The 71,440-nt window shown below is 32.7% G+C and overlaps 1 protein-coding gene across 2 annotated transcripts; it reads left to right on the top strand.

Annotated features, from left to right (window-relative positions):
* The first annotated feature begins 11,440 nt into the window (after positions 1 to 11,440).
* LOC114336691 (uncharacterized) lies at positions 11,441 to 69,442 on the top strand. 2 transcript variants are annotated; one of them, XM_050658007.1, is made up of 9 exons: positions 11,441 to 11,622; positions 38,322 to 38,532; positions 46,077 to 46,207; positions 56,665 to 56,887; positions 57,649 to 57,834; positions 60,373 to 60,519; positions 61,014 to 61,151; positions 65,281 to 65,471; positions 69,077 to 69,442. In XM_050658007.1, the coding sequence occupies exons 1-9, from the start codon at positions 11,566 to 11,568 to the stop codon at positions 69,380 to 69,382; spliced, it is 1,590 nt and encodes a 529-aa protein (XP_050513964.1). In that variant the 5' UTR covers positions 11,441 to 11,565; the 3' UTR covers positions 69,383 to 69,442. The 2 variants fall into 2 exon arrangements, with proteins under 2 accessions (XP_050513964.1, XP_050513962.1); XM_050658005.1 differs by lacking the exon at positions 11,441 to 11,622 and adding an exon at positions 21,116 to 21,435.
* Positions 69,443 to 71,440: the final 1,998 nt, after the last annotated feature.

Raw genomic sequence — 71,440 nt, 5'->3', positions numbered from 1 at the left:
CCTATGTCCAGCAGTAGACGCAAAGGGCTGGATGATGATGTCAAGTCAAGTCAAGTCAAATTTATTCATCACATGCGACATTGTACAAAGTACATGTATGAGACAAGTCATAATTACAGACATACAAAAGTATATAAATTAATAAATATGACAAAACATACTTAAAAGTTATTTTTAGAATATGGCTCTAGCACACAAATGTATTGATGTACACACCTCCGAAAGTTTGGCTGATGTAAATTCATTCGTATATCTATTGGCAATTTGTTAAAGAAACTTATGGCTGCATAATGTGTGCTACCTTCCAACAAAACAGAACGATGTTGTGGAAGCATAAAGTGATTGTCTCTGAATCTTGTTGAATAAACATGGTTAAATTGAAATTTATTGAATTAATATATTTTGCAATGTAAATACATTATACACGAAAATATATACAGACCAGGAATAGTAAGAATATCGTTTTGTCTAAAGATGCCTCTACAAGAATCTCCAAATTTCATTTTATAAATTATCCTAATAGCTCTTTTCTGAAGTACGAATATCTGCTCTAATTCAGAGGTACAACCCCAGACTTCAATGCCATATTTGTCTATTGAATAAAAATGGGCAAAGTATACTGTTTTTAATATTGATGTATTAAAGAGACGTGAAAGAATTCTCAATGCATAACATGCGCTACTTAATCTGGATTTCAAATTAGAAATGTGGTTTGACCATTTAAATTACTGTCTAACAGGACCCCCAGCAACTTCGTGCAGTCTGTTTTATCTATTGCTGCTTGTATAGTGGCTTGATGGTTTAATAAATTATTTGACGTGAAAATCATATACTTTGATTTCTCTTCATTTAAAACTAGTTTGCTGGATAAGAAATAACTGTTGATGGTGGATAGTATCTGTGTAGTTTTATTTTGCAAATTTTGATCGGATGTTGCTGTGACTAGAATGTTGGTATCATCGGCATAACTGATGATGTTAACTCCACTCAGTGAATTAGTTACCAAAACTATATCATTAATAAATTATAATCATTAATATATCATAAACACTAGCTACTGGCAAGTCAATCGCCACGTATTTCGTAGCTCCGAACAAATCGTTTGATTTTGTATAATATACTAATTATTAATTCATTAGACATAAACTATCCTATTAAGTGCAATAAACTCTACAAAAAGTGCTAATTAGTTAGTGTAAAATTTGCAATCTAAAGTGCCTTTTGGAACAGTTTTTGTGAGTACATTTTATCATATTCGTAAACCTTATCAGCATATTCACAGTAAAAACTTTACAATGCCTACGTCACCTAATTGTGGGAATTGTTTAAAACCGATACCTGCCAACGATCGAAAACTTCAGTGCGATGGATGTAAACGACAAATTCACATGGGCTGCACAGAGGTTTCACTTGACGATCGGGTAACCAGACAGAAAGTTCGTGGTATTTGTATTCTGTGCAACTCTTGTAACACAAATGTTGCTAACATTTCTCAAATTAAGGATCTTTTATCTGATCTCAAATTAGATATTAACAGTAAAATGGATGCATTTGATAATAAACTGGCCGAATTAAATGAAAAATTAAAGCAGATTCACTCTCTTAAATCAGTAGAATTTGCGGATAATATAGCTAACGAAGCTGTTGATCGTATTACAAGAGCCAAAAATGTGTTAATCAGAGGCGTCCCCGAAGTGGGTTCTACATCTCAGGCTAAAAAAGATCATGACAATAATGTTATTACATCGGTATTGAGTTCTGTTGGGTGTCAAGAAACTCCGCTGAGTTTTTACAGGGTTGGCAAACCTAATCAACGTTTCCCTCGTATGTTAAAAGTGGTTATGTCTTCCGACTATTTTGCTAAACAAATTCTACGCAACAAATCCAAGCTTCTAGAAGATAAAGACACTGAATCCTTCTCCATAATTGACGACAAAACTCCAATTCAACAACAACGTCTGAAAGACCTTCGAAGCGAACTGGAAACTAGAAAAAACAATGGTGAACGGGACTTGACAATTAAGTACATACAAGGCATTCCTAAAATTACTACATTTCGCCATTGACCCAAACTCCTCTATATTCAACGATTGGCTACTTCTTTATACAAACATTGCTTCACTTAATGCTTACTGAATTTGTATGTAATATTCAATTAATAACACCTCATATTATCTGTATAGCTGAAAGTTGGTTGAATAATAATATTCCTGACTCTTTAATTGCCATACCTAGTCACACTATTTATCGTAAAGACCGACAAAATCGCGTAGGAGGTGGGGTCTGTATTTATCTTTCGGAGTTAATTACTAATAACTTTTCTATTTGTGCTAAAGATATTCAGACTGCCGGATTAGATATTCTTCACCTGACTATCACCAGAAATTCATTTACCATGAATCTAATTTGCTTGTATCGTCCCCCTGATACCCAACCAGGAACTGATAATCTTTTTATTGAATTACTTGAGGAAATATCACTTCTTGACAATCTTGTTATCGTAGGTGACTTTAACTTTCCCGATATCTCATGGCCAGCTATTTCGTTATCTGACGGTGTTAGCTCTCATAATTTATTTAAAAATTTTATTATAAATTCCAACCTGTCGCAACTTATCACCAAACCTACTAGATTTAGACTTAATAATCAACCATCAACGGTCGACCTGGTAATTACAAACGAAGAACAATTAATTTCAACGATAGACATATCTTCTCCAATTGGAAAATCCGATCATGCAGTGATAACTTTCCACATTCAGTTTAACTTATCGAAAAGTCTTAACAAAATGTATACAAAGACTATAACAGTTACAGATTTCTTTAAAGTTAATTCCGCTTTACATCAACTTAATTGGAATAACCTTTTTCATAACTTAATCGATCCCTCGTCAATGTGGGACACTTTTCTTGACACTACAACTAGAACTATTTCAGTTCATACAACTGAACGTCAGCTGTTTAGAAATCAATTAAAACCTTGGATCAACCTTGCCGCTACACGCTTAATTCGACATAAACGGAAGCTTTGGCAATCTTATAAACGCACAGGTTCCCTTGATGATTTTCTTCTTCACCGTAGATTTTCCAATAGAGTAAAACAATCTTTGCTAAACCTAAGGAAAGATTTTGAAGAATCTATCATTGCAAGTGATAATAGTAAGAAAATTTTCCGGTACATTCGCACATCTTTATCATCTAAAGTCTCCATACCATTGCTTCAAAAAGCCGACGGGTCTTTATGTTCTTCGAATAAAGAATCCTCTGATGCTTTATCGCTGTTTTTCACTCAGGTTTTTACAGATGAACCTAATGATGCCGTTCCTCAAATAATGTGTCCACGTTTGCATGCAACTCTTAATGACATATCTTTCACACCGGAGGTAATTAAACAACATTTACGGAAACTACGCAACAATTCATCGCCTGGTTTGGACGGACTAACCTCCTTTTTCCTAAAACAATGCCCAGATTCTGTAGCAATCCCTCTATCCCTTATGATGAATACTTCCTTTAATCAGGGTTATCTCCCTTCATCGTGGAAATTGGCTTCGGTTACTCCTATTTTTAAGAAAGGCAATAAACTTGATTGCAATAATTATCGCCCAATCAGCCTAGTACCTATTGTCAGCAAGATCATGGAAGCCATTATTTCTGAAGCTATGTCTGAGTTTCTCCTTCACGAAAATGTGATTCCTCACCAACAACATGGTTTTATTAAAGGTCGTTCAGCAGTCACGAATTTACTCCATTGTGTTAACGATTGGTCGTCATCTTTAAACGATCGGCATCCTGTTGACGTAGTCTACTTAGACTTCTCCAAAGCTTTCGACCGTGTTCCCAAGCGTCGACTACTAGCTAAATTGGATCACTTTGGTATCCGCGGAAAGTTAAACCTTTGGATTCAGAATTTCCTATCTGATAGGTATTTCCGAGTTCGTGTTGGGGAAGCATATTCATCAGATAAACCTGTCAAGAGCGGAGTTCCACAAGGATCGGTACTTGGACCACTTCTCTTCTGTGTCTATACAAGCGATCTTCCACTCATTATATCTAGTAAGGTTTCCATTTACGCTGATGATACCAAGTTGTACGTTAATCCTATTGTTAACCAACATGTTCTTCAACATGATCTCGATACAATATTGAAGTGGTCCTTGGAATGGTTACTTCCTCTTAACATTGAGAAATGCGTTGTACTACACATTGGCAAGAACAACCCGTCACTACCGTACTTTATAAATGGACATCCCTTAAGCTCGGTAACCTCCCACAACGACCTCGGAGTGATAATTAACAGTGACTTAAATTGGTCGGAGCATATTGTGTCGGTGTGTAAACGTGCAAACTCGAAACTATTTCTGATACGTAAGTGTTTTACACGTATTTCTTTAAATTCCATGTGCAGACTTTATTCAATATACGTCAGACCTACTCTTGAGTTTGCAGGACCGGTTTGGAATCCAGATCTCGCTCGTGACAAGGTATTAATCGAAAATGTGCAGCGTAAAGCTACAAGACTCGCATTCGGCCGCGTAAGACCTTGTTATGAAGATAGACTCACCATGGCTCATCTAACTACTTTCGAGCGTCGACGTCTTCGAGGTGATCTAATTTTGTGCTTCCGAATTCTGAAATACAACTTTGGAAACCTAAATACCATGTTTACCATAAACCGAGATGATAGATTAAGAGGCCACCAATACAAATTAAAGAAGGAGCAGGCAATAGCACGGTCCAGAGTAAACTTCTTGCCTAACAGGATATTTAATATTTGGAATAATTTAGATCGAGACACCATATCAGCAACTACAGTGAATACGTTTAAAAACAGACTGGATACGACAATATTTCATACATAAAAATTGCACGATGTTAAATTTTCTATGGAGATTTTACTAATATCTCTTATTTTATGTAACTGTCAGTAGTTATTTTACATTGTTATTTTTCTTTGTTTTTGGGCATAATAGGAGCTCGCTCCTCTGCCCTTACTTGTTATGTAATAATAATAATAATAATAATAATAATAACCTGTGGGAGTTTTTTGTCAGTTCTTCTATCAGGCGCGGCCCCCTGCGAATGGGGGATGCTTTCTGGGTATTCGTAGCGCCAATACCCAGAGAGTAGCAGGAATACTTGCCGTGGAACAAAAACTGACACCTGGCAGTAGGTATAAAATGCACACCCATGAGAATGGAGAATAATAATTTGTGTTTAGGATCGCTGCCTGGGGATCGCCAGGGCACGTCTGGAGCCGGCGCTGGACGTGACAGCATGCGGGACGTCGGTGGCAGGGTGTTGAGGAGGCGGGCCCCTGTCATACAATCAGCTACAGCCCAACCACAACCACAAGCGAGCCAAATAACAACAAGAGCTCCACCTGCCGAAGGTGCTGCGCTGGATCATCAGCCGGCGCTCACTCAAGCGGGACGACCGAGGCAGCGCATGAAATGGACTGTGTCCATCAACGAAAGCATTTTGCGCTTCTATTATAAGGTGACAAACCTCGGTCAAGAAACGATCGGCTACAGACAACAGCTGTATGCCGAATTTTGCAGGGAGTACCCAGATATTCAAGTATCGGAGCAAAGAGTATCAGATCAATACCGGGTAATCATAAGAAATAATCTTATCCCAGAGACTAGACGCGATGCCATCAAAAGCGAAGTCGAACGGGAGATTAATAATCAAGAGCTAGTTTTAGATCAAGTCCCTAATGAGGAGCAGATTCCTGAGATTCCCATACCAGAAACTCAACCTGACAATACACAGCAGGAAAACAACGAGTTGCGCCATAGTCTAGAAAACGAAATGGCTCGTGCCGTACAAGAGTTTAATGGAACAAATCCACTTAGCAGACCACCGCTACCACGAATAAACTCTTGTAAGAAACTAGGTGCGCTGTTACAAATTGTGAACACTGAAGTCCTACCCAATTATGTCGTAGAAGCCCACACATTGGAATATCTGCATATGCTAATCTACTGTGCAGCAACAGCAATTGCCAATGTAATGGGCGTTAAGATCAGAACACGACGGGGTACTAATAACGGAAAGACTGGTAACAGAATTGCACCATGGGAAAAAAGACTTCTCGGAAAAATTGAATTACTGCGTAGGGATATTGGTCAAGTCACAGAATATATAAGAGGTGTAACAAGTAGAAAAGTCATTAAGAGAGCTGAAGAAATAATGCGGAGCACTTCAAGACACTCGAGATACGATCCAGAAAATAACACAGCCCAACAGTGTCTGGATACATTAAAACAAAAACTCTCCGTCTATTCAGGACGATTAAGAAGGTATAAAGTTAGTAACAACCGAAAATGTGACAATGCACTTTTTGAGAACTCTGAGAAGGCGTTTTACCGAAAACTCAATTCCACCGTAGAAAGTGTCGACAAGTCTTACCCAAACCAAGAAGAAATTCATGAGTTTTGGGGAAATCAACTTTCCACGCCAGCTGCTTTTAACAACAATGCTGGCTGGATAGAAGATACGACGCACAACTGTCACCACTACGTCACTGCTAACTACGAACCATTCACGACTGAAGAAGTCTCAAATGTCATCAAAGAGCTTCATAACTGGAAATCTCCTGGACCAGACGGAGTTCAGAACTTCTGGCTTAAAAAGTTTTGGAGTATTCATGAGTGCTTATCAACATTAATTAATCATGTTATTTCTAATCCGCAGGAATTACCATCATTTCTAACTCAGGGAACTACTTATTTAATACCCAAGGATCAAAATAACACCCAAGATCCATCCAAGTACCGCCCAATTACTTGTCTTCCAACTTTGTATAAATTGGTCACATCCTGTGTAACCCGGCGTATCTACCAACACTGTGCTCTAAACGATATCATAGAGCCTCAACAGAAAGGATGCGCTAAGGGTTCCATGGGTTGCAAAGAACAGCTTATCATCGATTCAGTCATTTCTAACCAGGCATTCACTAAAAAAAGGAACCTTTTTACTGCTTTTATTGACTATAAAAAGGCCTTTGATTCAGTACCGCATGAATGGCTAATAGATATTTTGAAAATATACAAAGTCGATGATAACATAGTGACCTTTTTAAGGCATATAATGAGAGATTGGAAGACTAAAATTCACCTCCAAATACCTGGTGAAAAAAATATTGAAACCGAAAATATTGCAATCAACCGGGGCCTGTTTCAAGGAGACTCGTTGAGTCCACTGTGGTTCTGTTTAGCTTTGAACCCCCTTTCCCAGCTATTAAACTCCACTGACTCAGGTTTTAGCATTAAAAGCAATAATACTGTGGTAGCGAAGCTCAATCATCTGTTGTATATGGATGATTTGAAATTAATGGCTTCCACTCGAGAACACCTAGAAGAGATGCTAAAAACTGTAGAAACATTCTCTAATGATATTAGTATGCAGTTCGGTCTAGACAAGTGCCGTGTTTTGAATATAGTCAGAGGAAAGGTACAGCCCGGTGGATTCGATATGCAAAATGGCCAGAACATCGAGGCCATGGGCGACAACGATATGTATAAATATCTTGGAGTAAAACAGGCGCGGAAAATTGACCATAAGCAAATGAAAACTGAGATAACTACTGAGTTTATAAGAAGGGTAAAACAGCTGCTTCGTTCACAGCTTAACAGTAAAAATTTGTTTAAGGCACTAAACACCTACGCTTGTTCCGCGCTTAGCTATTCATTTGGTATTGTTAAGTGGACAAATACGGATATAGAAAATCTTCAGCGAAAAGTACGAACACACCTCACAAAGGCACAAAAACACCACCCTAAAAGTGCAGTAGAACGAACAACATTACCCCGGTATTTAGGAGGAAGAGGACTTATGGATATAGGTGAGCAATTAGATAAACAAATTGCTAATTTAAGAACTTATTTTCAGATGCAGGCTGAGACATCTACTCTACACCGCGCAATTTGCGCAGTAGATGACACAACACCGATCAAACTGAGGGAACCAGAAATGCGCATAAACCACCTTACTAAGGACGAAAAACTGCGCACCTGGATGGGTAAACCTCTGCACGGGCGACATCCCAATGAGGTCAGCCAAGACTATGTCGACAATACAGCGTCGAACTATTGGTTGACATCAGGAAAGATGTTCCCTGAAACGGAGGGTTCATTACTGGCCATTCAGGATCAGGTTATACCAACCAGAAATTACCTGAAATATATCGTCAAAGACCCTCAGGTTCAAAACGACAGATGCCGATATGGATGTCAAGCCCAAGAAACCATCCAACATATTACAGGGGGCTGCCAGGAATTTGCTGCAACTGAATACAAGGAACGGCATGACGCAGTGGGAAAAATCCTTCATCAAGAGATAGCTAACAAGCTGGGACTTCTCCAAACGGACCATCTCCCATATTATCAATACGTTCCTGAGAGTATGCTTGAGGATGGCAACTACAAGCTATACTGGGACCGCAGTGTGCTCACAGACCAAACAGTGGCACATAATAGACCAGATCTCGTACTAGTTAATAAATTAACAAGACAAACAACACTAATTGATGTGGCGATACCTAACAACAATAATCTACGTAGTAAATTTACTGAAAAGATCGCCAAGTATAGAGATCTGGAAATTCAAATACGGAGACAATGGAGAATGCAAAGTACCCAGACGATACCTATTGTTATGTCTACTACTGGAGTCATTCCGAAGACCCTCCTCGAAAGCATAAAAAAGCTGGGTCTCAATGAACATATTTATAAGACCATGCAGAAAGCTGTACTACTTGCGACGGCCAGAAGTGTAAGAAAATTTTTGGGAGATACACCTGCATTCCAAGTCATCTAGGGCTCGATAACACGGAAAGAGTCCCACCAGAGCTCAATCCTTTTGATACCGTAGGTATCTGGGATGAGTCAATTTTCCCCTCAGCGGGAGTGTGAGCCGTATGGCTAAATCTGGATAATAATAATAATATATACTATAAAAAGTAGAGGACCCAATACACTACCCTGAGGGACACCATAATGGATATCCAATGTGTTTTATTCGTTTACAAGTCCATTAGATGTTATCTTTACTTTTCGTCTTCTATTTTCTAGGTAGGAAGTAAACCATTTTAGAACTACACCACGAATACCAATCCTCTCAAGTTTTGTTAGCAACAAATTATGATCCAAAGTATCAAAAGCCTTGGACAAATCGAGAAACAAACCACATGCCTTCTCTCGTCTGTCCAAAGCATCCAACACTAAGCTGACGAAATTTGCAAGAGCTGTAGTCGTAGACTTAGAAGATGTAAAACCATGTTGAAAATGCAAGACACTATGCTTTTTTAGGAACGCGTTTATTCTAGTATAAACCAGAGTTTCAATTATCTTTGAAAACACAGATAAGAGACTTATGGGACGGTAGTTGTTAAGGTCATCTTTATCACCACTTTTGAATAAAGGGATTACAATAGATAGTTTAAACATACTAGGAAATATTCCTTGTTGAAAAGAGGCATTACAAATATCCGTCAGTGGATCTGCGAGAGCGTGAATGCATTGTTTTAATAACTTAGGGGAAATCTGATCAAAACCACAACTGTGTTTGGATTTAAAATTTCCGAATTATACTAGTTATTTCCTGTGGGTTAGTTAGAGTGTCACTTTGGCAGTTTTAATTTCACGAGCCGAAGGCGAGTGAAATTATGTCAAAGTGTCACGAGGGCAAAAATTCTATATTAATTTTAGAGTTCGAGTGCAATTTGTTGCGATTATTTCATGAATAAAACTGTTCGAAACCAAAATTTTATTGTAATTTATATATGTAAGTACCAATTAGTGAAATTAAACACACAGTTGTTATAAATATGTATCTGACGGTTGAAAGTCATCACTTTTATAATTTTTAAAACATTTGTCATTAATGTCACTGAATGTATTTTTTCGTAGCAACGAAGGGCATCTGACGTAATATGCTTAACGACGGGAGATTATCAAAAATTATCACCTTAATTTGCATGTCTGTAGCTTTCTATTGGTCAGAATCTCCTATGAATGAAATAATCAAAAATTATATCAGTAGTAATTGCACAAGAGAGTGAGAATAAATTAAAAATAATGCGACAGTTTTTCGAAAATTTGTTGTCTGGCAATAATTTTTTAATGAATTTTCCGAACTTCAGAAAACGAAGTAAACAGTAGGTACCCTGGGTACCAGGTACTCCGTAGATCACTTCCGATGTCATATTCGTCGTCAGCGACCCAAAAACCCCCCCGAGTAATGATTTTTGGCTAATTTTTTTAATGAATTTGCCGAAAACTCCATAAGAAGTAGGTACCCTGGGCACCAGGTATTCCGGAGATAGCTTCCCCTTCCAAAAATCCCCGAGTAATTATTTTTGACTAATTTTTTAATAAATTTTTTGCCAAAAACTCCACAAGAGAGCTAAACAGTATGTACCCTGGGTACCAAGTACTCCGAAAATCACTTCCGATGTCATATTCGTCGTTAGCGGCCCCAAAAAACCCCGAGTAATGATCTTTGACTAACTTTTTAATGAATTTTAATTACGAGGTAAACAGTAGGTACCCTTGGCAACAGGTACTCCGGAGATCACTTTTGGCGTCATATTCGTTTTCAGCGACCCCAAAAAACCCCGAGTAACAAAAAGTAATTTCCGCCGATAATTGATGAGTTCTGAATTTTTTTTATTGTCTGTTTGAGATGCACTTTAAGAATGCATTTTTAGTATGCAGTTTTTCAATATTATATCATGGCTCCGGTTCACAAAGTTTCCTGGCGCATTCACGAATCGAATGCAAAAATAATTATTAAGATCCGTCTTGTCCTTTTTTCGGAGGTAAAGCTAATTTTAGTGCTGTATTGCTTCTCGTCTATACAGGGTGATTGATTAGTAGGGTAAAGCTCAATAGCTCCGCTATTGTAATAGATAGCAATAAAAGTTAATAACAAAAATTTTAGCCACTTTTGAGCTTCATATTACAAAATTAGTTAGAATGTTACAGGGTGTTCGATAACACAGTGGCAGACCAAACTTATGTTTTTTTTTAAATGGAATACCCTATATTTTATTTTAAATTCGAAATCCTGTTAACTTCTCCATCACAGAAATATAAAGGTTTGTTATGTTATACAGGGTATTTACAAAGTTATAACCCAATTTTATATGAAAATCGTAACAAGTTCAACTCCCTGTATAAATAAAAATAAGCAAAACAACAATGGTTTATTAATGCCATATTTTTTTAACATATTGTCAAAATTTTCAAGAATGGTCGATATTGCTAATTTTCTTTATATCAAATACAGGGTGAGTCAAAACGCAAGTACATTATTTTCTCAGTAATTTTAAATCGAACACCCTGTATTTTATATCACTATTGAAAAGTACCATTACCGTACTTTAATTTTTAGATAACATTCTCTATGTCTAAATTTATTAGTTTTCGAGATATTTTCATTTTTCAATGGACCAGTAGCGTGGCCAGCCAAATCACCAGAATTTAATAAACTGGACTGATTTTTTTGGGGTTACGTTAATAATGAAGTTTATAAAATACCTCCAACAACAAGGGATGCGATGAAAAATAGAATACAAAGTGTATTTCGATGTGTTAATTTACAAATGCTCCGTAGAGTAAGTAGTTCATTCAATGATCGTTTTTAAGCTTACATGAATGTGTTAGGAGATAGTTTTGAACACCTTATGTAATTAAATATTAAAAATATTTTATTAAAAGTAGCGTCTAATTTTTTCAAACATGTTTTTTTGCAAAATGTATAACTGATAAATTATGTTTCGTTCTTTATTTGTTACATTGTTACATTTACATACAAAAGTAGTGTTTAATTGTCTTTACAAAATATTGTATTTTGTGTTTGTGTGTTTTTTTGTAAAATTTATTAATAATTTTCTTTGTTTATTTGTTGCATTTACATAAAAAGATAGTTTTTAATGGTTTCAAAAATGTTGCATATAGTGGTTGTGTTTTTGTTTGTAAAATGTATTACTAATAAATTATTCTTATTCTTTATTTGCTACAGTGTTACATTGATTACCGGATTGATAATAGGTAATCTTCAATTGTCAATTCAGTCATGGCTTACTTAAAATTTAGATAAATTTTAACACCTAAAATAATTTGCTCTGAAAAATGAAAATATCTCGAAAACTAATAAATTTGAAAATTGGAAAGAAATCCTTTGTAAAAGGTATAAAAATTTTTTACATTTTAAATTTTGTACCTTTTTTTATACCTTTTACAAAGGATTTCTTTCCAATTTTGTGATTGATGGTATACAGCCAACTACAGGAAAACATTTTTCTTTTCCTTGTGGATTTTTTAATAAATTTGGGCATAGGGAATGTTATATAAAAATTAAAGTACGTTAATGTTACTTTTCAATAATGATATAAAATACAGGGTGTTCCATTTAACATTACTGAGAAAATAATGTACTTGCGTTTTGACTCACCCTGTATTTGATATAAAGAAAATTAGCAATATCAATAATTCTTAAAAATTTTGACAATAAATTAAAAAATATAGCATTAATAAACCATTGCTGTTGTGCTTATTTTTTATTTATACAGGGAGTTGAACTTGTTACGATTTTCATACAAAGTTGGTTATAACTTTGTAAATACCCTGTATAACATTACAAACCTTTATATTTTTGTGATGGAGAAGTTAACAGGATTTCAAACGTAAAATAAAATATAGGGTGTTCCATTTAAAAAAACAAAAGTTAGGTCTGCCACTGTGTTATCGAACACCCTGTAACATTGTAACTAATTTTGTAATGTGAAGCTCAAAGGTGGCTAATATTTTTGTTATTAACTTTTATTGCTATTTATTACTATAGCGGAGCTATTGAGCTTTACCCTACTAATCAATCACCCTGTAAGTAAGAAGTCGCTACTAATAGAATGTAATTAGGTAGTACTTACAGCTCCAATATATTTGAGGTTTGGCTCCATACTTTCATATAACATCTGCGGAATAGTAACATCTTTAACAATAATATCACTAGATTGACTTTTCAAAATATTTTGGTGTTCACCGGTAACAATACTTCTTAAAAAAACTACTTTATTTTTTAAGTTTGAATACTTAGTTTGAAATAGCGTTCGTCTTATCACCGACATTTTTACCGTATACAAAAAACCACTCGCGAGATAGGTATCTGGATATTTACTTAGTTAAATCAAGTTTGAGTTTAAATAAATTATGAACACTGTTATCAATAGTGATAGTAAAAATTAAAGGCAGGAACGAATCTGTTTGAGTTATCCGCAAGGTCGAAAAACTATTTGTTTTTTAATAATAAATGATAGTTTTGCTTGTTAAAGATTCAGAGGGTTGCACACCAGCTAGACAGGCTGTTTCTACCATTTCAGGCGTCTTCAGTAGCTTTTATTAGCGTGCACATTTCTGAATCGAAAAATAGCTCCACTATTATTTTAAAGGGAATCTGAAAAATAATTCAAACTTCCCATTAGACGCGATACAGCGACATCTCATAACAAATTGAAGAGTCTCAGATGCAGAATCCACCAATTTAATAAAAACTACAATGGTACATAGTAATTTAAACCTGAGACTTTTCGCGTTGACAGTTCTTACTGGTACATCCTTAATCTGCGACTTTTTCAATTAATAAGACAGCAGACGACGAATATAGAAAATGAAAGGGAAACGATCACATTCCGCCTTCATGCGTCTAGGAAAAGGACAGCAGAGGAACTTTCAGTACTCAAACCGAGTAAAGGAAATAAAATAATAAATGATAGTTTTGCTTGTTTTCGATTCAGCGGGTTGCACACCAGGTAGACAGGCTGTTTCTACCATTTCAGGCGTCTTCAGTAGCTTTTATTAGAGGTGTGCAGTCATGAGGTCGTATCCCGGCGCACTTTTTATTAGGTTGTATCTCATTCTTTATTATTTGTTTTACCTCCATTGATTGGAGATTGATAGTTCCATTTAGTATTTAGCATAAAGAAAGGAAATTGCATACAAAGTGCTCAAAATAGAACACAATGGACAAAAATGAGGGAGGCCTATGTCCAGCAGTAGACGCAAAGGGCTGGATGATGATGTCAAGTCAAGTCAAGTCAAGTCAAATTTATTCATCACATGCGACATTGTACAAAGTACATGTATGAGACAAGTCAAAGTTACAGACATACAAAAGTATATAAATTAATAAATATGACAAAACATACTTAAAAGTTATTTTTAGAATATGGCTCTAGCCCACAAATGTATTGATGTACACACCTCCGAAAGTTTGGCTGATGTGAATTCATTCGTATATCTATTGGCAATTTGTTAAAGAAACTTATGGCTGCATAATGTGTGCTACCTTCCAACAAAACAGAACGATGTTGTGGAAGCATAAGGTGATTGTCTCTGAATCTTGTTGAATAAACATGGTTACATTGAAATTTATTGAATTTATATATTTTGCAATGTAAATACATTATACACGAAAATATATACAGACCAGGAATAGTAAGAATATTGTTTTGTCTAAAGATGCCTCTACAAGAATCTCTAAATTTCATTTTATAAATTATCCTAATAGCTCTTTTCTGAAGTACGAATATCTGCTCTAATTCAGAGGTACAACCCCAGACTTCAATGCCATATTTGTCTATTGAGTAAAAATGGGCAAAGTATACTGTTTTTAATATTGATGTATTAAAGAGACGTGAAAGAATTCTCAATGCATAACATGCGCTACTTAATCTGGATTTCAAATTAGAAATGTGGTTTGACCATTTAAAATTACTGTCTAACAGGACCCCAGCAACCTCGTGCAGTCTGTTTTATCTATTGCTGCTTGTATAGTGGCTTGATGGTTTAATAAATTATTAGACGTGAAAATCATATACTTTGATTTCTCTTCATTTAAAACTAGTTTGTATAAGAAATAACTGTTGATGGTGGATAGTATCTGTGTAGTTTTATTTTGCAAATTTTGATCGGATGTTGCTGTGACTAGAATGTTGGTATCATCTGCATAACTGATGATGTTAACTCCACTCAGTGAATTAGTTACCAAAGCTATATCATTAATATATACTATAAAAAGTAGAGGACCCAATACACTACCCTGAGGGACACCATAATGGATATCCAATGTGTTTGATTCGTTTACAAGTCCATTAGATGTTATCTTTACTTTTTGTCTTCTATTTTCTAGGTAGGAAGTAAACCATTTTAGAACTACACCACGAATACCAATCCTCTCAAGTTTTGTTAGCAACAAATTATGATCCAAAGTATCAAAAGCCTTGGACAAATCGAGAAACAAACCACATGCCTTCTCTCGTCTGTCCAAAGCATCCAACACTAAGCTGACGAAATTTCCAAGAGCTGTAGTCGTAGACTTAGAAGATGTAAAACCATGTTGAAAATTATGCAAGGCACTATGCTTTTTTAGGAATGCGTTTATTCTAGTATAAACCAGAGTTTCAATTATCTTTGAAAACACAGATAAGAGACTTATGGGACGGTAGTTGTTAAGGTCATCTTTATCACCACTTTTGAATAAAGGGATTACAATAGATAGTTTAAACATACTAGGAAATATTCCTTGTTGAAAAGAGGCATTACAAATATCCGTCAGTGCATCTGCGAGAGCGTGAATGCATTGTTTTAATAACTTAGGGGAAATCTGATCAAAACCACAACTATGTTTGGATTTAAAATTTCCGACTTATACTAGTTATTTCCTGTGGGTTAGTTGGATATAAAAACATAGAACAACTATTACGGTTTTTTGATGCTGATGTAAACCCACCTATTTTAGTAGGATCCATAGCGGCAAGTAACTTTGGAGCCATTTCAACAAAATGGTGGTTAAATTTGTCTGCTAAATTATTATTATTATCACTAGGTACTTTTGAGTTGTTTTGTTTCCCGACTATTAAGTTTACTAAATGCCAAATACATTTCATTTTATTTGATGATTCGTTTAACTGTCTCATGAAGTGACTACTTTTTGCTGCTTTTAATTTAATTGAATATTCTGTCTTTGCTAAATGAAGGACTGGCCTAAGATTACTATTTTGCTGACAGATCGTTTCTAAAAGTTTTAGCTGATCCCTTAAATTGTACAGTTCCTGCGCAAACCAATTCGAACGTGTACATTTTTTAGGTTTACATTTAAGTAGTGGAAAATGGGACCGAAAGTAATTTTGGATAGTATTTAAAAAAGCTAATGATTTATCCTCAGCAGAAATTGTATTAAATACCTCTGACCAATTTGTTGACTCAAGGGTTTGAACAAAACTATTTATGTTCCTTTCACTATATGAACGGATGAATATATAGGCATCATTGTCTGTGTTAATGCTACATTGGAACAATTGCGCACGATGATCAGAGATAAAACCTTCCACAACCATTGTTTTTTGTTGGTGATTTATGTTTGTAGCAATATAATCAATTTGAGTTTTACTAGTTGCAGTTACTCTTGTATAATCATTCACAGTTACGGTTAAGCAATAAGAATCTAAAACATTTACCAAGTTCTGCTTACTTAGTGAATTTGATTTGAAATCTATATTTAAGTCACCTGTTAATATTATAGCCTTACCTTCGAAGACTAGTACATCAAGTATTAGATCCAGTTTTGACATAAAAACATCAATAGAGCCACGTCCAGGCAGACAAATACACAATACAACACAATTAAAAAGGCAATAGTCTATTTCCACAGCACTCACTTCAAAATTATATTTCTCAGATTGAGAACATATATTAGAACGTTCCTTCCAAACCACACCCTCTTTAACATAGATTGAAGATCCTCCATGTTCCCCTTGGGAATGATGATGAAGAAAGGAATAAAATATGTAGTTATTTTTGTTCTAGAGGCTTTACTCTGGTAAATGGACTAATTACTGTCGAAAGATGCTTTGTGAATGTCTCGGATTTCTCTGTGTCTTTTCTTGTCCATTTAGCTTTGTCATTTTTAAAGGAGGTATGGCGTCTTGTGGCCCTTTTACTTTTGTCGTCGCCTTGCATAAAGAACAGTAGTTAGAAGAGGAATTACAGTGGAACCTCGATAACTCGGATTAATCGGGACCGCGGCCAATCCTCGTTATCGAAAATCCGGATTAGCCGGAGAATACGGTAAAAAGTAATAAAATACGGTATACTTACAAATAAATTCCATTATAATTGAAATAACATGAAATATATATGCACAGTACCCATCTAAATTACGTATAGTTGTATACAGTATAAAGTATTGTTCATTTCTTGGTAAAAATCTCATGCCTAGACAAAAAAAACACGCAAACACAAACCTATCTAAAGCACAATTACAGAACGGAAGCGAAAAATACGACTGTACTACACACAATACGGTCACAATCGGAACAATGTTATGTTATTTAAGAACAGTGGAGACTAAGACCATTGTTTAAAAAATAATCTTTAAATAGTCTTTTAGTCTTTTTTGGACAATGCTAAGACAGTTTGAAATAAATAAAGGAATACAGGTGCCTGTTGTTTCCGATAATCCGAGACAATGAACGTCGTTCTGCCGCCGTGTAACATGAGTCATTTTTACTATCGTATAGTTCAAATTACACAAATACACATTATCTCTCAAATATTATATTATATACATTTTTGTTTGTCTGATGAAAATCGGTCCGGATTAGCCGGACTTCCGGGTCATCGGGGGCCGACTTAACAGGGTTCCACTGTACTCATATGAGTGAGATAGAAGGTGACTTCCGTGCTCTATGCGCCGGGTTAATGTTTGATTCCATTGACAATGGAAATGTTTGATTCCATTCCCAAAGGCTTAGGTATATAACTTTTCTTGGTGTCTCCTATAATGACAGATATAATAGACTTTATTACAAAAAGTTAATCACCTTTATAAAATTTGGGAGAATTTAAAAATCTTCTCTGAAGAATTTGCCAATCCAGACAATTCTTTTTGAATTATGCTCTTCATTATGTTATATTCTAAAAATGCCCGAAACATATATATCAACTAAAAGTAATTTACAAATGAATATAGTATTCAGGTGTTTTTGTACAGCAGTGTATTTCAACATCAAAGTCCAAATGTGCGGCAATTATGTAAAATGTTAACAGTCCAAGGCTATGTTTGTTATTACCTTATTATATAATTTGAAATAAATATTAGGTTTTATATAGATAAGCAGTTGGAAAAAGTATTCTAAAAACATACTAAATGTGGTAATTTATTCTGTTGTTACAAAGTTTGTTTTTTAACTAAAAATTTATTTTATTAACCAGAAAATGTGAATAATAATTATACAGGGTGAGTCATGAGGAACTGTACATACGCCTACCTCGTATAGAGGCTCCTATGGGGAATAACAAATGACCATTAAAAAGTGGCTGCTCCCCTTGTTTAATAATATACAGCGCGAGTTTCGCATTTTGACCGAAATTTATATTCGTCATAATTTTTGAACGGTCAGATCGATGTGTCTTGGTCAATCGTTACACTATTACCACCTAATCAATTGATTTATTCAAACTAGAAAAAAAATCAGGTCCGGCTTTAAAAAATTAGTTCGTTTGGGTCTTAGAAAAATTTCACCCTGTATACGGTTTTTGAAAACTCTAATATGAATTTTACAAATAAGACAAATAGGCAATTAAAACGGCGTATTTATTTTTTCCCCACATGATTACTTAATTTTTTATAAAAAAATCAAATTTGACTATGAATAATAATTAAAAGTTTGGTAAAGTGCACCCTAGATTTAAAATAATTCACTTTTATTAAAAAAATTAATTTTTTTTGGACAAATATTTAATTTATGTTACCACCCAATCAACTGATTTATTCAAACTAGAAAAAAATCAGGCCCGGATTTAAAAAATTATTTCGTTTTGGTCTTAGAAAAAATTTCACCCTGTATACGCTTTTTGAAAACTCTAATATGAATTTTACAAATTAGACAAATACGCAATTAAATTGGTATATTTATTTTCTCCCCACAGGATTACTTAATTTTTTATTAAAAAATTAAATTTGTCAAAATCGGAATTTTAACTTAAAAATGAAAAAAAAAGATCACGATTTAACTCGCTACAACGTTCCATTTTAATTTTTTTTCCTGAAATTTTTACAGCACATATCTCTTACTATTGTGAAGACTATGACAATTGTTGTAGACTTTCAGTCTTCTTCTCGTAAAAGTTATGAATTTTTAAAAATAAAAGGTGCAGCTTCGTGAATTGCAAAGTTAGATCGCAAAAATTAAGTGAAAAAATTTAAAATTTATCTATTTGATCACGTCTATGTTAAACTATAGAGTCCAAAGAGAAGTGTTATGGGGAGTTTTAGATCTAGACGTGTTATAGAAAAATAAAATGGTTAAACTTTTAATTTTAAGAAAAACGTTGTTTAATTGTTTTTATTTTTATGGTAAAATTGCGATTTTGACAAATTTGATTTTTTAATAAAAAATTAAGTAATCGTGTGGGGAAAAAATAAATATGCCATTTTAATAGCCTATTTGTCTAATTTGTAAAATTCATATTAGAATTTTCAAAAAGCGTATACAGGGTGAAATTTTTTCTAAGACCCAAACGAACTAATTTTTTAAAGCCGGACCAGGTTTTTTCTAATTTGAATAAATCAGTTGATTGGGTGGTAACATAAATTAAATATTTGTTTAAAAAATTAATTTTTGTAATAAAAGTTATTTTTTTTAAATCTATGGTTCACTTTGTTTAATTCAATTGTTTAAATTTTATTCAAATTGTTTATCCCAGAGAGCTTTTTGTTTGAAATAACATAAGTCAGAAAAAAATGACGTTAGAACCATTATACAGATGTCAAATGAAAGAGCATGAGCTATATTTTCAATTTGGTTAAAAAAAAACGAATAAAAAATGCATTTATTAGTAATAAATAATTATGCAAAAGTAGCGTAAATCTTTCCTTATAAACTTTTTATATTGTTATATAAGAAATTATATATATTAATGATATAAATAACATTACTTGGTAGTTGTGCACTTAAAACAGGGTAAAAAAGTTCATTTTTTGGAAAAAGTTATTCAAAAAGTTTATAAGGAAAGATTTACGATACTTTTGCATAATTATTTATTATTAAGAAATTCATTTACTTTTGTTTTTACTTTTATTCACTTTTTTAAACTAAGTTGAAAATATAACTCATGCTCTTCCATTTGATACCTGTGGAATTTTTCTAACGTCTTTTTTTTCTGACTTATGTTATTGCAAAAAAGTGCTCTCTGAGATAAAAAATTCGAATAAAATTTAAACAATTGCATGAATCGCTTTGAAATTTTTATCACATATTAAGCACCAAAGAACCCTCAATTGACAAAAATTTTAAACCTGTACACTAATTTCTACAATAGTTATTGCGAAAATATTTTTTTTTTGCAATTCCGACCTTTTTTCGCAATTATATTAACAATAAATGAGTATGTCAAACTTTGTAATATGTCATTTTAAAGCTTTTCCATAATCTCAAAGATATTTGTACTAAAAAAATCATAAGTTTCACTGTTTTCCATTGATTTGAGAAAAAAGGGAAAAATGCCATTTTTTGACAGTTAATTGTTTATAAATAAAAATGGCCGCCAGATCCTACGCAGGAAATAGTTAAAATTTGTTCCTATAGGTAATACTTGTCGAAAAAATGCTTCAGTACCCTGGCTGCTGAAGTGTCACGAACAGGGTATATTTTTTTCTTATTACCCTGGCCTAATAGTCTTTTATGCTGCCCAAAATGCCTAGCAAATTTGACCTATCCCGGCTAATTGTCTACAAGTTTTGCCCATGGAAGATTCAAATTTTTTCATACGTAATATTTTTGAATATTTTTTTAGTTCTGTTAATTTTTAGTTATTGAATTATGACACATTATCTAATTCCATAAGGTACATAAGGTGCAACGAAGTTCACCGGGTCAGCTGGTACATAAATAAAAATCTATCCGGAATTTATTCGTTATTTATTCTGAAAATATTTGTTAAGGATGTTTAATAAAATCCTTGAATTATATCACGTGGATTTTTGTTTTAATATTTTTTATGCCGGCTCTGTCTCTACTATAAGAATTATTCTAATGGGTCTAGTCATTTCATTAATACCATTAATCGGCAACACAAGTTGCACCGCAGTCTTCTCGTGTGATTGATAACATGAAAAACAAGTAGATTAATCTTACTGAGTGTTTGAGTGCCCAAGCAAAATGTCGGTCAAGGTTTTCAAGAATATTTTGAATAATAAAAAAAATATTTTGAGCGCGACCAAATATGTTAGTGTTTATACTAGGAAGCTGGGTACATCTGACGGACAGTCTAAAATTTTGACCTGTGGAACTACAGTGGACATTCCAAATGTTTCTATCCCAGAATTTGTTTATCCCAGTTTGGACAAGTTTCATAAATATACTGCAATGGTAAATATTTTCATGTTAATTATTTGTTATTGCACGATCCTTTTTATATCTCACGATCTCTTTTGTTGTCTATATTTCTCACATGCTATAAATATTAAAACTTAAAACTTTTAACATTATTGTGATACAATTGTGAATAATGTTTTTAATGCATTTTTAAATTTAAAAACAGATAAATCTTGTTATCATAAACACAACATTTTTCTTTCTTGCATCTTATACTGTTGTTGCATTTTTATCAGCAAACGTTTTATGTGAATAAGTTAATAATCACCAATATAGGTATAGTCCTGTCGCCAGGGGGGTACAACGGCCTCCTTAATTCAGATGGACTTACTCAAGTTTTTTTTATGTATTTTGACCCGTAGAACACGAATTTTTTGGGTAACAGTTGATCCGGATGTCGATAAGATTGTTATAAACAAAGAACTTGAGGAATTTTATAACAGCGATTTTTCGCAAAACAAAACATTTTTTTGTATTTTTTGGGTCATTCTAAGCAAAAAATGTTTTTACAAGTTTTTTCGTAGGATGCATAATTTTCGAGATAAACGCGGTTGAACTTTCAAAAAATCGAAAAATTGCAATTTTTGAACCCGAATAACTTTTGATTAAAAAATAAAATACCAATTCTGCTCACTGCATTTGAAAGTTCAAGTCAAATTCTATCGGTTTTGATTATTTGTATTACTAAAAATTAAGTTTTTATTTGTTAAACAAAGCCATAAACACATAGTGTTTCCCGTGCCCAATGCATGCGTTTTAATGTACAGTTACGGTCATTGAATAGTTTACAGGCTTACGTATCTAGGAGCCGATTTTTTAAATTTTTACCTCGTTTAAACGCACCTTTTACGTCAAAGTGACGTTGCCAGTGGTGTACCTAGCTAGAATAGGTTGATTAAAATTAAAAAATCTAAATATTTTACAAAATTTAACAAAATGGAAAGTATAGAAAGAAGTTTTTTGAATAAAATGAATTATGGTCTTAATAACGAAAATAAAGAAGTCTGGTTTTAAAATATGCATTTTATTTTAAATCTATTTTATATTAAATAATGATAAATAATAAAAAAATAATTAATATTTGGTGGAAGCCCCATTCTTGTCAATACAACTTTGCAGTCTTCTGTTCATAGATAGTACCAATCCCCTCATGTTATAGTTAACAAGCTCTTCCCATGCCTGCTCAATTGCTTCCCATAATTCAATTCTGTTCCGTGGTCCAAGGTTTCTTTCATTTAGTTTCTTTGTTAACTCTGCCCACACATTTTCGACGGGGTTAAAGTCTGCACTACGGGACGGCCACGGAAGAACATTAACATCAGTTTCTTCTAGCCATTCTCGAACAATTCTACTCGTATGCACCGGGCAATTGTCATGTTGGAAGATGAAGTCGTTGTTGGGGAATCTCTGGATCACCGATGGCAACATTGTATGCTCAATAAAATGTTTGTAATGTAATCCTGTTAACTTCTCTTCTACATGATAACAAACGCCCGGGCCTTCAGCACTTATCCATCCCCATATATTGACCGAGAATCCTCCACTATTTCTTAAATGATGCGTATATTGTTCATCATACCTTTGATTTCTCGGCCTATAAACTCTTACCCGACCATTGCTATATGACTGAAATACTTTTTCATCGGAGAATGCAACCCTAGACCAAAAATTCTCATCACGGTTTATAAATTCATTACAAAATTCAACTCGTCTCCTCTTGTGATCCTCAGTCAAAAAAGGTTTCCTTGCAGCTGTACAATTTAGCAGTCCACTTGCTTTAATTCTTCTACGTGCAGTGCGAATACTGCCTGGAAACGCTGTCTCTTCTCTTGCTTTTTGAGCTGTGACAAAAGGAGATTCTCTCAAATAATCTACTAACATCTCGTCATGTTGATCTGTGGAGATCTTCTGCCCTCTTGAACCGCCCAATATGCCATATGCACATATGGCTCACGTTCAAGTCAGCAGCAACTTGCCTTAGTGACCAACCTTCTTCAAGTTTGGCAATTGCTCTTGCTTTTTGCGCATCATTCAAATGTATTCTAACCATTTTGGAGGAGTTTGATATACTTTTATTTTATTTTTGAACACTCACGAAAGTTTTGACAAGCATTGACTTTTTGAAAATTTTGACTTTGACATTTGTCAAATCCGTACGACACTGCAATTTTACAGTATTACAATATAAAAAGTAAGGCTTTAACTATTCAGTGACCGTAACTGTACATAATCTACGTAGAAATTCTGTATGCGCGCCTACTCGTTCGATTTCAAATGAGAAATGCATTGAAAACATCATTCAATCACTATGTGTTTATAGCTTTGTTTAACAATAAAAAAATTAATTTTTAACAATGAAAGTAATCTAAACCGATATAATTTGACTTGAACTTTTAAATGCGGTAAGCAAAATTGCTATTTTATTTTTCAATCAAAAGTTATTCGGGTTCAAAAATTGCAATTTTTCGTTTTTTTGAAAGTTCAACCGCATTTAAATCGAAAATTTGCCTCCTACGAAAAAACTTGTAAATACATTTTTTGCTTAGAATGACCCAAAAAATACAAAAAAAAAATGTTTTGTTTTGCGAAAAATCGCTGTTATATGATTCCTCAAGTTCTTTGTTTATAACAATCTTATCGACATCCGGATCGACTGTTACCCAAAAAATTCGTGTTCTACGGGTCAAAATACATAAAAAACTTGGGTAAGTCCATCTGAATTAAGCCGTTGTACCCCCACTGGCGACAGGACTAGTAATAATAAATGTAATTATACTAAATTTACAATCAAGATGCAGTAGAAATAAACAAACCAAGACACGTTAAATGTTAAATGCTACTATGGTCTGTTTTTAAACCAAGATGAGTAATTCAAATTTACCGCGCCATAATGCTTGTTTGTAATTGGTTCAACCTCAGGCAAGTTTACTCCACTGTATGAAATTTTGACACTAATGGCATTTATCAAATTTTGACACTTCTGTCATTTATAGGTTAATTAAGTTATATCGGCGATTTTTTGTGTTTTCTGCGTTATTCCTTTAATTTGTAGATTTATAGTCTACTTTTATATATAAAAAAAACAGTTGTTTTTAGAACTCTTTAGCGACGTATTAGTATAATATAATATGTATGGATTACCGTTGAAGGCCGATATGATCAACCAAAAAAGAACATGTATTTGGTGATATTTTAAGTGACTTCCTTGGGTGTGAATCTGTCTTTTTAGTTTACTCCTCCTGGTTTAAAAACAAACCATAGGAGCACTCCCGAATCATAATTTACAATGTATGTACTTTGTAAATCCCAAATCATGATTTCCAAAGTTTATATAGCCTTACGGTTTTTGCTGTTCATTTTAAAGAACAGCTTGGATTGATATTAAAATTGTCACACGCATAGCTAACATGTCAAAATAAAGTTATATTTTGCCGATGTGTGCATTTGCCCTGGGGGTGAGTACCTACCAACCCTTCTCGGGGGTGAAAAAACATACGTTCAAAATAAGTCTGGAATTAGATAAAATGACTAATTCTAAGCAACTTTTGTTGTATAGACTTATTTCACTAAGTCAATACTATTCGAGATAATTGCGAATCAATGCGTTCATTTTTCTACAAAAAAACCACGTTTCTAGACAGTTTTTCGAAAATAACCCAAATGTAAATATTTTATCGAAAAAATAATTCTTAGCAAAATATAGCACATAATAAAGTGAAAAAAAAAAAAACGGTGTATATATTAAGTCTGTACACCGAGTGGTAGCAGAGTTGATGTTAATGAAAAGTAGGTTCTTATTCGTCAAATTTCAAATCGAATATGTCAACGTGTAATAACAAAAAAAATGAACTTTTCGGGAAAAATTGATCACAACCTTTTTAAAGTGTTAAAAAAACCTTTATATGATCTGTAAGTTTTATTGGTTCAAAGTGATTATCTTTAATAAAATTTGATTTTAAAGTAAAATTTTTTAATCTGAAAAAAAAATTCCTTTTTTTTCGAAAATAACATAAAAATTATTAGTGATACGATACCGAAAATCTCAAAGAGTAAAAAATCATGTTTTTACTCTATTACTAGTACGAGGAGGATTGGCTTTTTTGAACATTTTGGATTTTTTGTTTTCCTGTAAGACATTAGATAATGGCTGTTCACAATTCGTTCAAGCCCTTTTAACTACAGCCTTTTCAAAAATAAGCGCTTTAAACCGATGAAACTTACATATCATATAAACAATACATAATTAAAGTAAATTGCGAAGTAGTAACACTTAATTTCATTTAGGATGCTAATTAGGGGGTGATTTTCACGATTTTTTACCGAAAAATAAAAGGGACCAACATTATTTTGAGCGTAACTTACTTACTTTGGATATTAAAAACTTTTTTAAAAAACAAAAATAAATCTTTTTAAACACGTTAAAAAAGTTGTAATGAGTTTGCCCCAAAAAGTGGTTCATTTTTTGGTTATTTCACGTTGAAATATTTGATTTGGAATTTGACGAATAAGAACTTGCATTGCATTAGCTACAACTCTGCTTCTACTAGGTCTACAGACTTCATATATACACCCTTTTTTTCACTTTTTATAAGCTATATTTTTGATAAGAATATTTTGTTCGGTAAAATATTAACTTTTTGAGTTATTTGCGAAAAACCGTCTAAAAACGTGGCTTTTTGTTTATTCTCGCAAATAACTTGAAAAGTATTGACTTAGTGAAAAAACTATTGAACAAAAGTTGCTTAGAATTAGTCAGTTTATCTAATTCCGGACTTATTTTAAACGCATGTTTCTTCACCCCCGCGAAGGGACGAAACTCACCCCCAGCGTAAAAGCGCACATCGGCACAATATCACTTTTTTTTCTTTGACATATTAGCTATGTATGCCAAATTTCATGTCAATCCAAGCAGTTGTTAAAAATTTAGAAATTTTGCAATATTTTACCGTGAGTAAATGGTCTAAATATAGATTTTAATTTATTAGGCTTTATTTATAATTACAGGAATTAAATCACCATTTTTTCGTCCATATTCAGGTTTTTCACATGTGTCTAAAAATTTACTTAATTTATTACTTATCCGTAGCTTTACACAACATATTCTGTTTGTATAAAGTTCTTAGCGGTATTCTTGCCTCCTCCACCCTTCGCATATGTCCATAACAAAGAAATTTGTCCACTTTGCCCATTAGTGTTAATCTGCGACTGCTTCTTCAAAACATCATTCCCCTTTGCATTTATTCTATATTCCGTTCGTTTATTTGTCATCCACGTCTATGAGCCGTACTTACAGTGAGCAGTAGGGTGCATCGAAAAAGGCGAAAATTTTTTTTTTGCGATGAAAAAGTAATACCTTACAAAAGTTGCCCAATCAACTGTTAAGTATTTTGGTAAATTTTTTTCGAAATTGGAAAATATCTTCTGCCCCCCCCCCAAGACAATTAAAAATTTTGACGACGAAAAAATTTTTATTTCGAAACGAAAATGTAATAGCTCACAAAAGTTGCCTAACACATTATTTAGTATTTTAGTTAAATTGCGCTGAAATAAAACAAGAATGTGTGTGTACTTTGTACGCACGTAAGAAGTTATACTTCTACTACATATTATGTGATTTTTAAGACTATACCAAAAATTTAAAAAAATAAAAGAATAAAACGCACACAAACACATTGAAAAATGCCACAAAGAAAAAATGATTTCTGGACGATAATAATTGTTGGCAAAAATTTTAAATACGCATTTGCTGAAAAAAAAATTATATAACAAATATACTTACAATCATAATATGCATAAAAAAATAAAAAAAATAAAACTTGCATCGGGAATTGAACCCTTGAATTTCGTGCCGCTTTGACTCGTAATCGAAGCGTAGACTCACTCGTCCAATCGCACATTATTTATCATGTGGAAAAATACGGTAACTGAACGTTTTACTGTTTGACACTTGTTTTGAAAATTATGTAGTTTAAATTTTGTGGAAGAAAATATAAAAATATAACAAAACAGTAAGAAAACAATATATTAGATGAAGATTGGTAGAACTTTTGTTGGTAATCAAATTAAGTATGTAAATCAAAGCATTACATACCTACTAGATAAATAAATCTACGCCAAAAAATCATAATTTAAAAATAAAAATCGAACCTAATTTGGAATTTCTCTCTAAAATCCGCATGCTTGAGAAAATAAATGTATGTATTTCAACCTAATCCAAATGTATAATTACAATATGATTATAATAAAAACTAGGTACTTACCAAATTAGAATGAGTTTTCCTTGTCCAAAATAGTCCAAAAGTCCAAAAATATAGGTATATGAAAACTATTTAAAAAGGCAGTATAACTATTAACTAACTTTTGTTTGTTGTTTCTTTTCACACAAATTTTAAAACGCAACAACCATAAATAATCTAACTACAGCTGTGCCACAGCCACCATATTGAATAATTTTTGACATGTCATTTGAACATCCAATCAGAACAAAGTTATAATGCGCATGCGCCCGGTCGCTAGGTTTTCCCATATAAAAATTTACCCTCTATCGCCGGTAAAGAAGTATAACTTCAAAAATATTTTCTGCCCCCCACGGCAACTAAGAATTAGAAAAAATACATTAATATGCGAATATTTCTTTTGTAAGGGAAATGTAATACCTTATAGAACTTGAATAAATAAATTCGGTTTAAATTGGAAAATATTTTCTGGTTTCACAGGGCAATTAAAAATTTTACTTAAAAAAAGTATACTAAAACATTCTTTTTACAACAAAATAGCCTAACTTGTCCGTCTCCCTGGCGTCACCCAAGTTTTTTAATACTAAAATAAATATAAAGCAAAGTACAAAATTAGTTATAAAAATATTACAAAGAAATATGGTAAAAGCATTCTATTCGAAGATATTTTCCGATTTAGCATTAAAGTGAGGCATAGTTTTTCTGGAATCAATTCGAGATTTTATAAATCCATCTCTCGAATACGCTCCACAAACTGCTAGAGAAGCTTGTGTCACAAGCTTGACACATCGTTCTACACATTGTTTGTAGCAGTGATATTTCTCAATCTCAATGTTAAAAGGGTCTAAGTTAGGATTCTTAATAAAATTTCGCAGATTGTCACTCGAAAATCTAGAGAATATAGGTTTTGTAAGGTGATATTCTTGTTAGTTAATTAACTCAAAGTAGTCGTTTGAATCAACATTTTTATAGGAGAAAATTTGAAGACCCTCACGTTTTTTGATTTGGTCACTGGCAAACTTCTTTTGATGTCCAAGGGGTAGATCATTTGAATGTCGCCGACATACAAACCACTGAAGCGTGTGTTAATATGTTCTTCTAACAGCCGTATTACATCACCCTTAACGCCAGTATTTACGACTGTTTCGTCACATGCAATAGCTGGACTTGATACTTTCTGATATACCAGACAGCGGATACTCATATCCGAAATATTTGCATCCTGGCTCATGCACAAGTGTTATGTGTTCTTCCACCATCGATTGACCATAAAACTTGGTACTGTTTTTTACTTGAGCTAAAGTTTTGTCTTTGCGTCGGTAACTTTTTTCTTTTACCGTTGCTCTCTCTGATTATATTTATTTTTGTTTTCCCTATCAATCGAGCTTATCACCATACATAACTGCTCGGGGAGCAAAAATCATACTCGCCTTTGCCGATGACGCAGACGCAGTAGCATAATCAACATTAGAAATTAAGGATATTTTTTCGAGCTTTGAAGAAGCTGCATTAAACATCGGTCTAAAAATAAATGAAGACAAAATAAAATACATGGTCGTCTCAAAACAAGAACGACGGCGAATAAGGCAAAACATTACTATAAACGATTATAACTTCGAAGTGGTTAAACAATTTAAATATCTAGGAGCAACAATCACAAATGACAACAAATTAGAGCGAGAAGTTGAAACGCGAATAATAGCAGGAAACAGATCTTTCTTTACAATGAAACATCTAATGAAGTCAAAACTTCTCTCACGAGGTGCAAAAATCCAGAATATAAGACCATAATACGACCAGCAGTGGCGTATGGAAGCGAAACATGGACGCTAACAAAAGGAGAAGAAAATAAATTGCTGGTGTGGGAACGTAAAATCCTTCGAATGATATATGACCCTTGCAGAGGCAGCGTGACAAACGAATGGAGGCGCAGATACAATAACGAGCTAGAGTCTCTATTCGGAAAAGAAAATCTAGTCAGATATACAGGGTGTCCAGAACCTCTACCGACAAACGAAGACAGGAGATTTTTTAGATAATTTTAAGATAATTTAACCCAATTCACCTATTCCAAAAAATGCTTCCTAAGGGAGCTAGAGCTCTTTGAAGATGGCGTAATCTAATTAGTTTTTCTTAAATAACTCAGAACGCTTCTATTTAGAAAAACGAAAATTGGTATGCTTTTTACTTTCCATAATTGAATCGATTCCATCCATTGTGAATTTCTAGTACCGGTCATAGGCGTACGTTTTGGGTAGGGCAACGGTTATTTTATCGCATAACTTTTTTGTCTTTAACTTTTAAGCATTCTTGACACTGGATTATTAAATTGTGAGGTATTCTAGTACTAAAAGGTACTCTTGCTTTAAGTCGGTAGGACACACCGTTTTCTAGAAAAATCGATTTGAATGTTTTTCGTTTTTGGAATTTGAAAAAAATTGAAAAAAAATTTCAAAAAAAAAACTATGTATTTTACTAACTTAAAGCAAGAGTAACTTTTAGTACTCGAATACCTCATAATTTAATAATCTAGTGGCAAAAATGCTTAAAAACTAAGGACAAAAAAGATACGCTATAAAATAACTGTTGACCTACCCAAAACGGACGCCTATGACCGGTACTAGAAATTCGCAATTAATGAAATCAATTCATCTCTGGAATATAAATAAATGTACCAGTTTTCGTCTTTTGAAATAGGTTTTTTTGAAAATTTTTTTTGAAATTCAAAGAACGAAAAATTTTCAAATCGATTTATCTAGAAAACGGTGTGTCTTACCGGCTTAAAACAAGAGTACCTTTTAGCACTAGAATACCTCACAATTTAATAATACAGTATCAAGAATTCTTGAAAATTAAAGATAAAAAAGTTATGCGATAAAATAACCGTTGCCCTGCCCAAAACGGACGCCTATGATCGGTACTAAAAATTCGCAATGGATGGAATAGATTTATCTTTGGAAGATAAATCGCGTACCAATTTTTGTTTTCTAAATCTAAGCGTTCTGGAGGTATTTAAGAAAAACTCATAACAAGACGCCATCTTCAAAGAGCTCTAGCTCCCTTAGGAAGCATTTTCGGACTAAGTGAATAGGGTTAAATTGTCTTAGAATTATCTGAAGAATCTTCTGTCTTCGTTTGACGGTAGAGTTTCTGGACACCCTGTATAAAGGCTAATAGATTCAGATGGGCAGGGCATGTGATACGCAGTAACGACAATCGCCTTATAAACAATGTGTTTTGGGAAAGGCCAGATGGAAGAAGGTCTGTAGGGCGGCCTAGAAAAAGGTGGAAAGATGCAGTAAAAAAGATCTAGAGAAAATGGGAGTGCGACAATGAAAATTAGTGGCACAGGACCGACAAACATGGAAGGCAATAGTAAACGCGGCAAAGACTCACGAAGAGTTGTAGCGTCATTGATGATGATTATAGGTACATAATTCATTATCGACATGACATACACAACAAACAAGAGTTCTCCGTATATCATAAACCTACCCATACTGACACAACTATACACAATTCATCATCCCATCCTACACAACACAAATTAGCAGCCTACCATAGCATGATACATAGACTGACAGAAATTCCCATGACAAAAAATAACTTCGAGATAGATATAAACATCATTAAACAAATAGCAGTAAACAACGGCTATAACGAACAAACAGTTAACAAAATTTTAAACCAAAAACTCCATAAGAAATCCCTGAAATTAGTGTATCCACCACCACAGAAAGAACCCAGTACCTTCTGCTCTCTCACATATACTGGGAAGATAACAACAAAAATAGCCAGATACATAAAAAAGAAAGGAATAACACCAGCTTTCAGAACTAACAACAACTTAAGCAAATATATTAAGAACAATAAAAGCCGAAAGAGAAAGCAACTACAGAGTGGTGTGTACAAACTAACTTGTGGTGACTGTGCGAAAACGTACATCGGTCAAACTGGCAGAACTTTTGACAAACGGATAGCAGAACACAAAAGGGCATTCAACAATAGAAAAACAGACACTTCTACATACGCACTTCACCTTCTAGATCATAATCATTCTTTCAATGAAACATTTCAAATTCTGCATATTCAAAATAAAGGCCTTAAGCTATCTTTTTTAGAATCTATGGAAATTAATAAACTAAAAAATACAGATATAATTCTGAATGACCAACTCGAGACAAACAGCTCCCCACTCCTCAACCTCTTCAGTTGAAGACTTAAAAAGGCAAACACATTGTAAACTATATCAACAGTCTATAACAGCGACCTTCCTAGCCCTATAAATCCTACAGAAAGTATCTTGCTATTCGCCGATGACACAGCCCTAATCACCACTGGCCCACCTCTCTGTAAGAGGGGGGAAAGCTCGGTATTCGATAAAGCTCAAGCACAACTAGACAGAACTGTCGAATGGTGCAACAGATGGAGAGTGACCCTAAATCCTGCTAAAACCCAACTAATATTATGTAGAAACCCCAAAAGCCACGCTGTTTCCTTGGAACAGAACAACCACATTAGACTCAACGGTGAAAGGCTCGTTTTCGCCCCGTCTGTTACCTATTTGGGTGTCGAATTATCCAAGACACTCAACTGGGATAGAGACGTTAAAAACACTCTAAACAGAGTAAGAAACAGAGCCAATCTACTGAAGTGTCGAATGGGTAGAGGGGGTACAAGCAGGGCCACTCTCCTTCACACATACAAAATGTTTGTAAGACCGCTGATCGAATACAGGGCTGTCCTCTACTCTACACTAAAGCCGAAGCAAATGCACTCGGTCTTAGCCACGGAGAGGAAAATCCTGAGAAGGATAATGGGCGTGGATTTCGACTACCCATCGGCTGAAATCCACCAGCTAGCGAATATCCCCTCGATTCAGGATAGAATCAGTAATCTTAGCAAAAGATACGTCCTAAGAACGATTAATAGCAATAACATCAGAGCTAAGGAGGTCCTTAAGACCAGAATAGACCGCAGAGGACAAATACTCACCAGGAACCCAGCAACAAAAGTTCCCTTCCCGCCTGCCAAACTTCTAAACTTGGCAGGCAACGAACTTCCTGATGAGTATTGGAACGTCCTTGAATCAATACCCCTATTTTATCGTAGACAATAAGAAGTCTACACTCCCAATGCTGAATCCAAGAGCCGTTCCTAAAATAATGATTAAATGAACTTGTGTCTAGTAGCAGCACAGCACAAAAAAAAACAAAAAAAAAAATATATATATATATATATATATATATATATATATATATATATATATATATATAAACTTAAAAAAAAAATGTAAAGATGTAAATGGCATATCGTACCACTCGAAGTAAACCCCCAGTCCACTCGTCTGGACAACTAACCAACCTGTCAACCATAAAATTCGCACCCAAGACCCTTAATACTTCTCAAAACTCCCCCCGCAAAAAAAGGGGGGAATCTGCCCTTGAAGAGGCTGCAAAAGCTTAAACGAGGTTATTCAACATGTGACTAAACTATATCACTTGAGAAAGGCACTCTGCCGAAACAGCTGTAGTCACTTAGTTATAATAAATTTTGTGGAAGTATAGAAAACAAACGTTTTCAGTGTTTTATTGTATCGACTAAATGAACTTGAATTAATATAAATTACTATTTTTATACAAATTAAATTATATGTACTGAAGTATTTTGTTTATATTTAAAACTTTGAAAAAACAAGTACCTAACTTAGATACTTTACATTGTATCTTATCACAGAAACTGTATTTAGATTAGAAGCCTTTAGATTTCTAATGTTGATAAATGGTCAACGTCCTAAATACAGGACGTTGACCATAAAATACTTCTACTGATTATCTAGGTCTACCGATTTTCTCCAAATTTTAGTATGTTGTTGTACTACAATAAAAATGCCTCTCTGAATTTTTTTTAGATCTTTTTGAGCCGAGGGGTCTCTTCTGTGAGCCTTTAAAGGCCCAAAAATAGGCATTTTTAAAGCTTTTTGAAGAATTTTCTGTCGGTCCCTTTTTATCAAACATGATTTGTAAACGTCATATTTTGGCTCCCTTTGTTTGCTACTCATATAAATTTTTTCAACTTGTCAAATGTCAAGGTGCCATTTCGGTAAAAATTAAAGTAGGCTCACTTTTTACCAAAAATAGCCATATTCAAACTGCTATAAAACAGGATTTAAGTCAAGCAGCTATACTTAGGTAGTAACGAATCGAAAGGTCTAGGAAATATCTACAGTTCTGTTTTATAAAGTTTTTTCTTGCCTCACAACTTTTCAAGCTACGGACGTTTGAAAACTGCCCTTTAAAAAAAAACGCGGTTTTTAGCATTTTTAAAGAGGTGGAACTTAGAATTGCACAAAAAATTTTTTGGTGGTAGTTTTTTACATATACTAATAGGAGCTTCCAAAAGAATTTTTTTAGATCTGAACCTCTAAATATCGATTTAGCAAAAATGCAAAAATACGCATTTTCGAAGTTTGAAAACTCATATGTAAGTTATTATTTTTCTTTATGTTGAAAAGTGCCTAAATTGAAGATTAAAATATTCAGTTTTAATATACTGGTGGAAAATGGGGTCTTATTTTGGGCAGTGTCTATCTCGGCCCAAGAAACAGGTAGGTCTTTTAAAAATGTCCCAAGTCGGCGCAAAGATTAAAACTGCCCGATATAAAATATACCCAGCTCGGCCCATGAGATATTAATTGTTACAATCAAATAATTTTACATCTCAATGGAAAAAAACACATTTATAGAATAACTTTATTAAATAGATATATAATTATACATAGTCCAATAAAAATAAAAGCTAATATCAAAAATTATAATAATTTGATAATATTTTAACAAATTGAGTTGCGATAACATATGGTTGTTGTATTCATTAACTTTTGTGTTTATAAAATCATGGCGCTTTTTTGAATGTTTATTTATAAATTTATGGGGTGTATTTATACTGTTACACTTAACATGAACTTCAGCTTGTATATTTAAAATTGAATTTAAAAATATAAATAATGAAGGATGAGTTTGATACATTGAATTATTGAAATGGGAATGGAAAGATTCACATGCATTTGTAGTTTTATTTAAAGCCGCGGAAGCATCTGCCCATATTTTTGGCGGAAATTTTGAATCAGATATTAAGTAGTCTTGTAAAAGGTAGTCAGAAAATTCTTCCAATTTAGGATGTTCAGGTTTAATTTCATAAAGTTCAAAAAAATAAAAATCATAAATTTTTTCGGGATTTAAAAATAAAAGACCAAAACAGTAACGCAGCCATTTTCCTATATCTGAACTTTTATCTTTATATTCATTAACCAAAACTAAGCTTTGGATTGTTCTAAACCAAGCTTGTGTTAAATGAAATCGACAACCGGTAATTTTACAATTTGGCCAAATTTTTACTACAGCATTATGCATAGCAATTTCAAAATCAATGGCTACTTCTTGTGGCGAAAATGTTAAACTTCTACTCACGCAATATTGATAAATGTTCATAATGCATTGTCTATAAGAAGTTTCGCTTTTGTCTTTCAGTAAACAAAATACTAACGGAATATAATGGCCATTAAAATAGCCGTGAACTGTAAACATTTGTTTAAAAAACTTTGTACAGTACGAAAATGTACATACCATCCATATAAATAATTTTCGATTCACATAAAAATTTTAAATTACTATCACATGAAAATATCACTAAATTTTCGATCGAGTCATTCACTAATAAAAAGTTCTCCCCTCTATTTGTTTTTGGTTCTAATTTTCTTAAAACTTCATGAACTTCAAAAATTGATTTTGGTAAAGCTGGTTGTGACTTCCGACGAGCATAATACAGATTTTTTTTTGCACAATGTAAATCATTTGTTGTCAAAATTGTTAAATTATTGTCAGTATTTATTTCTTTTCTAATTAATTTGAAAGAATGCTTTGCAGTTATCCTTTACACATCTCCACTTTGTTTCACCTGAATCTAATTTTCGTTTTTGTTCTTTAAATTTATAACATTCACACACTAATAACAATTTTAATACAAAAACAGTGACATTAGTGTATCTTCAACTAGAAATAATTGTTTTTGACTACATGAGCAGTGGCGTAGCAGATACCCAAACAGTATATTTTCCCTAATCTATAATTCCAAGATAAAGGGCCTAGCCGGGTAAGATGGTGAAAAGTGCCCCCAACTCGATTTAAATTCCATATAGGCCACTTTTTAGCACATACAGAGGAACTCACTTTCTGAAATTTTTAGCCCCCTAGGTGGTCACGTGACCCCCCTAGAGCCTAATTAGGCTTTTTTATGTTTTTATTTTTTATCTCAGCCGTATCAAGAGCTAGCCAAAATCTTTATTTACAAAAGTTATAAGTTTTAAAAAGATCTATATGAAAATTTTTTTTTAAATTTTTTGGCGGGAAATTCGAATTTTTAGAACAATTTTAAACTTTTAAATAACTCTGAAAAAAAACTAAGACACTTGTTTTTACGAAAATCAATTATAACGTGTATTTTTGCACAATCTTTCACCCTGAATTTTTTCAGACTTTTAAAATTGGTGAAACGGACCTTTAAAAATAAAAAACCGCATTTTTTCGTTATTTTTTTCGTTTTTTGATACAATTTTATACATATTTTTCAAAAAAGGTAACACCGTCACTTGAATAGGTAAAAAACTGACAAATAATTGGGGTTTGCTTTATAAAATTTTATCACAAAGAAATCAAAATTTTACACATTTTTTACGATTTTGCTGAAACTACTGGCAACATTGTAATAAAACTTGTCGGGTTTTAAGAGGTAGTTATTGTGCATGTTTTGACATGCAATTAAGGATTTGATATTCATCATTGGCGCGCATAGGGGTAATGGTCTGAACTTTTTAAAGAATAAAGATAGTACGCCACTGACATATTTCAAATTAACAACCGTTTTTGAATTCCTCGTTCAATTTGTGACAAAAAATTTATCTTCTTATTTTTTCATACGACGCGCCATTTTTATTCAAAAAATAAAAGATCTTAACCCTTACAAAGCGTTCGAACTTCTAGTACTAGTTTCTACATCTACATACATAAACTCGTACATCCATTATAAAAATTAATTCGAATACTTTGGAAGCGTTAAGATATTTTATTTTTTGCAACAAAACGGCGCGTCGTATGAAAAAATGGGAAGATAGATTTTTTGTCACAAATGGAACGAGGAATTCAAAAATGATTGTTAATTTGAAATATGTCAGTGGCGTACCATCTTTTTTTCTTTAAAAAGTTCAGACCATTACCCGTATGCGCGCCATTGATGAATATAAAATTCTTAATTGTATGTCAAAAAATGCACAATAACTACCTCTTAAAACTTGCCAAATTTTATTGCAATGTTGCCAGTAGTTTCGGCAAAATCGTAAAAAATGTGTAAAATTTTGTTTTCTTCAACGCCCTGTATTTTGAAAATGGATGGCGTTACAAAAAAATTTTATTAAACAAACCCCAATTATTTTTCATTTTTTTACCTATTCTAGTGACGGTGTTACCTTTTTTGAAAAATATGTATAAAATCATATCAAAATCCGAAAAAAAAACCGAAAAAATGCGGTTTTTTATTTTTAAAGGTACGTTTTACCAATTTTAAAAATCTGAAAAAATTCAGGGTGAAAGATTGTGCAAAAATACACAATTATAATTGATTTTCGTAAAAACGAGTGTCTTAGTTTTTTTTTTCAGAGTTATTTAAAATTTAAAATTGTTCTAAAAATTCGAATTTCCCGCCAAAAAATAAAATTTTTTTTTCTTATAGATCTTTTTGAAACTTACAACTTTTTTAAATAAAGTTTTTGGCTAGCTCTTGACGCGGCTGAGATAAAAAATAAAAACATAAAAAGCCTAGTTAGGCTCTAGGGGGGTCACGTGACCACCTAGGGGGCTAAAAATTTCAGAAAGTGAGTTCCTCTATACGTGTTAAAAAGTGACCTATATGGAATTTAAATTGAGTTGGGGGCACTTTTCACCATCTTACCCGGCTAGGCCCTTTGTGGGCCGAGATGGGAATACACCCTAATACCTACCTGTTAATATTCGAGCCGAGCTGGGGGGTTTTTAAAATGTACCTGGGGTATCATAAAGTATTAAAGGATTATAGTGGGCCGAGATGGGAATACCCCCTTATTTTAATACAGATCTTTGTTGGTTAATATTGAAATAAGCCCCTATTTTTCACCAGAATCTTAAAACTGAATATTTAAACTTCAATGTAGGCACTTAAACTTAAAAATTGTAATTTACATTTAAGTATAATTATGAGTTTCCAGTTTTCAAGCCTAGAAAATGCGTATTTTCGCATGCGTATTTTTTGATAACGACGACCGATTTGGGCGTCGAAACGTTAATAAAATCATTTTTTTAGTTAAACTGTGGCTTATTTCCCATTTAGAATAGTTTATTCCAAAAATGCCACAAGGAAATGATTATTTATTAAAGTTTGTTAATTTATTAATATTTTGTATTTCGATAACGACTTCCGACGTGGAAGTCGAAACGTCAATAAATTAATTTTAAACTAGAATTGTGGGTATATTTCCCAAAGAAAACAGTATATTTCATAATTATGCCACAAGGAAATAGCTTCAAAAGAACATTAAATCGTTGCATTATTTTTTAGGTGTGTGCTACAACAGGAAGAAGTTATACCTTTGGTGAAGTTAAAAAGAAAAGTAAAACTTTAAGTAGAGCGCTTAGACATATTTTCAAATTAAAAAAAGGAGATGTGGTAGCGATCTTCTCGCCAAACAAAGCAGAGTATGCGATTGCAATATTTGGCATACTCGACGCTGGATTAACTGTAACGACTCTGAATCCCATATACACTCCAGGTAGGAAATTTACAACAAAACACTAATTATTTAAATATCATTTTATGTGCTATTAGAACAAAACTTAAACTTTTTCTAGCAGATGTCGCTAGGACATCCCTACCTTTTCGTTCGTTACAATCCGTGACGGCACGAGAAGTATTATCCCAGTTCATTTAGAGAGAAGACCTAGTTCAATAGTGCCACAAGTGCAAAACACAATATTCTCGAGAAATGAGCAAAACGTTCTGTAGTAAACGCGTTTTGTCCTGTAAATAATTTATTTTGAGAATGTCTGGCTTCAAAATTACAATTTAGGTAGCAAATTATACACTTATTGGCTGGATCTTATTACAATTTATTAAAAATAAAACGTTATTATTATTTTGATAGTTATGGCGATATTGCATTGTGAAGAAAGTCATTTATAAAACGATACCTAGGAGATACGGCGGCAATATAATGAAAAAATCAATTGATTTTTGTAGTGTTGGCCGTATTGAATTATATCGGTTGTATTGTGGCAGTGTATATTATCGCCACATCTCTCTTGATTTTTGCAGTTGTGGCCGTATTGAACGTATTGAATTACATCGGTTGTATTGTGGCAGTGTATATTATCGCCACATCTCCCAGTTATGGCCATATTGCATTTTCAAAACCTCCAAAAACCCTACAGTGAAATACCGAAGTAACTTACTTTATACTTATCCAAAACAATATTTTAGTTCAGGCTGTATTGCATTAGATGGGCCACTATATAGGCAATATTTTACAGCCTTAACCCAAAATTCGAATTTTTTGCAGTTGTGGCACAATTGAACTAGTTGTGCGATATGTATCTTCTGATGAGGGGCTAGGAAACCCCGAAACCGGTAGAGATTCTTGCTGTACTCTCTGATTGGACTGGATATATAATGCGACTGCGGTTTCGGTTTGAAACGAAATTGAAAATGTTTATTCATTTTTAATTTATATATTTACTCTATTTGAAGTACTAAGGAATCCATTTTCGCTGGAAATTTACCACCTGAGCAGATGGGACGTGAATATAAATAGTAAAATTCCCTCATCGTCCTATAGTCTCAGAATCTGCATAACTTGCATTTTTAGAAGCCTCAGGTGCTGTTACCAGGGTTTCCATTGTTTTTAATCTGGTAGGATATAAAATGGTATTTTAAATATTATTTTATGTGCTATTAGATTAAAAACTTAAACTTTGTTCTAGCAGATGTCGCTAGGGCATCCCTGCCAGTTCGTTAGTTGCAATTTGTGACTGCACGCTGGGGTTATCCTGGTTCAGTCAGAGAGAGTAGCATGTGCCGCCTGACGAAAGACTAATAAGTCTTGAGAACGGTAGGGGCACTTGCAGTGCTCTTTGATTGAATTAAAAATAATGCGGTTGTAGGTTTGTGTTGCAACGAAATTGAAAATGTTTATTCATTTTTAATTTTCATTTTTACTCTAATAGGAGTACGGGGGATCCATTCTCGTTAAAACTTTACCACGCTGAGCAGATGGGACGTGAATTTTTGCCGCTTTTGTTCATAATATTAATTTTTTATAATATGTAATAAAAATATAATTTATTATTTCTTCAATTTAAAAAATTGTCTGTCCCCTAAAATTTTCCGCCCCTAAATTTGCAGTTCGCCCACCCCTGAGACCGGGCCTGCTGATAAATTTGAAGACCACTGGGATATAGTTTCCAACAATGTTTTTATAATTTACTCTATTGTATTTTTTACTTCCTCCTTTTGCTAATTCAATTGTGATTGCATTCAACAGATTTTTTAAACAATAACCTCATTATAATAGAGATTGATAACCTTCAGTTTCAAAAATAGTACTTAAAATATACTTTAATGATATTCTTACTACTCATATTACCAAATTAGTAAATATACAGGGTGAGTCATGAGGAACTGTACATACTCCTACCTCGTATAGAGGCCCCTATGGGGAATAACAAATGACCATTAAAAAGTGTCTGCTCCCATTGTTGAATAATATAGAGGGCGAGTTTCGCATTTTGACAGAAATTTTTATTCGTCATAATTTTTGAACGGTCAGATCGATGTGTCTCTTATTTTGGTCAATCGTTACACTATTGCCACCTAATCAACTGATTTATTCAAACTAGAAAAAAATCAGGTCCGGCTTTAAAAAAATTATTTCGTTTTGGTCTTAGAAAAAATTTCACCCTGTATAAGCTTTTTGAGAACTCTAATATGAATTTTACAAATTAGACAAATAGGCAATTAAAATGACATATTTATTTTTTTCCGCACTCGATTGCTTAATTTTTTATAAAAAAATCAAATTTGATTATGAAATTAAAGTTTGGTAAAGTGAACCATAGATTTAACAAAATTTACTTTTATTACCAAAATTAATTTTTTTTAAACAAATATTTAATTTATGTTACCACCAATCAACTGATTTATTCAAACAAGAAAAAAATCAGGCCCGGATTTAAAAAATAAATTCGTTTTGGTCTTAGAAAAAATTTCACCCTGTATAAGCTTTTTGAAAACTCTAATATGATTTTTACAAATTAGACAAATAGGCAATTAAAATGGCATATTTATTTTTTCCCTACACGATTACTTAATTTTTTATAAAAAAAAATCAAATTTGACTATGAATAATTAAATGTTTGGTAAAGTGAACCATAGATTAAAATAAAAATAACTTTTATTACAAAAATGAATTTTTTTTAAACAAATATTTAATTTATGTTACCACCCAATAAACTGATTTATTCAAACTAGAAAAAAATCAGGCCCGGATTTAAAAAATTAGTTTAATGGGTCTTAGGAAAAATTTCACCTTGTATACGTTTTTTGAAAACTCTAATATGAATTTTACAAATAAGACAAATAGGCAATTAAAATGGCATATTTATTTTTCCCCACACGATTACTTATTTTTTTATTAAAAAAATCAAATTTGACTATGCATAAAAAGTTTGGCAAAATTTTTGCATAGATTTAAAAAAATTAACTTTTTTTTACAAAAATTAATTTACAAAAACAACGTTTTTCTTAAAATTAAAAGTTTTACCATTTTTTTTTTCTATAACACGTCTACATCTATAACAGTAAATCATAACACTTCTTTTGGACTCTATAGTTTAACATAGACGTGATCAAATTGATAAATTTTAAATTTTTCCACCTAATTTTTGCGATTTACAAGTTTGCAACTTTTACAAGAAGAAGACTGAAAGTCTACAACAATTTTCATAGTCTTCAGAATGGTAAGAGATATGTGATGTAAAAATTTCAGAAAAAAAAATATTAAAATGGAACAGAGTTGTAGCGAGTTAAACCGTGAGTTCATTTTTTTTTCATTTTTAGGTTAAAATTCCGATTTTGACAAATTTGATTTTTTAATAAAAAATTAAGTAATCGTGTGGGGAAAAAATAAATATGCCATTTTAATTGCCTATTTGTAAAATTCATATTAGAGTTTTCAAAAAGCGTATACAGGGTGAAATTTTTTCTAAGACCAAAACGAACTAATTTTTTAAATCCGGACCTGATTTTTCTCTAGTTTGAATAAATCAGTTAATTGGATGGTAACATAAATTACTTATTTGTGCAAAAAAAATTAAGTTTTGCAATAAAAGTTATTTTTTTTAAATACATGGTTCACTTTACCAAACTTTTAATTCATAGTGAAATTTGATTTTTTTATAAAAAATTAAGTAATCGTGTGCGGAAAAAAATAAATATGCCATTTTAATTGCCTATTTGTCTAATTTGTAAAATTCATATTAGAGTTTTCAAGAAGCGTATACAGGGTGAAATTTTTTCTAAGACCCAAACGAACTAATTTTTTTAAAGACGGACCTGATTTTTTTCTAGTTTGAATCAATTAGTTGATTAGGTGGTAATAGTGTAACAATTGGCCAAAATAAGAGACACATCGATCTGACCGTTCAAAAATTATGACGAATACAAATTTCTGTCAAAATGCGAAACTCGCCCTGTATATTATTAAACAATGGGAGCAGACACTTTTAATGGTCATTTCTTATTCCCCATAGGAGCCTCTATACGAGGTAGGAGTATGTACAGTTCCTCATGACTCACCCTGTATGTAGTTAAATACTTGAGGAGCCATTAAAACGAAAACAAAAATTTTAAAATACCTACTAATGAATATAAAAATTAAGAAATATTTACAGATAATAGAAAAGAATAGTGGTTTTTGTTTGAAAATACGTATACAGTAAGGTCTCCCTTTATGCAGTGGATACGTTCTACAAAAAAGCGCATAAAAAAATCGCATAAAAAAAGACTTTACTTGCATTGAAAAAGTAGGGATACGTTCCGTAGTTTTCTAAAATCACATAAAATGGTGGACGTTTGTCCACCAAAAACATGTATGTGTTTGATGTTTTTTTTTTCTCATTAGGCCAAATAAAATCTTAAAGAAGGAATTAAAAACGCAGACTAACGATATTGAAATTGCAAAAACCTCTTCTAATTAAACATAAAACTTTATGACACTTAATTAAATGTTTCAATCCAGAAATCAAAATGTGCTGTTTATTATACTGCAACTTGAAATCAGCAACATTTACGCCCGGTTTCATAATCAACTTAAAGTGAACATTAGCGAGTTTCTGTGCACACAAATACGTAAACGTAACGCGTCTTTTTGACATATACGCTTGCGCATTAATGGTTGAACTCCCGTATCGCGATACGTATTACCTAAGGTTACGGGCTGGTACGTTAGGTTCATACGCATCCCTATCGAGCCTAAAGTCACCGAATGCACACGAGGATCTTGCCCGATTACCTACCAAATGAACATTTCATCAGCGTACTACCCGTTTATAAACATTTTAAGGTTATATTGGTTATTGGTTTAGTCTATTTGAGTAAAATTATTCTGTGTTTTTAATTGGAAATTGGAACTTCATAATAGATTTAAAGTTTTATTGTTTTTAAGTTGTATATTAATAAAGCAAAACAAACAAATCTTGTATTAATTTAAGAAATACAGTGATCACCACAATTAATAACTAGATAAACAAATGACTTAGTTTCAGTAAAATTTTCAAATAAATATTACCAAACTATTTACATTATACTGGAATTCTGATGTAGGTACAACAATTTACAACTAAAAAGTAGGTATAAACAAAAATAAAAAAGATTTAACCTAAGGAAAAATAATATTTTTATATTTAAATAGAAGCAATTAAAACCATACAATTTCATCATTCATTTATCTTTTTTTACATTTATATATTAATTGTTTTATTTTTTTAATGTCAACGGAATTTACGATTTGCTTTACGTTACGTTAAGGCAGTTACAAAAACTACCTATTTTAACATTCATCCTCTACGACACGTTAGTTGCTTTACGTATAGGGAGATGCGTTACGTTACGTAGCAACAAAAACTCCCTACTAACTAAAGTTCACTTTAACGTTGACATTTACCCATACGAATTGCATTGATAAAGGTACCAACTTAAAATTTAAAGTCCACTTTAACTGATTATGAAACCGAGCGTTAAACTCTTAAAAACTTAAACATTTAAATTTAATTTCAAAACAGGTTATACCTTTCAATGCGAAACTCAGATTGATGTAATAGCTACATGCTACATCATGTAACAAGGGGAACACCTGAATGGCAAACCCTCAGATTAATGACATCTGGATGGGAATAGTTAATATTAATTATACTAGTTATTAATAATAGAAATTTTTGGATGAAATACAAACCGCATAACTTCAAAATCGCATAAAAAATCCGCATAAAAAGAGACCTTACTGTATTTGAAATGATGAACACATTACCTGTTGGTTTCCTAACATTTTACTTATCTTTGAATTTTGTCTAATTTACCAGTATTTAGTCAAATATTCCTGTCTTTTTAGTTTTGAATATAGCCGCTTAGAGGGCGCCACCAATAAAAGCTTCCGACACAAACGTAAGCTCAAACTTTTGTTGATATAAATCAAGAGTTTCATTGTGATAAAAGTCGTGTAGATACAGTGAATTTTTGAAATGAGCAAGTCGGTCGAAAAATGGATCTATTAGCTGAGAACATTTTCGAGCAATAATTTTTTACAATTTTCGGACAGAATTGTCACAACAACAATGTCACGCTGAAATTGCTTCTGTGTTTGGGAATGAAGTATCACACCAGTTAACTATTTCCCGCTGGAATTGCGAATTTCAACGTGGTAGCTCCAATCTCAGCGACGAATCCAGACCAGGTCCACCCAAAACATCAGTCACAGAGCAAAACATTGATGCGGTTCGTCAGCTAATTAAGGATGACCGCCGTGTAACATACCGGGAGATAGAGGCATCTTTGAGCATATCAAAGACCTCGATCCAAAAGATCCTGCACGAAAAGTGTTTTGCTTAAAGAGAGCAAAAAGCGGTTCTCGTCAATTGGTGTAGAAAAACATTGGAACGGTTCGACAAAGGAAGCTCCAAAAACGTTTATAGTATTGTTAGTGGCGACGAATTTTGGATTTATTCCTACCAACCGGAAAATAAACGCCAATCCGCTATGTGGATGTTTCACGATAAGGAAAAAGCAATAAAAGTGATCCGTTCTTGAAGTGTGTCAAAGAAAATTGTCGCAATTTTTATGTCAATATCTGGTCATGTGGCAGCAATTGCGCTTTAGAGGATCAAAAAACACAATGTACCTATGTATCTATAAAAATAATATTGTAGTATGCACTTATGTTATGAAATGAGAAATTTATGACTATGAATCTGTAATCAATCACAAACAAGCCTGGTTAATTGGCTCTGCCAAGCCATTTTTCAGAAAAAAAATCAAAGAACGGTTACTTCTGATTGGTATATAATCGCTTGTTTATCAAAAGTTATCGCGAAACTCTGACAAAGCAACACACAACGGCGAATCATCCTACATCATGACAATGCAAGTGCTCACACTACCCAAAAGACAATAGAGTTTTTGGAGCTTCAAAACATCGAATTGTTAAACAATCCACCGTATCCAACCTAAGCCCCAACGACTTCTTCCCGTTCCCAAAGATCAAGAATTCAATGCGTGGGTGGCGACTCCAGTCGCCAGAAGAAGCCATCGATGCCTTTAAAACAGTAGTTGTAGGTGTCAACTGAAAACTGGAATAACTGTTTTACAAATTGGTTTGAACGTATGCAAAAGTGTATCGATCTTGGTGGAACATATTTTGAAAAGCAATAAAGTACTTTAAGTCTATATATTTTTGTTTTTATACCTATATGCAAAACTAAAATAACAACCTATTGTACCTTTCCATATTCCACTCTACTCATGTTACCAAATATAGTTTCTTTGACTTGCGTTCCATCCATCTCAATCCGTTCTTAATTATTATATAAGTAACTTGCCGGAAACCATTATACCTAGTATTAATCGGTTAAATCTAGAATATAATAAATTCTTTACAAATTTTTATTTATCCCATTAGTTATAATATTGTCCACATACTATATATATTGTATATTGTATTATGTATAACGAGTAAGTTTTTATAAATTCTAACTTTGATATAATTTTTAGCGGAAGTAGCACGACAGCTTCAAGATTCATCTGCGAAAGTAATAATAACTCAAACACCATCTATACCTACAGTAAAAGCCAGCTTAGATCTTTTGAAAACAACTATTCCAATTGTAGCAATTAAATCAACGGTAAGTATTGTACCTATTTCTTTGTAACTGGTAACTGTTGTAAGTAACCCTTCCTCTTCCCCCAAGCACCTTCTCTATTTTGGTTGGCGATAAATATGACAAATTTTTCTCTGTTCTGGGCTTGATGAATTAAGTCATTTCCTGTTGTCTGGGTCCAATCTCTGATGTTTCGGAGCCAGGATTTTTTCTTCCTTCCTATAGCCCTTTTACATTCGATTTTGTTTTTATAATATTACCTGGAGCTGCTCAAATTCCCTATGGCGCATTATGTGTCCTAGATATGACGTCTTTCTAATTTTGATTGTATTGACCAGATGAGGACGTGTGTTCATTATTTCCATTACTTCTTCATTCGTAGTTCGGCTGGTCCAGCTTTTTCTTAGCATTCCGCGGTACATCCACATTTCGAATGAATTCAGTTTGTTGACGTCATACTGTTTTAATGTCCAGGTCTCACAGCCATATAGTAATAGAGGCCACACATAACATTAGTGTTCTCAAAAGTAACTGTTAACTTCTTTTATTATCAGTAGTGTTCAATTCTATGTATTAGTGAACCGAAACCTTCCTTGTCCTCTCAATTGGTGTCGATCCGTCAGTAATTTAGCATTACTAAAGATCCGTCTACCCAGAAGAAATACCAAGAAAACTCTAACGCCATTATTATCCTGCCAAAAAGACAAGACATGTAGAAATAAAAAGAGAGCCTATGAAAATGGACAAATAGAAAAAATGGAAGAAAATTTCAAAAACAACGAAATTCGAGGGGCTTACGAATACCTAAAAAAGATAAAAAGTGGGTATAAACCTCAAACAAGTCTATGTAAAGATGAAAGTGGGCAAATAATCAATAATCAACAGAAAGTCACAAAAACCTGGAAGCATTATTTTCAGACACTACTTGGAACTCAAGTAGACATGGAAGATGAAATGGGTATGATCTACGTAGAAGAGAATGGAGTAGAAGCTCCAATTATAGAGGAAGTTCTCGAAGCCATTAAGGCCCAGAAAAACAATAAAGCTTCTGGAGTTGACGAAATACCAGCAGAACTATATAAGGTAGGTGGCGACCACCTAGCAAGTCAAATCCACGCGCTCATCAAAGACGTATGGCAAGAAGAGAAAATACCCGACGACTGGAAGAAAAGTATAGTATGCCCGATCTATAAAAAAGGAGACAAACTCAAGTGCAAAAACTACCGTGGAATCTCTCTACTATGTACAGCATATAAAGTTCTCACGTACATTATAAACCAGCGGCTCCAACCACTAGCAGAAAATATTATTGGAGAGTATCAGACGGGCTTCCGACGGGGAAGATCGACACTGGATCAAATATTTACAGTCAAACAGATCTTGAGCAAAGCATGGGAACACGATGTTGATGTTCACAACGTGTCTGTAGACTTCAAACAGGCATACGACTCACTCAAAAGGAACAAACTATACTATATATTGGCTGAATTGGCAATACCACACAAGCTAATAAGACTCATTAAAGCCACAATGGATGAAACTCAGGCATGTGTACGAATACAAAACCACCGGACAGACTTTTTCAACATTTCGTAGAGACTAAAGCAGGGAGATGGGCTGGCCCCAACATTGTTTAACCTGGCACTGGAGTATGCGGTTAGGCAAATGCAAACTGGACGAGGAAATCTATTGACCAACCGAACGGTTCAACTGGCCGCTTATACTGATGATATTAATATTATGAGTAGAACACTAACAGGAGCACAGGAAACATATGCAAGGTTAAAAACACAAACAAAAATGCTAGGTCTGGAAATTAACACAGAAAAAAACAAAGATAATGACTCAGACGAGAAGAAATATAGTCCCAGAAAACATTATACATGAAGATGACATTGAAACGGTTGAAAAGTTTACATACCTGGGAGTAGAAATATATGCCGACGGATCAGAAGATGGAGAAATACGAAAGAAAATAACGCAGGCAAACAGAGCTTATTTTGCCCTCTCCTATATATTTCGGTCTAAAAGTGTCCACCGAAATAAAAAGATGAGAATCTATAAAACCTTAATTCGGCCAATAACATGTTATGGCAATGAAGCCTGAGCCCTGAAAGAAACATTAAAAAACAAACTCGACACATTCGAAAGGAAAGTACTCAGGAGAATACTAGGACCTGTGAGGGAAAACGGAATCTTCTGAAGTCGATACAACAACGAGCTTTATCAACTTTACAAGGAAACGCCCCTGTCAGACTTCATTAGAATACAAAACTTGCAGTGGGCCGGGCATGTGATAAGAATGGGAGAGGATAGGCTACCAAAACGAGCACTGAATGCTAGAATGCAAGGAAAGAGACCGGTTGGAAAGCCACGAAAGTGCTGGGAAGACACAGTAAACAGCGACGCACAAGCCCTTTTAGGAGTCCGTGTATGGAGAAGAGCAGCCACAGACAGGCAAGGCTGGAGGCAAAAAGTAAAGGAGGCCAAGGCTCAGTTTGGGCTGTAGTGCCGTAGAAGAAGAAGAAGAAGTGTTGAATTCTATGTATTAGTGAACCAAAACCTTCCTTGTCCTCTCAATTGGTGTCGATCCGTCAGTAATTTAGCATTACTAAAGATTTGTCTACCCAGAAGAAATACCAAGAAAACTCTAACGCCATTATTATCCTGCCAAATCTCATATTTCTTTCCTTCATCACTCACCGCTCGAAAAGCCTAATGACAAATATTAGGTTCAAACGTGATTTAAGCCTCAACACAATGAGAGAAGACTTCAGTGCTTGACGATTTACCAACTCAACCAAAATAACACCTCCATCAGAAATCAGATTCATGATTCAAAAATTTTTTGTCTACTGCTAGACATATATATCTCCCTTATAATTTTCCATCTGTTTCAATCTTGTACGTGTTATATCCAATTTCTATGGCAACGTTTTAAAACGTGTTGGTAGACGACCTCTGCTTCAATAGGTATTATCTCTTGGTCTCCATTCCAGTATCCGTTTTGTCCATCTGTTATCTGTCATTCGAGCCTCGTGTTCGAGCCTCAATTGCACTTTAGTGATGCTATTCTCTCCACAACATCAGCCACTCCTGATCTTCATCGTAGCTGGCTGTTTAAGATATTGTCTCGCAGTGAACCGATCAAAATACCACGATACATCGCCCTCTGAGCCATACCCTCTGAGCTTTTGCACTGTTCTCCTTGTGATGGTCGTTTCCGCAACACTGGCAAAACACACTGATTAACGGTTTTCCTTTTAAGACGTATTGGTATGACGGACGATTTGAAAATGTGGTTCACCTTGCCGAAGGCTGTCCAAGTCAGTCGTATACAGGGCCCCCGTGAGGGTTACTGACACCTGTGTACAAAAAAGGATTTTGTGCGCCCCTTAAGGAATTTTGGATCATAGGTAGGTAGGTGCTTAAAATAAACCAAAAAACTGATCTTTAGAAGTCATATTTATAGTCCATGAACTCAATGTAAAATATTGTAAAACCTCCAAATTTTAAAGAACCGTTTGGATTGACATAACATTTGGCACACACATAGCTAACATGTCATTGAAAAAAGTGATATTGTGCCGATGTGTGCTTTTGCCCTGAATATAAGTTTTGCCCCTTCTCGGGGGGTGAAAAAACATATGTTCAGAAAAGTCCGGAATTTGATGAAATAACTAATTCTAAAGCAACTTTTGTTCTATAGTTTTTTCACTAAATCAATACTTTTCAAGTTTTTTTTTTTTTTTTTTTTTTTTTTTTGAAAAATGGCTTTGGCAGAGCCAATTAGCCAGACTTGTTTGTGATTGATTGCAGATTCATAGTCATAAATTTCTTATAAACATAAGTACATTCTACAATATTATTTTTATAGATACATTGGTACATTGTGTAGCTTTTTTTTTTATTTTGTTTTTTTTTTTAATTATTTTACTGTTTTTTTAATATATATTTTAATTTGTGCGAAACACTTCTTTTTTTATGTTTGTTTCTATTTTTTTTTCTTTTTTTGTTATGTTTGTTTCTATTTTTTTTTTCTTTTTTTTATGTTTGTTTCTATTTTTTTTTCTTTTTTTTATTTATTATTTTTTTGTTATTATTTTATTATGTGTTTTTATATATATATATATATATATATATATATATATATATATATATATATATATATATATATATATATATATATATATATATATATATATATTTTTTTTTTTATTTTTTCAAACCACATTAACAAATTATGCCTATTATATTACGTTTACAACTTGTATTTACATAATTTAACATGTTTATAAATGAGATGAAGAATTTCCATATCATTTGTAAATATTAAAGTATTAAGGTTTATTGGGAAAAAACATTTTAAATCTTTTAATTCCTTATAAAAGTCGTTTATGTTATTTATGTTTAAATGACATTCTAATATGACATGTGTTAGATCTCCGATTTTGCCACAAGTACAATTGGGAGTATCTGACAAGCCGATTCTATGCATGTAATATGGCGTAAGAGCATGATTGGCTCTCAGCCGATTAATGGTCTTTATAAAATAACTTTTCAAGTTATTTGCAAGTAAAATATGTTCATTTTTCAACAAAAAACGGATTTTTGAAAATAACTCAAAAAGTAAGTATTTTATAGAACAAAATATACCTTATAAAAAGTGAAAAAATGGTGTAAATACCTATATATAAAGTCTGCAGACCAAGTAGAAGCAGCGTTGTAGCTAATGAAAACCAGGTTCTTATTCGTCAAATTCCAATTCGAATATTTTAACGTGAAACCAAAAAATCAAGTTTTTTAAAGTTTAAAAGAAGCTTTATTTTGTTATTTTTTAAAGTCTTTTTTAACATCAACAGTAGGTTAGTTACGCTCAAAATAATGTAGGTCCCTTTTTTTGGTGAAAAAAAATATCGTGAAATGGCCCCATAATTAGCATACCAAATGAAATTAATCGTTACCGCTTCACCACAAGTTACTTTTTACTTATGTGTTTTTATATGATCTGAAGTTTCATCGGTTCAAGGTGCTTATTTTTGAAAAGGCTGTAGTTAAAAGGGCTTGAACGAATCTTAACCAATTTTTGTCTTACAGAAAAACAAAAAACAAAATATTTAGAACATTTGCAAAACCAATATTTTTTACTGCTTGAGATTTTCGGTATAACTAATAATTTTTAAGTTATTTGAAAAATAAGGAATTTTTTCAAGATTAAAAAAAATTAACTTTAAACCTATTTTTTTTTCAAAAATGAAGCACTTTACACCGATGAAACTTACATAATATAAACAATACATAGCATATAAAATAAATGGTAAAATGGCAACGATTAATTTCATTTGAAATGCTAATTAGGGGGCCATTTTGGCGATTTTTTTAACAAGAAAGGTTACTTTTTGCTTGCTCTTGTTACTAGAAACTTTTTTAAAAATCAAAAATAAAGGTTTTTTTAACACTTGAAAGAAAGAAGTTGTAACGAGTTTTTCCCGAAAAGTGCTTAATTTTCTGGTTATTTCACGTTGAAATATTCGATTTCGAATGTGACGAATAAGAACCTAATTTTTATTAGCTACAACTCTGCTTCTACTGGGTTTGCAGACTTCATAGATAAATAAATTATTTTTTCAATATTTTGTAGGCTATATTTTTGCTAAAAGTATTTTTTCCATATAATAATTAGTCTAAACCGTCTAAAAACGTTTTTTTGTTGAAAAATGAACATATTTATTATTTATATAACTCAGTGAACATCTCTATAAAACAAAAGTTGCTTAGAATTAGTCAGTTTATTCAATTTCGGACTTATTTTTACCGTATGTTTTTCACCCCCGAGAATACTCCCAGGTATTCTCGAGGGTATTCCCCGGAGAATACCTCTTTTACCTTACCTCCAGGGCAAAAACACACATCGGCACAGTATCACTTCTTTTCTTGTTAGCTATGTATATTACAAATTTTATGTCAATATAAGCGGTTCTTTAAAATCCACAGCAAAAACCGTGAGTAAATGGACTATTATTTGTAGACTAAAATATCAAAATGAAACAAACAGAATAAAATCATAACCATAACAAAATAAATTAAAAAGCCTGACTTTTGACATGTTCTCGCAAATGGAATTCGGCAATAACTGGATAATATTGAAGCGTTTTAACATGTCTGCTCAAATGAGAACAGGGATAGAACCAACTATAAAAATACTGGGGGTGAAAATGGGGCTAGTAGAAGGAACAGACACATAAAGCTTCTTTGCAAAACGGCAGCTCATTTGTTGTGCGGTGGCAGGTCGTGGAATCGTTAGGGGGATAAGAGAGTTTAAAGAAGACTAACTACCATAACCAAATAAGCAAAGGATACTTACACAGACTTGAGAACTTTGGACGCCGTTTGAAAAATCCTCAAATTCACATATCGAGTACTTACTGGACACATTCCGTACTATGGGAACCAATTGGGGGACATTCATCTTAGATTCCTCATTGGGTCAAACTGGGCTCTTATTTACCATCCTATGTTCTATGCCATTTCTTTTTCTTTACTCTAAAACTTATTTCGTTTGTATTAGACATTTGGTTAATAATTTTCCAAAAAAAGGTTACAGAAATAAAAATAGGTACATTTTATAATGTTTATTTAAACCTTTAGACTTTATTTTATTTTAAAAAATATTCTTATAACAGGAAATGAATAATAAAAACAACTATATGATTTTACAATTCTTAACCTTATTTTTAGCAGTGTATCTCTAAACAAAAATTTAATTATGGCTGTCAAATGTCACTGCTATTCTATCTAATTTACAAAAAACTTTCCATGTTGAAAGGAAACTATTGAAATATTTAAAACCTTTACCAAATTAATATCCACTTGTGAATTTAATCAAAAACAAATATTATTTCATACCTTTTTTTACACAAAATCCATCGTCACACGTCGCACTTGGCACTTGACCAAAATTTTCCATCCAAGATTGGGGAAGCATTCAATTCTAACCAAACAGGAAACAGGAACAAAGTTGAGACCAAATCAGAAATCTCATCCGGGAATCAGGAATTGAATACAGGAACATGACCATAACATCATAAAAACAGCAAAAGCTTCTCAATACAATAAAATCGCACACTTCTTTACCGGCATACCAAACTGCGTCACAATAATACTGTATACTCGATTTTCACATAAATATATCTAACGTAATGCTGTGAAATTTTGTACCAGTATTCCATAATATTTACAGGACAAATTGCAAGTCCTTCACTTCGTTTACCATAACGAAAAAAGCCATTTTCTTAGCCGCTAAATGCGATCCTCTGCGAGTCTGTGAGTTCTACCACACCACGTGAAGCGATGTTTACCTTCAAAACATGCTTTTAGAACTACTTCTTTTCAGCGGCGTACCTAACCTTCCGAAAATTCTCCTTGCGCTTCAAGCCGATCACTCTTCTCGGCTGAAGGTATTGACCAATCGTCCGAGACAACTCAACGATCTTTCAAAATTCAGACCAATAATAACAAAAATGCTTCCCTCTCAAAAGAAAAGGAAATATACCAGAACTTTTCAAGGATTCATTCTAGAATAATGAATGTTTACAAAAAAAAAACAGGAAATTTCCTAACGTTTTTCAATGTTGCGAAATATTTAAATATTTCCAACAGGAGCGGCTTAGGGAATTTTAATGATTATAAACTCGCACAATAAATTAGAAAAATAGATATTTTTCTTGGAATAGGATATAAAATTAATGAATGCAATTAACAAAACATTGTAGCGGAAATTTGCAATGCTACAATATACTGATTAATTTTCATGTGTGTTTATACTTAATCCTATTTAATTTCTCAAATTTTATTTTAAAATTAATTTTTGTTTTTTATTTGTTTGTTTGTTTTTGCAATTCTCGACCCCGGATTTTGGTACCCCTAAAGGATGCCGCCCGTGTGCATTGCACACTTTACACATATGATAGCGGGGGCCCTGGTCTTATACGACAGATAACCTCAATGGTTTGATGACCTAGGCATTTATAGGCCATTACATTTTACATTATGTATCTACGCATCTTGTTCCTACGCATATATCTTAGCTGATTACAAGATTTGTCATCATCTGGATTTTAGATCAGGGGCGGCCCGTCGGGGTAGGCAAGGTAGGCTACCCTCTTCAAATGTAGTACAATAATATAAATTATTAATATAAATTACTTATTTCAAAATTGTAATTTATAAATTTTGACACAATATCTACAATAAAATAGCAAAAAATATCCAAATTATTTTTAAAAATATCCAAAAAATTTTCTCCGTAGTTATAATTATTGTACGCTCCTTGTAGTATCAGTAGTACTGTATAGATTCTATATTCTCCTTGGTCAGGCACTCGGAACGTAGCCTGAAATAGAACGACGCCAACACCGAATTGACGTGCGATCTCTCTCTGTTTACGCGAGCAGGCCTGCTGCAGGTCTGCTCGTAGCGACCGTATTCTACGATTTTGAACGGGCGGATAGGCACAGAGTCTTATAGCCGGACCTACAAAATTTTATCAGTTGCTTCTCTTGTGTCTTGTGAAACTGTTTTAAAATAATTGTTTTTTGATTTTGGCTATTATTAGTAGGTTAAGTATTGAATAAAACTAGGTAGGATAATTTAAATTTGTTTATGAAAACTGAATAATGTGTTATTAGATTATATAGATAATTAAAAATTTAAAGCGAGGTTAATTGTTAACTTATCAATTTATTCGAATAGTAAATTATTATTTGATACATAAATAAAATAAGTAATATTTGACGTTGTTGAAACGTAGGTGTGTTAGTTTTATTGGTGGAAAAACTTTAGTCATCGAATATGAATATTTTAAACGATGTAATATGCAGTTTGATCGAGACGCCTTTTTCAAGGCGCCAAAATCAAGAAAGATTAGTAATTATTTCAATGGGCCGGCCTTTACAAAATTTAACAATTTTTTTCACAGATAAGACAAAAGACAATCAACCATTTTCGAGATCGTTTAAAACAATATGGTATGCAAATCATAAATGGCTAAGCGGAAGGTATTTTAAAAATTCACTTTTCTGTTGGCCTTCTGTTGCTCTCAAATTTGAAGCAAAATGTTTGGGTGAGTCAGGGATATTCAGATTTGAAAAATTTATCAGCTAGTGTAAAAAAACATGAATCTTCGAAAGAACATTTAAACAATTGCTTAGATTTAAAACGGTTAGAAAAAAATAAACAAACTACTGACAGTGCTTTCGCTGGACATATTTCTCTATCTAATAAGATATATAATGAAGAAGTTGAAAAAAATTGAAGAAGTTGAAGAAATTGATGTTACAATTCTTTTAGCAAAACAAGAACTTACATTTCGCTGTCGTGATGAGAGCCATAATTCTTCAAACATGGGTAATTTTAAAGAAATTTTTAATTTAGTAGTTAAACGCGATCAGGAAATCCAGGATCATGTTAAAAAATAGAAGGGGTGTTCACCGGTTTGTCAAAAACAATACAAAATGATTTAATAGATTGTTTTGCCGATTACGTAAAAAATGAAATTTCAACAGAAATTAATGAAAGTCAATTTTTTTCTATACTAGCTGACGATACTACTGATATAACCGAAAAATCACAGTGTACTTTAACAATGCGTTTTGTTAACAAAGTTGGTCAGGTAACAGAAAGATTTTTAGGGTTTTTTGATGTTAGCGATAATAGATCTGCAGACGCTCTATATAGTTTAATTTCAAACGTGCTTGAGCCATATGATTACAAAAATAAATTAATTGCTCAATTTTACGATGGTGCAAGTGTAATGGCTGGCTCTTTAAACGGATTACAATCAAAAATTAAAGTAGATGCTCCAAAAGCAATTTTTACACATTGTTGCGCTCATAGATTACATTTAGTATTGCAAGACGGCTCAAAATGTATTACAAACTGTAGGATATTTTTTGTCGCCTACCCGAAATATATGTGTAGCCTACCCGCATACTGAGGTCACGAGCCGCCACTGTTTTAGATATATTTTTTATTTTCAATCCTTCTGCTAGCGAAGAAAGTTAGAGCTGATTTAAAGTTTCTTCGGCCTCATTCCAAAAGCAATCCAGGGCAGGAATAAGATTTATCATAAACTAATAGAATCTATAAGATGTTCCGTCCATTAAGTCAATATCAGCAAGAGTGGTATATAAAATACTAAAACTAAGTCTCACTGCCATTCTGGAACATGTGTTTAAGACAAATGATGAGAAAAGATCAACGGAAAGTGAATTAATTAATGGTATCTCGCAATAGCAGCTTTTGTTCCAGCCCTGTATTTTATATAACATCTTCAAAGCCTAAAATGAACAATCGATAAAAATATATTTTCCATTATGTTCGTTGCGAATAATGTAAAAGTAGCTTTAGACGATAACGTTTATTTAACATAACCATGTTTCATTCCTCATTGGATAATACTAAAAGTCTATTCTGTTTTTTAGCAAAACGAGAGCCTTCCTTCAGGAATCATCGACTTTGATGAGCTTTTGAACACCAATCTAGATGTACCTGACGTAGATGTATTACCCAGCGATTTAGCTATCTTGCCCTACTCCAGTGGTACTACTGGTTTACCGAAAGGGGTAGAATTAACTCACTCAAATATTGTATCTAATTTATGCCAGATGAAACACGACGATTACAATTATCAAGAGGCACCAACAGGTAAATATTAAACCGATACATTCTTCTTCTTCTTCTTCTTTACAATAAATTCTGATTGTTTATTGGCGGATTGATACCTCTATCAAAGGTTATCATTGGTCATCAAAAGCTAACAATACCTTCGCTCCCTAGGCAGCAAAGCCATTTTTTAATTCTGGTCGTGCTTTCCTAGATGCGTTTTCGAAAGCTAAGTTGAATGACAAAGAGGAAAGAAGATCGCCTTGTCTTAGACCCGTTTCGATTAAAAATTCATCTAACACATTACGAAGAAGAAAAATTAACATCTTGATATTTATAAATATATACCTATATAAGGAATTTTACAGCTGTCGCCGCCTTCCTCCTTTCAGCTAACATCTCCAGTCTTCTCTGTTCTGCCATTCTCCATCTCTAAGGTCTCGTCTTTACATGGTCTCCTGCACTTTATCCCTCCATGATCTTCGGAGTCTACCTCGTCTTACCTTTCCTATTGGGGTTCAATTAAAAATATTTTAGAAATATATAAGTTCTTCTTGTTGTTCTTCTTCTTCTTGTAATAGGACTATGTCCTGTTTCATCTGTTACAGTCTCTGCTGCGACCCGGAGCTCCAGCTCTCGTACCATCGTTTTCTAGGTCTTTCTATGGGTTGCTTGGTGTTCGGCTTCTGTGTCTTCTCCCATTGCGCCATATGTTCAGGGTCCATCCGATCTACGTCGTCTCTCCACATGCGTGGTCGTGCTTTTGTTATATAAGTTCTAAAATAAATAATTATTTTTTTCAGATAGTTACCAAGATGTTACAGCTGGCATTCTTCCATTCTTTCACATATATGGTCTCACAATGACATTGTTTACAACGATAAATAATGGGGTGAAGACTATTGCTATAGAAAAATTTACACCAGACTTGTATGTATCTGTTCTGAAGAATTTTCCCATTAGTTTAATTTATGCAGCACCCCCATTAGGTAAGTAATTTCTAATTAAAAATTAAATTAAAAATCGTAATGGATTACAAAATCTGATCAGAACGAACGTTTTCGGACTTATCAGTCCATCGTCAGTGCACTTTGAAGTACTTGTACTAAACTTACGTGCATAGAAATCGGCCTTCATAAAAATTTGGTCATTTTTGATGTCTCCTATTTCCTAAACCTGTTGGCCGATTTAAGTGATTTTTTGAACATGTTATAGCCTGATTATTTAGCAATACGAGTGTAATAATATTGTTGCTAAAGAGGTAAATTTTCATTGTATACCGGGTGTACCAATCAAACTGTGTTTTTTTCTTAAAGTTCGCATCACCCTGTGGAATATTCTAGCATTTATAAAATACTGAAATTAAAACCCAACTATAGCCTCAGGTTTTCTTAACATTCTCTTTTGTGATTCATTCGTTTATGTTGGATAATAAAAAAGATAGGTACTTTAACAACTAGACATGTTCTTCATCAACACACGGTGTTTTTAAATAAGTGCGTCAATTTTTAAGGGGTAATTCTGCATGAAAAAATAATGACAGTTGGCTTTATAAACGTATGTCTGCAAATGTTTCGTTTTCGAGATACGGGATGTTGAATTTTTTCTTACAAACTAACGATTAATTTATTGCTTTAAAACCAGTTGAGATATTCAAATGAAATTTGGTATGTTTTAAGGGATAGTTATTGCGGATTTTTTGACATAAAATTAAGAATTTTATATTCACCATTAGTGTGCCATTTTATATTCACCATTTACGTGTAATATGACCGGTCATATTACACGTATGCGTGCTCATGGTGAATATTAAATTCTTAATTGTATGTCAAAAAATGTGCAATAACTACGTCTTAAAACCCACCAAATTTCATTGGCACATCTCAATCGATTTTAAAGCAATACAATAAATCGTCAGTTTTTACGAAAAAATCTTTTATCTCGGAAACGAAACATTTGCAGACATACGTTTATCAAGCTAACTGTCATTATTTTTTCATGCAGAATTATCCCTTAAAGTTTGTCGCATTTATTTAGAAACACCGTGTATTGATGAAGAACATGTCTAGTTATTAAAGTACCTAACTTTTTAATTATCCAACATAAACGAATGAATCACATAACAGAATGTTAAGAAAACCTAAACTTTGAGAAAAAAACACAGTTTGATTGGTACACCCGGAATACAATGAAAATTTACCTGTTTAGCAACATTATTATTACAGTGGTATTGTTAAAGAATCAGGCTATAACATGTTAAAAAAAAGAATGTGTGTACTTTGTACGCACGTAAGAAGTTATACTTCTATTATATGATTTCAACGAAATCAATATACTTTACACAGTTTCTCTACTGTTTTCCAAAAATTTTATTAAAACAATACCAAAAATTAAAAAAATAAAAGAATATAACACACACAAACACACTGAAAAATGCCACAAATGATTTCTGAACAATAATTGTTGCCAAAAATTTTAATTAAATACGTATTTTCTGAAAAAAAATGATATAATAATATACTTACAATCATAAAATCTGTAAAAAAATAAAAAAAATGATATAACTTGCATTGGGCTTGAACCTACTTCCCGTGTATCCCGCCGTACGAGAGTCGAAGCGATTTCAAACTGCACCACCTTCGCGTATACGTCATGTGGGAATATACACAAACTGAACAACTTTTTGACATTTTGTTTATATGAATTTTTATTAGTTTGATTTTTGTCGAATTAAAATAGGTACAACAATATATAGAGTAAGAAAACGATACATTAGATGAAAATTTGTAGAAAGTTTGTTCGTAATCAGATTATGTAAATTAAAGCATTGCCTACTAGGGGTATAGCATAGCAAGTACTAGGTAAGTACATTATTTTTTTTACATTTTCCAAATAGGTATGAAGATAATTTTTTATTGGAATACAACTGAAACATTTAGAATTACGTACCTGTGGCTTTTCAAAACTATTTAAAAAGTCACTATAATTATAAATTTGATTTTATTTCTGTCCTCACAACAATAAAAACTAATATATTATACAACATTTTTGTTTACCGATAACCTCCATATTGAACAATTATTGACAGATCATTTCAACACCCAATCAGAGCCCGTATAAAGACTAATACCAAACTGTCGGTGTGCGCATGCGCGCAGATCAATATAAATTCACCCTCAATCTCAATCGCGCCTAAAGAAGTATAACTTCAAAAATTACTCAAATCGGCGAACAGGTTTAGGAAATATGAGACATCAAAAATGTCCAAATTTTTAAGTGGGCCGATTTCTATGCTCGTAAGTTTAATAACCGTAAAACCAAACAGTGGCTGAATTGAAATTGTTGATTACGTACTTAAAAGTATTCAAATAGCATACTTAAATTAGCTTAACCTTGACCTATTAAAGGTAAAGGCCAAGATGGCATGTTCATTCCGAAAACGTTCTGTGACGGAGCCCGAAAGGGTTCTTTTTAATAAATATACCTTTCACAAAGGATTTTTTAACAAAAGAAATATATTTTTTCAGTATTATTCCTAACTTCAAGTCCTTTAGTTAAAAGTGAATATTTTAAGAATCTAAAGTTGTTAACGTGTGGAGCTGCACCTTTAGGATTTTCTGACGAACAGAGATTTTTAGAAAAAGCTCAAAATCCAAAAACCAAAATAGTACAGGGTAAGTTTAATATTATTCATTAAAAAAAAGTAATAATATAATTAAAATCTGGAAGAGAATTATGATGTATAAGTAATAAATGCAAGGGCGGATCCAGGATCGATTTTCGGACGGGGGCATGAAATTTTTTAAGGGATATCTGGATCTGGAGAAAAATTTTTGGGAAATGGGATGGGAAGAAGACCAAGAGGACGGCCACTATAAGGCCGTTGTATATAAATTACTGGGAAATTTTATTAATGATCTTGTCTTTCTCCCAGATTCTTTCGCACAGTGAATAAAAACTTTTAAACAGAAAATAAAACATTCAGCGCTTTTTGGTAAATAATATGCTGCCCTATTATTTTTGGTATCTAAATAATAAAATGAATTCTAACATTTGTTTCTGGAAGACTGAACTATTTTTTATAGATAGTAGAAGTACATTTTTTACGAGAAATTAATTATTGTTTTATGGTGTGTAGCTGCTTTTAGATCAAAAAGTTTAATTTTAGGTTATGGAATGACAGAGACATCCCCAATTTTAACGTATTATTCAAAATATATACCGAGAAATGAAGCGAATGGGGGCACAATTGGAACAGTGGTACCAAATACTTTACTCAAAATTGTAGCACCTGGTGATACTACAGGTAGGTACATACAGGGTGATTGATTAGTAGGGTAAAGCTCAATAGCTCCGCTATAGTAATAGATAGCAATAAAAGTTAATAACACAAATTTTAGCCACCTTTGAGCTTCACATTATAAAATTAGTTAAAATGTTACAGGGTGTTCGATAACACAGTGGCAGACCAAACTTTTGTTTTTTAAATGGAACACCATATATTTTATTTTAAATTCGAAATTCTGCTAACTTCTCCATCACAAAAATATAAAGGTTTGTTATGTTATACAGGGTATTTACAAAGTTATAACCAATTTTATATGAAAATCGTAATAAGTTCAACTCCCTGTATAAATAAAAATAAGCAAAACAATAATGGTTTATTAATGCCATATTTTTTAAAGTATTGTCAAAATTTTCAAGAATGGTCGATATTGTTAATTTTCTTTATATCAAGTACAGGGTGAGTCAAAACGCATGTACATTATTTTCTCTGTAATTTTAAATAGAACACCCTGTATTTTATATCACTATTGAAAAGTACCATTACCGTACTTTAATTTTTAGATAACGTTCCCTATGTCTAAATTTATTAGTTTTCGAGATATTTTCATTTTTCAATGGACCAGTAGCGTGGGCACCCAAATCACCAGAATTTAATAAACTGGACTGATTTCTTTGGGGTTACGTTAATAATTAAGTTTATAAAATACCTCCAACAACAAGGGATGAGATGAAAAATAGAATACAAACTGTATTTCGATGTGTTAATTTACAAATGCTCCGTAGAGTAAGTAGCTCATTCAATGATCGTTTTTAGGCGTACATAAATGTGTTAGGAGATAATTTTGAACACCTTATGTAATTAAATATTAAAAATATATTATTAAAAGTAGCTTCTAATTTTTTCAAACATGTTTTTTTGCAAAATGTATCAGTGATAAATTATGTTTCGTTCTTTATTTGTTACATTGTTACATTTACATACAAAAGTAGTGTTTAATTGTTTTTACAAAATATTGTATTTTGTGTTTGTGTGTTTTTTTTGTAAAATTCATTACTAATTTTCGTTGTTTATTTGTTGAATTTACATAAAAAGATAGTTTTTAATTGTTTCAAAAATGTTGCATGTAGTGGTTGTGTTTTTGTTTATAAAGTGTATTACTAATAAATTATTTTTATTTCTTTATTTACTACAGTGTTACATTGATTACCGGTTTGATAATCGGTAATCTTCAATTGTCAATTCAGTCATGGCTTACTTAAAATTTAGATAAATTTAAACACCCAAAATAATTTGCTCTGAACAATGAAAATATCCCAAAAACTAATAAATTTGGGCATAGGGAATGTTATATAAAAATGAAAGTACGTTAATGTTGCTTTTCAATAATGATATAAAATACAGGGTGTTCCATTTAACATTACTGAGAAAATAATGTACTTGCGTTTTGACTCACCCTGTATTTGATATAAAGAAAATTAGCAATATCAATATTTCTTAAAAATTTTGACAATAAATAAAAAAAATATGGCATTAATAAACCGTTGCTATTGTGCATATTTTTATTTATACATGGAGTTGAACTTGTTACGATTTTCATACAAAATTGGTTATAACTTTGTAAATACCCTGTATAACGTTACAAACCTTTATATTTTTTTTATGGAGAAGTTAACAGGATTTCGAATATAAAATAAAATATAGGGTGTTCCATTTAAAAATACAAAAGTTAGGTCTGCCACTGTGTTATCGAACACCCCGTAACATTCTAACTAATTTTGTAATGTGAAGCTCAAAGGTGGCTAAAATTTTTGTTATTAACTTTTATTGCTATCTATTACTATAGCAGAGCTATTGAGCTTTACCCTACTAATCAATCACCCTGTACTTCATATGAAAACTAATTTTTCCTGCTTAGAATTAGTGAGTGAATTACTGAGGGGGAATAAATAATGATGATGAATAAATGAGTAACTTTACTCCTTCTAGTCCAGGAACCGAAGCTTTTCACCCCGTAATTTTTACAGAATGGATCAATTTGCTTAAAAATTTGAGAATAAGTAGTGGATAGTCCAAGGATCAACATATATGATGACGAAAGGCGCTTTTACCATGGGGGTGGTTGCCACCCCATCTCGTGGGTGGAAATTTTTTATGATATTTTAACCGCAAAAGGTGATAAAAAGATTAATTTTAAGTAAAAATGTTTTATACATTTTTTTTATAAAATTAATAGCTTTCGATTTATTCGCTATCGAAAGTTTTAGTTTTATATCGACAAAATCAATGTTTTCGATATCATACTCATTTACGATTCACTCAATTGTTACCGTAGAAAAAAAATTTCAAACCAAGATCTTGAGAATTAAATATCCTACAATTTCATATTTAAACATTTTTTCATATCTCTGATGCGAATATTTATATTCTGAAGAAAATGACATTTTTTACCAAAAATTCGTTATTCGCTTTTAACTCCGGTTTTTTTAAAACTAATAATTCTAAGCCAGTTAAACTTCTGCAATCTATTAATAATACATAAATAAAGAAGAATGAATAAGGCCAATGAATAAAAACACCGCTAACTTACATTATTATGCTTCCAATTGGATTTCTTTTTTTTTTAAATATATTGATTTTTAACTGTAGATAACTTTTTATCTTTCATACTAGAAAGTTTGGTAAAAAAGAATTTTGTAGATTTTTACAAGATCTATAAGGCTATTAATATTAAATCCTTTTAAAATCCTCAGTCGCAAAAAGTGGTGACTTTGAAATGGTTGGTAAAGGCGGTTTTTGCATGTTATTATAAGTTTTAATTGTCAATTTACACTGGAAAGAAAGTGTTTAATCACCTACCACTCAATATAAGATCCTCAAGCAATATTTTTGTATTCCGAAGAGCAATCAAGAAGTTTTTATTATCTAAATGTTATTATAGTATCGAGGATTTTTTGAGGACAGTTGCGCTAATTGATGGCTTTTTTATTTTTTTTAATTTTTTTTATTATGGAAATTTTATAGTTAGTATTTTAATGTATCTTGTACTGTGTTTGTACTATACCACGTTCTGTTTTATAAATGTAAACTCATTTTTAGAAACAATAAATTTTCTCTCTCTCTAAAAAAATAGCTCACTCAAATTTTGCCGCAAAAATAAATGTTTGCAAACCAAGTTCTTGGGAATTAAATAAGCTACAATTTTCTATTTAAATATTTTTTCGTATCTTTGATCCCAATTTTTCTATTCTGAAGATAAGGGGATTATTTACCTAACTACAAAAATTCGTTATTCGCTTTTAACTCCATTTTTTTTTGAAAACTAATTATTCTAAGCCGGTCAAACTTCTAGAACCTATTAATAATCCACAAGTAAAGAAGTCCAAATAAGGTCAATGACTAATTTTAATTAGGGTGGTGAGTAGGAGGAAGTTTCCCCTCACTTTTTCACTGAAAAAAAAAATAGGGACTGACATTCTTTTTATTATAAGTAACTTAATTTTTTTAGCTAGAGACTATTCTTTTATTTCTCGAGATATTTTTAAATACTTTAAATTCGTTTGAACAAGTTATCCTCGAAAAATGCAGAGTTTTCCCGTCTGTTGACTTTGAAACTACAATATTTAGCATTTGACGAAGAAGAGCTAACATATAATAAAGTATAGGTCGATTACTGTTCATCTTAATGAAAATTTAAAAAATAGGTTTTGTTTATTTTTTCTAAAGGTACATTTTTTTAAGTAAAGTTGTTTTGATAAAACAAAAACAAAAAAAAGCAGAAAACTGATTAAAAGCATTGATTTTTTAGATATAAAACTAACACTTTCGATAGCGAATAAATCGAAAACTATTAATTTTATCAAAAAAAATGTATATAACGTTTTTTGCTTAGAATGAATGTTTTTACCATCTTTTGGGGTCAAAATGAAATACAAAATTTCCACCTCCGAGATGGGGTGGCAACCACCCCCATGGTAAAAGCGCCTTTTGGCCTCATATAGACTTTGATCCTTAAACTATCCAATACTTATTCTCAAATTTCCAATCAAATTCTGTAAAAATTTCGAGGTTTTGTCCTATTTTAAGCTTCATTATTTGGACTATTCAATTTATACCGTACTATTTTGATTTTTTTTATTTGCTGCTCTAGGTGCACCACTAGGACCTAACGAAAAAGGAGAATTATTGGCAAAGGGTCCTCAGATAATGAAGCGATACTTTAATCGTGCAGAAGAAACAGAAAGCGCGTTCTTGGATGGTTGGTTGAAAACTGGTGATATTGCTTATTATAATCAAGATGAATGTCTTTTCATTACTGATAGAATAAAAGAACTAATCAAGGTAAGGGCTGTTTCACATTATAAGAATTTTGAACGTGCGAGGGTTTTCTCGTGCGGTAGTTTTGACGCACTTGTCCTTTTCACACAATAAGAATTGAGTCGCATGAAGATATTTTGCTGTGTTGTTTGGTATATTATTTTTATTTACACTTTGTGGCTGAGGTAGGTACATTATACGATGATTGATATGTATCATTACGATGTATTATTACAAATGGGTATTTTTTGTCCATACTTTGTCCTAATGTACTTTAATGCGTATTTAATTTATTTGCAATTTCTATTTTGTCAGTTATTATTTCTTATGTTTTTAATTAAAAGTCTTAATTTGTTTTTATAATCGTTGTTCTACTAAGTTATTTGTGGGATCTTGGATTAGCTCATCTAATTAGCTCATACAATCTATGTAATAAACTATTCTAAATGGGACATAAATTATAGCGTTGTGGTTACTTTATCGTCGAAGAAACCGAAATAAGAGAAACCGAATTCATTGGGTCCATCCTATGAACGCAAAAAGATACGATTTATATATTATTATATTCACACATATTGATGGAACACCCTCTATACTCAACGTTAATTACAACTATGTAAAATAACGTTTATTATAACATACTTAGCAGTTTTAATTACTGTTGTTATCAGTAACATATAATTAATTTTGTTGTACTTACCAATTTTTTTCTTTATCAGCTAATTCATCAAATTCAAGGTTAAGTGCACGGCATACACCATTCCAAGCATTTCTCGTCAAGTTTCTATCTTTATATATTTCTATTGTTTTGTCCCAAAGAACAGGTCTCGCTTCAATTAATGTTATTAATATTTCACTATCAATCTGAGACATCATAATATAAAATATATGCACCTACTTCAAACAGCCACAAAGTGTAAATGAAAATAATGTACCAAGCAATCAAATAAACTACCTTCGTGCGACTGAACGACAGTATCATATGAAAGGATGCATTAAGTCCCCTATGCTACTGGGTGCTTAATGACGGCACGGCTGCCGTCTGTTGTAGCAAGGGACGACGTAAACACGGCGACTTCACCGAACGCTCCAACCACCGTCTAGTGAGAAAGGCTCCATATGATTACATGAGCCACCATTGGATTGTCGTCGTGCGTTCTAATCCTCGCACGGTTAAATTCTTATAATGTGAAACCGCGCTAAGTATTAAAATTCAATTTTGATAGATGGTATTGAGACTATTTCTTCTGATGTAGCATAGTTGAAGGCTCAGAAGTATAGCCCTTTAACAAATATGCCTGGGCTCTGATTAGTTTTTAAGTGTTTTTTGTACTTCATGCTTGCTTATATGGACTTCTTCGTTTATGGTAATTTCTGGTGTTTATGGTTCCAATTTTATAGCCAACGCTCGATAATCGAGCACTGCATATAACGAAGAAGATATAATAGTCAATCCATGTTACTTTTCGATGTGTTTCGGGTCTACTCATTTTTTCACCTCCCCTCTTGGACCTCTTATAAAGCGCCATATTTTTTTTGTAAACCAGATTTCTCTAGTTCTTTTGAGAAGTGTTTCCACTGCTTATTTTTATTTCATCTTACAAGTTCTTCTTCTTCTTCTTAAAGTTCCCTCTCCTATCGGAGGTTGGATATCATAATGGCTAGGGTCACTTTGTTGGCTGCTGCTCTGAACAGTTGTAATGAACTACAGTTAAACCATTCTCTAAGGTTCCTCAGCCAGGAGATGCGCCTTCTTCCTATGCTTCTTCTTCCTTGGATCCTTCCTTGCATAATAATTCTCAGCAGCTCATATTTTTCTCCTCTGGTAATGTGACCCAAATATTCCAGTTTTCTAGTTTTTATACTCTTCATAATTTTCAACTCCTTATTTAAACGTCGTAGCACTTCAACATTGGTAATCCTTTGAACCCACTGATTTTCAATATTCTTCTGTAACACCTCATTTCGAACGCTTTTATTCTTCTTATGTGTTGTCTCTTCAATGTCCAAGCTTCCATTCCGTATAGCAATAGAGACAATATGTAGCATCTTAGAGCCCTCAATCTGAGAGACAACTGAAGGTCTTTGTTTGTAAGCAGTGTCTTCAATTTTATAAATGCTTGCCTTGCAGTTTTAATTCGGACTTTAATTTCTTTGCTTTGGTCATTTTTGTCATCGACCCAGGTTCCCAGATATTTGTATGTCTTTACTTTTTCTATTTGGGTTGGCTCTATCATTAACCTTTCATTTCCATGTTCTGTTTTTGAGACGATCATAAATTTAGTTTTTTTCTTGTTTATTTTTAGTCCGTATCGAATGCAATAATCGTTAATTTTATTTAGCAATTCTTGGAGCGATTCCAGGGTGTCTGCCATTATAACGGTGTCATTAGCGAATCTTATGTTATTTACTATTCTTCCGTTTATAGAGATTCCATCACTTAGCTCCGCTATCGCTTCCTGAAATATGGCTTCACTGTATAGGTTAAACAGCAGCGGCGACAGAACACAACCCTGTCTTGCCCCTCTCTTTATATCAATATTCTTGGATTCTTGTTGTTCTATCTTTATATTGGCCTTTTGATTCCAATACAGATTTATGATAATTCGTAAATCTCGTCTGTCTATATCTCTGTTTTTCAATAATTCTATTAGTTTTCCATGTCGGACCCTGTCGAACGCTTTTTCGAAGTCGATGAAACAGGAATAAATATCCAGCTTCATATCTAAGCATCTTTGAGAGAGGACATTAAACGCAAACAATACCTCTCTTGTTCCAAGTCCTTTGCGGAACCCAAATTGGGTATCATCTATATCATATTCTAGCTTTCTGTATAATCTTCCATGAATCACCTTTTGAAATGTTTTGAGGGTATGGCTTATTAGTGATATTGTCCTATAGTCCGAACAATCTTTGGCATACATTGTTTTTGGTATTGTTACAAAGGTGGACACCAACCATTCCTGAGGGATTTTTCCGGTTTTATATACTTCATTAAACAGATCCAGTAGTACAGGTAGAATTTCATCGTCTAGAATTTCAGTAATTCCGCAGGTGTTTCGTCTGGACCTAGAGTTTTTCCGTTTTTTGCGTTTCATATTGCTTGTTCGATTTCCTCCATTATGATCTCTGGTCCCGTTTAGCTGTCGATTTCTTCCGGTTCTTGTCTATTATCCTCAAACAGATCTGTATGTATGTCTTCCACTTTTTTAGTTTCTCTGTGACTTCTATAATGATTTTTCCATTTATATCTTTAAGAAGGCAATCTTTCTTTTTTCGCTGTGTATTTGTGATTTCCTTTATTTTCTTGTGCATGTTAAAGCTATCATACTTTTTAGAATATTCTTCTATCTTACAAGTGCATGCGTTTTATTTCTTATTCTCTTGTAATTTTCCTACGCTTGCTGCGTTTTGGTTAACATGTAGATCAGGTAACCTTTTTTTCTTTTCCTTGCAATATTCTTTCACTTCTGTACAGAACCACGAATTTTTTCGTTTTGGGAGAAACTTGCTTTTATTTATCTTTCTTTCTTCCAGAGTTTTTCAGCTGAGTCTAATATTTGCTTCAATTTCTGCCCAGTTTTGATGTCCGGATGACTCAATATATTAAACTATTTACTAAATTTTAGGTGAAAGGTTTTCAAGTAGTTCCAGCTGAACTTGAAGAAGTAATTAGAGGTCATCCAGAAGTGGAAGACGCTGCGGTGATTGGAATACCACACGAGCAATACGGGGAGGTTCCTAGAGCTTACATAGTTGTAAAGAAAAACAAAAATATCAGTGGTGATGAAATTAAGTCATATGTAGCTCAACAAGTTGCTAACTATAAACGGCTGGTTGGAGGAGTATCGGTTGTTGATGCAATTCCAAGAAATCCGTCTGGAAAAATCTTAAGAAGACAGTTAAAATTGGAGTTTGCTGAGAAGGGACACTAAATTATTTTAGGATTATATTTTTATATTATAAATACAATAAATTATATATAAGTGTTATAATATTCTTTGCACAATATTCATTTGCATTCAAAGAGGTGCCAGACAAGGTTATGTGTTATCCTCAACTTTGTTTAACGTGTACTCAGAAATAATATTCGACGAAGCCTTAGAAGGGCACTGTAGAGTTCGACTTGGGGCAGAAACTATTAACAGTATCAGATATGCAGATGACACATTGATTTAAATACCTATAGGCCAGGGAGGATCTGTGAAAAAACGTCTATTATTGGATGTGATAGGTGGCATTCGGATTTTTGCATATAAAGTTAGGTGACAGCTGACAGCTTCAATAATAATAATTGACTTATGCTACTTCTCAAATATGCCCGGAACATTAATAAAAAAATTAAAATATATAAAAATTTCGAAAAACATCGATTTTTTTCTGTTTTGTTTGCTTATTACTTTAAAACGATTCATTTTGGAAAAAAGTCGTGGGAAAATAAAATAAGGATAATTAAATTTTGAATCATATTCGTACAGTTAAAAATGTCTTAAATTATTAACCTTTCTGCAAAATAGCAATAAATACAAAATAAGGGGGCAAATTAAGCCTGTTTTTATTCAATATTTTTCAACCACTTTGATTTCAATTAGAATCTTTGCAATTCACTTAGAAAATTCTTACAACATACTTAAATGATCCACCAAATTTCATTAAAATCGACTTAATAGATTTTGCACAATAAATTTGCAATCTAAATTTTTTTAAAAAATTAAAATTTTTTAATTGAACAGAAATAAAATTGGATTATTTAAGCGGCCTCAGCACTGTTTTAAAGTTATAAACAATTTTTTGGCTTATAAACAAATACAGTGAGGACGTTTGGGTTGAAATTAATTCATTTTTCAGTTATTTATCAAATAAACATTTTTTTCTGTTTTAGGACAGCAGTAAAATGAATTTCAAATTAAATAAATTACATACTTTCTTCTTTTTGTCTCAATTAATTAAGATTTTTTTGGGCACCCTGTATAAATAAATATGTTAATGTCTATATTAGTGAATAGAGCATTGAATAACCTTTCGAATAAGCTAGCACACGACCCCTATTCTCATTTAAAAAATCATCGATTACGTCATCACACCCAGATGGATGACGTCACTAGCATGATATATATGTCAAAAAATTATAATTTAAATATAAAAATCGACCTCTGTCGGGTCGCCCATTCTCGAGAAAATGAATTTATTCCAACTCATACGTCCTCACTATATTTGTTTATAAGCCAAAAAATAGTTTATAACTTTAAAACAGTGCTGAGGAAGCTTAAATAATCAGAGATTTTAATTCTGTAAAGTGTATTAGAAAGGTAGAGCGCCTCTTGATATGTAAAAAAATTAGCAAACTTCTAAATGTAAAATGCAAACTATTCTAAATATGCAAAATATGCAAAATTCTAAATATGCAAACTTTTGTTCAGAAAGTTTTTAAAAAATTTGAACTATTTAAAAAAAATTTAGATTGCAAAATTATTATGCAAAATCTATTATGTCGATTTTAATGAAATTTGGTGGACGGATTAAGTATATTGTAAGAATTTTCTGAGCGAATTACGAAGGTTCTAAGTGCAACCAAAGTGGTTGAAAAACATTGAATAAAAACAGGCTTATTTTGCCCCCTTATTTTGTATTTATTGCTATTATGCAGAAAGGGTAATAATTTAAGATATTTTAAACCAGTCGTATATCACATAAAATTCAATTTTATTTATTTTATTTCCTTACGACTTTGTTCCAAAATGAGTCGTTTTAAAATTATAAGCAATGAAAGTAGAAAAAAATCGATGTTTTTCGAAATTTTTAAATATTTTAAATTTTTTATTAATGTTCCGGACATATTTGAGAAGGAGCATAAGTCAATTATAATTACTGAAGTTGTCACCTAATATTATCTGCAAAAATCCGAATGCCACCTCTCACATCCACCTCGAAACAGATCCGCCTTGGTCTACTAGGATGTTGGATAAAGGAGACACTAAATCTTTATGAAGAAA

The sequence above is a fragment of the Diabrotica virgifera genome, chromosome 8, assembly GCF_917563875.1.
Source record: "Diabrotica virgifera virgifera chromosome 8, PGI_DIABVI_V3a".
Lineage (NCBI taxonomy): Eukaryota > Metazoa > Arthropoda > Insecta > Coleoptera > Chrysomelidae > Diabrotica > Diabrotica virgifera.
Note: the sequence above shows the minus strand (reverse complement) of the source record. Positions and strands in the feature narration are given on the sequence as shown.

Coding starts and splice junctions, on each gene's coding strand:
- LOC114336691 (XM_050658005.1), top strand. CDS start 21,226: ATGTCGGTCAAGGTTTTCAAGAATATTTTGAATAATAAAAAAAATATT. Junction 38,533..46,076: donor GAATCCCATATACACTCCAG/GTAGGAAATTTA, acceptor TATAATTTTTAG/CGGAAGTAGCACGACAGCTT. Junction 65,472..69,076: donor GAATAAAAGAACTAATCAAG/GTAAGGGCTGTT, acceptor ACTAAATTTTAG/GTGAAAGGTTTTCAAGTAGT.